At 39.9% G+C, this 69,315-nt stretch overlaps 7 protein-coding genes and 1 non-coding gene across 11 annotated transcripts; 2 read left to right on the top strand and 6 right to left on the bottom strand.

Moving 5' to 3' along the window:
- Positions 1-3,203: 3,203 nt before the first annotated feature.
- Positions 3,204-5,233, bottom strand: LOC116261398 (short-chain dehydrogenase reductase ATA1). Its single transcript, XM_031640134.2, has 2 exons — positions 4,399-5,233; positions 3,204-4,195 (listed from the first exon to the last, which is right to left on the bottom strand). The coding sequence occupies exons 1-2, from the start codon at positions 4,434-4,436 to the stop codon at positions 3,403-3,405; spliced, it is 831 nt and encodes a 276-aa protein (XP_031495994.1). The 5' UTR covers positions 4,437-5,233; the 3' UTR covers positions 3,204-3,402.
- A 143-nt stretch (positions 5,234-5,376) lies between these two features.
- LOC116261397 (uncharacterized) lies at positions 5,377-11,541 on the bottom strand. The gene is made up of 11 exons (XM_031640133.2): positions 11,140-11,541; positions 10,301-10,403; positions 9,441-9,454; positions 9,079-9,297; positions 8,750-8,821; positions 7,523-7,612; positions 7,305-7,343; positions 7,041-7,145; positions 6,510-6,675; positions 6,085-6,194; positions 5,377-5,584 (listed from the first exon to the last, which is right to left on the bottom strand). Exons 1-11 carry the CDS (start codon positions 11,389-11,391, stop codon positions 5,489-5,491), a joined length of 1,266 nt encoding a protein of 421 aa, XP_031495993.1. The 5' UTR covers positions 11,392-11,541; the 3' UTR covers positions 5,377-5,488.
- Positions 11,542-12,375: 834 nt separating this feature from the next.
- LOC116260099 (uncharacterized) lies at positions 12,376-17,198 on the bottom strand. The gene is made up of 5 exons (XM_031638192.2): positions 16,830-17,198; positions 16,609-16,657; positions 16,369-16,495; positions 13,190-13,309; positions 12,376-12,985 (listed from the first exon to the last, which is right to left on the bottom strand). The coding sequence occupies exons 1-4, from the start codon at positions 17,026-17,028 to the stop codon at positions 13,196-13,198; spliced, it is 489 nt and encodes a 162-aa protein (XP_031494052.1). The 5' UTR covers positions 17,029-17,198; the 3' UTR covers positions 12,376-12,985; positions 13,190-13,195.
- A 472-nt stretch (positions 17,199-17,670) lies between these two features.
- Positions 17,671-17,751, bottom strand: TRNAL-AAG (transfer RNA leucine (anticodon AAG)). The gene has a single exon. It is a non-coding gene; the product is annotated as a tRNA-Leu (tRNA).
- Positions 17,752-17,867: 116 nt separating this feature from the next.
- On the bottom strand, positions 17,868-21,309 carry LOC116260068 (expansin-A13-like). The gene is made up of 3 exons (XM_031638148.2): positions 21,072-21,309; positions 20,604-20,919; positions 17,868-18,412 (listed from the first exon to the last, which is right to left on the bottom strand). Exons 1-3 carry the CDS (start codon positions 21,235-21,237, stop codon positions 18,103-18,105), a joined length of 792 nt encoding a protein of 263 aa, XP_031494008.1. The 5' UTR covers positions 21,238-21,309; the 3' UTR covers positions 17,868-18,102.
- A 1,273-nt stretch (positions 21,310-22,582) lies between these two features.
- Positions 22,583-31,856, top strand: LOC116260067 (autophagy protein 5). The gene is made up of 9 exons (XM_031638146.2): positions 22,583-22,721; positions 22,941-23,159; positions 24,033-24,157; positions 25,277-25,343; positions 26,154-26,243; positions 27,767-27,854; positions 28,820-28,957; positions 30,547-30,678; positions 31,177-31,856. The coding sequence occupies exons 2-9, from the start codon at positions 23,052-23,054 to the stop codon at positions 31,542-31,544; spliced, it is 1,116 nt and encodes a 371-aa protein (XP_031494006.1). The 5' UTR covers positions 22,583-22,721; positions 22,941-23,051; the 3' UTR covers positions 31,545-31,856.
- Positions 31,857-42,115: 10,259 nt separating this feature from the next.
- On the top strand, positions 42,116-53,709 carry LOC116260854 (PH, RCC1 and FYVE domains-containing protein 1). 4 transcript variants are annotated; one of them, XM_050079684.1, is made up of 12 exons: positions 42,116-42,727; positions 43,851-43,937; positions 44,594-44,677; positions 44,797-44,883; positions 46,128-46,322; positions 46,893-48,989; positions 50,435-50,581; positions 51,470-51,858; positions 52,016-52,103; positions 52,253-52,432; positions 52,504-52,754; positions 52,870-53,709. In XM_050079684.1, the coding sequence occupies exons 1-10, from the start codon at positions 42,674-42,676 to the stop codon at positions 52,313-52,315; spliced, it is 3,291 nt and encodes a 1,096-aa protein (XP_049935641.1). In that variant the 5' UTR covers positions 42,116-42,673; the 3' UTR covers positions 52,316-52,432; positions 52,504-52,754; positions 52,870-53,709. The 4 variants fall into 4 exon arrangements, with proteins under 4 accessions (XP_049935641.1, XP_049935639.1, XP_049935640.1 ...); XM_050079682.1 differs by having other exon boundaries at positions 52,517-52,754; XM_050079683.1 differs by having other exon boundaries at positions 52,533-52,754.
- Positions 53,710-56,722: 3,013 nt separating this feature from the next.
- On the bottom strand, positions 56,723-61,084 carry LOC116260754 (flocculation protein FLO11-like). Its single transcript, XM_031639211.2, has 6 exons — positions 59,719-61,084; positions 59,157-59,294; positions 58,929-59,040; positions 58,791-58,852; positions 58,118-58,600; positions 56,723-58,015 (listed from the first exon to the last, which is right to left on the bottom strand). The coding sequence occupies exons 1-6, from the start codon at positions 59,728-59,730 to the stop codon at positions 57,152-57,154; spliced, it is 1,671 nt and encodes a 556-aa protein (XP_031495071.1). The 5' UTR covers positions 59,731-61,084; the 3' UTR covers positions 56,723-57,151.
- Positions 61,085-69,315: the final 8,231 nt, after the last annotated feature.

The raw sequence follows: 69,315 nt of genomic DNA on the forward strand, positions 1-69,315 counted from the left end.
TTTTTTGTCGTTTCAACTTGTCCAATTTTTTCGAGTTCATGAACTCACAGGGATCTGTTCATGTGGTAAGGATGTCTTCTGCCAAAGAGCATATAGACATGACACGTTTGATTTTCACCAACAAGCATTCATGTTTATAAGAACAAGAACAAGTTTGCACAGTGAGTGCGACGTAGGACCTCAGTGGCTTTACCAACTAAAAAGATCAGTGCTGGTTTACGATGAGAAGAGGCCATCTTTCCTTTCCTGCAATCGAAAAGACAGAAAAAAGGAAAAGGTACTTGAGTTTGTGAATGCACGAATCCTAGCGCCCTTCGACAACGCTGGAGTTGATGATATTGATGAGGTTTCACGTGTCGTCTCGCAAGGACGATACTTGCCACGCTGTGGGGTGGTCACGAGTCTGAATCTTAATCTTCAAAAAGCTCCTTGAGTTGATGAACTTGGTCGCTTAACGCCATCAGCTAAACTCTGCTTCTGTACAGCTCAAAAACATGATTCCAGAAATGAAAACTGAATCCGATGCTCACTTTTAATAAAGAATTAGAATTGCATTATCAGTTGGTTTCTTGTTTGACGACAGATTTCAACAATCAACTACTCCTCTGCATTGAGGATATATATGTGAAGTATACCCATTTAACTTTTTCAAAGCTAGTCAGGCCATATAAGTACCATTTTGCTCTTCGATTTGGTAAAATCTCCGACCGCGGGGAATTGATTAGGTGGGATTTAGTAAGGCAGTACCTGAAACGAATCAAATCCTCTTAAAACCCTGTTCGTATCGTCAACTTCCACCAAGCAAAGGTCAAAGTATGTACTTCCAATTTTATGGTCAAATGTTGTGCACATAAACTCACACCCCCCTTTGTATTAAAGGGTGCGTGCTGTCCACAATATGAACCCACAGATCTGGATGCTTGTCAGTAGGAAGCCCCAAAAGGATGAGTCCAGAGAAGCACATGTTTTCCCTGTGATAACAAGGATCAGAGGGCCCATTATCAGGATTCAGGACCCCCAAAAAATAATAGCCAATGTGTTTGGACTGGGCTGCAGTAACTAGATGTTCACAAATACCATTCTGAATGTGAAATGCGATGGAGTTACTGACTGAAAATTTGTTTGTAGAATTGATCTCTAATGTTCACACCTTTGATTATGTCAACGTGAAATCAAGCACTACCAACGTCAAGATGTTATTAATCTTGTTTGTTGGGAAGAAATCCCCTGTCATTGATGACATCATATTTGGTTGGTGAAATTCTTCGAGACCTCATGCACACTAAAGAGCACACCCAGCTTCGACCTTGCAAAGGCTCACCAGAGCTGTACACAGAATCGGCTAGTATTAATTTTCCTTATATTTCTCTACAAGCAAGAGCCAACTTTTATGATATTGCCAACCAGGAAATGCAATAAATCTCCAGCAATGGTTTTCCCATCACGGTCTCTTTGTGATGCTTTTATGCGCAGTAATTGTGGAGAATACCAGTGGGTGTTGGACCTGTACTAGACCAAGTGGGTCCATGTATAGCTGGCCATACCTCAGTCCACAGTAGTTCTGGCCTTGGCTCTGCGTCCAGTTATCAATATAGCCATGTAATTAAGGATGGAACCTCAACCTCACATATTCATAATCATTCATAGTTGCTGGTTCGAAATCAGACGCTGGCGTGTGCTCGTTTGTTGAAAATGAACCATAGCGGGAAGCTCTGAGATGGACAAGATGATGGCCGCTTGTGCCTATAATTAGGAGTCAACAGAATGACAGATAGGCCGTCATGAAGCACCACGAGTATACATGAATTAGATATTGAAGTTTAGCATTTTTCTGGATGTATCTGATTATTTGAATCCGATCCCCTATATTTTCAATGACCTAACTCTGACCTGGCCTGTTCATACCCTTCAACCAGGTAGAGGGATCAAGTCACTTGATGTTTAATGTGTAACATGCATGCATGAGACACCACAGGCATGCCCATGTCAATGCAGAACTGATGATACTACTCTAACCAAGAGTGGTAATATTGGTGTTTTACAATGACAAACTACAATGCAGAGAATATAACCAGATATTGGCTGGTCAAACCAAAGCCACAAGAGAAGGAATGCATCGCATCTCTACATTTAATGTTTAAGTTCATCATGTATGAAGATTATGTGAAAATAATATATATATATTTCACACAGACATCAACATGGGTACTTAACTACGTAAGAGAAGAGTTGCAAAACAGTAGGATACTTTGATATGAGTTTTTTGTCGCTTTTCTTTGTCGGGTTTATGCAAATGCATCAAATGCGGCATCACAGAAATGTGTTTGTATTCCCACATGGCCTTCCGAAATGGTACTGTTTTACCGGAACGCATGTGGTAGAAACATTTGTTCCAATAACACGTTCCTATTAACAAAAGCCCTGTCAAAGGGACCTATATTAAGTGAGCCATGCGGGTGTTACTGAACCCGACATGGATGGGTGCAGATTCAAAGTGACAGTGATCACGTCGATCTGAATCCTATCAGCTATCGAAGGCCTTTTATCAACGCCTCGTATCTCATCCTCCAAAGATCTGGCAAAAGAAATAGACCACAATACTTTCAGGAAACTAAGGGGCGGTTGTGAGCCTTGAATATGAGACCCAAGGTCCAATTTGATGGGAAGGACTGAGGATGAAACAAACGCCCGATTTGAGACTTGCGAATTTCAGATCTGCGAAGGACTTGAAATGCATAGAAGTCATGGCAGGAAGAAACCAGTCTCCGACGATGCTGACTGATAGCTTGGTCCGATAGTAGGTACCCGATGCCTGGCCCAATGCAGAGTCTTATTAACCAGGAAAGTCGGCCAAGGTCATGGCCGCCGTTTGGCTTTTTAAAAACAAAATTTTCTTTTAAATTCTAAAAGTTTTAGTATAACCTGTATAACAAATTTGAAAAAAACCATGTTTAACGCCCTGTTAAAATTTTAAAATTATTATTAAAGCATGAAAAATTCCTACCTCCCGAAGCAAGTCATTTGCAACTTAACGATTATAATACAGCTTGCCTGTGTTTAGAAATTGTAATATTCCTCCCATAATATGGAATATCCAAGAACACCTTCACATGAAATCCGTGTCGCCTTCATATATATTTTCCAACCTTCAAATTACGTAATTAATGAAAAACATATCGTGCTACATTTGGAAACATGAGCGCTAGCTGCTTCAATGCAAAAGTAAGTGATCTCGCCTTCTCTTGCAGGTAACTGTTGGTATTACAGGCGGGTACATGAATGAATCCTTATGAACTATCGCTCTCAATGAGCGTAAGTATTCTATGCATTTATGGCAAACTTGTTCTTCTTTTGTCCTTTTCTAACTAGGCATTCAGATACTACGGTTCAATGCAATCCAAGTTACTGATATATGAATCTTAGTGTGGTATGAGCAGAAGTAAAGCCTCCATCCACCACCAAGTTGTGTCCGGTGATGAAGCCTGCGTCGTCGCTAGCTAGGAAGAGCGACGCCCGTGCTACATCCTCCATGGCCGCACTCCTGCCCTTGAGAAGGCTGCCGGACTCCGCGACCATACGCTGAATGTCATCAGCCTCCAGGTCCGGCTTGCCGAGGAATTTCCGGTAAGCATTGACGAGCATGTCCGATGGCACACCATGCGGCGAAATGCAGTTCACCCGTATCCCATGCACCCCCAGTTCACATGCTGCGCTCCTGACTAAGCCCAGCAGTGCTGCCTTAGAGAGGCTGTAGGCATGCGAGGCGAGGCCGCCCATGACCGCCGCCGAGCTGGAGGTGCAGATGATGCAGCCGCCCTTCGTCCCCATCATGGCACGGGCTGCATGCTTAATGCCATGGACCACGCCGCACACGTTCACGGCCACCAGCTTCTTCATCTCCTTCATGCTCATGGCCGCAATGCTGCCGGAGGGGCCTTCTACGCCCGCATTGTTGAGCATGATGTCCAACTGGCCGTGCCAAGTCAGCGCCACATCGACCGCGGCCTCCACGTCGGACTCACAGGCCACGTCACAGTGCACGTAGCGAGCTCCTATTTGTTTAGCCAAAGTAAGGCCCACGTCATCGAGGATGTCCGCGATGATGACGTGGGCCCCATTATGAGCGAACAGCTTAGCAGTGGCTGCTCCTATGCCCTTAGCGCCCCCTGTTATGATGGCAACTCTCCCCTTCAATCTGTCATCATGCAACAAGTAGTTCACAGATTGCATGCAGCAAGAAATTGGAGAACAGAGAAAGAAAGCTCGCGATTTTACATGATTTCTAGATTTAAAGGATGAAAAAGATTTCTTGTTGGTGAGCAAGAAAGTACGGCTACCATGACGAAGTGAGAAAAAGATTTGGAAAGCCTTTCTCAATTCATGGTTAAGACGATTTACCTTTGCTCATAAAAGCTCTTGCAGCCATTCAACTCCATTTTTCTAAAGCTGGATCCGTCGCCTCCACTTGGAGGCCAGGACTCGGTCAAGTAGATATATATCAAAGGCTGCGCATTACGTCTGGTAAAGAGTTAGAAGGGTCACGGCTCTCGCGCTCAAAAAACCAAGTACAGTTCACCAATAAATGCTCCCGCCCACTCTGGTGAACCATTCATATTGTTCTTTCATATTTTAGAGTTTCGCATGATGTCGAGAAGGATTACCAATAACAGGACTTTGAGCACCTGCCGCACCTCCCGCGTGAACATCCAAATGTATTCCCACCCATAGGTAGATGCTAGAAAGACGGGCAAGGTTTTACCGGAAAAAGGACCTTGTTATTTTGATGAGATTAGCTCGTTTCTTTTCTTGAAAATCAGACACGTTAGTCCGGAGTGAAAAGCATGGTTCCTTGGCTTTTTATATTGTAAGATATAGCAAAACCCTGGTTCAAGCATATCTCTCTCTCTCTCTCTCTGGTTCGGAAGATATTGGAAAAGATTGTGATATTTCGGTTGCAGCAGTCAGGAGCGGCGAGTTGGAGACTGCCAAAGGGGAGAAAGCTGTCAAAAAAATCACCATATTAACAGCTAAAAAGAAAAGTGGCCTACCTTATCATAAAATTTCTCTCATAATCAAAACTGTTGGCTTTGCCAATAGATCGGTATTATTTTTTAAAATTTATTTCCACACCCAATATTTTGGCAACGTCTTGCTAAGCATAAAAAGTACTAATTTGATTCAGGTCACTGGATGTTCACGTGTCGCCTCATTACAGAGTGCCTGACAGGCTTATCAGTTATCAGTGTGCTGATGGTGTTGTGGTCTTGGTGTTGTTTCACACTGTGACATAGACAAGGTACAAACAGCATCTCAGTTAATCTCTAAAAGCTTCAGCTTAGATGTGCTTCCTGCACTTTGATGCATCATGACAGAATCTTGGACAAAATTTCAGAAGCAAAGAGATTCCATAATAAATGAACGTTCCGTTATTTAACCTCATTATTTTTTTCCAAGACTAACAAAACCATGAAAATCCGTATCTTGGAAGTCAATAGGAGCCATTGCAGCGTACAAGAGTGGGTTGCATGGCAGTGGAAGCATCCCGCTCACACATCTCAGGAACAATGTTCACGATCCCTTCTTCCTGCATTCATGAAACACAATATTATTACATCCCTTGACAGCACATACCCTCCTGCACATGTACATGCTCAAGCAGAATAAGCATCTGAGTCGCCTCGGAGTTTCTTATCTTTGGGTATTTGAATTGCTCAATTTGGTGGCATTTGGTAACAATATAAATCATAAAAAGCAAGAAATTCAGAACTTTTCCAGGCATTTACAGTTTCGTGATGAAAATGTTGAATCCTTTGTATTAGCATTTGAAGATCATGTAATCCAAACTAACATCAGATTCGTTCCAACACATTGCAGCTGCTTTGTATACAAAAAGAAAATTAAACACCTTTGCTGCTATTTTGTATAAAATGAAAAGGTTGCCATGATTTTTTGCTCTACCTGTTCATACAAATGTGAGAAATTGTGTCGCTATGATTCATTTTCTCAAGGGAACAACACTGTGTTCTCAGGCAATTCACCTTCACAACATTCCAAACTTTTCCCATAGGTATGAAAAGCACAAACCTTAGCAATGTTCCTGAAGTAAGTGGTATTGTAGTTGCCAGTAGGGAAGAAGGCCTCAATGAGATCTGCCAGGACCAATTGAGGCTGAGATATTGCACCATCATACCAATCTGCATAATTCATATAGCTTAAGTTACAATCTAAACAATCCAGATTCAGCAAGCACAATTCTCAGTTCTGTTTCAAGTTGGCCCAAAAAATTTACCAATTTGGTAGCATGTGGGAATTTCATATACTAGCCGCAAACCATGTAAAGATTAGGCTGCAGTGCCAGCTCTAATATGAAAAACCAGATCCACTCATTCCTAATACCTAACAGGAATTGAAATGCTTTTTTGACAAAAATATCTTCCAACCCAAAAAGCTTTAGCACCTTTATGATAACTATTCGACTCGTCAGAAAATTCTGAAGAAAATTATCATACCTAGAGTGGAAGAATTGATGATCCGCTTGTCATATCGCCAAAGACTTTGGTTGGAAAGAAAAGCAAAGCAACTGTGGTCTTCAATGTATACATTTGCTAAGAAGTTGGAGACTTTGTAAGTTTCAGGTTCTGGAACATAAGTCTCATCTATCACCACGTCAAGCGTCTGTAAAAATTATAATAACATGACTTCAATAATGGAATTCTCAGGAAAATGCCTTCCTAATCATCATGATGAAGGTGACAAAGTTTGTGAATTCTTGTAAAGATTGCAATACTGTTAACATGCTTTAGCTTGTCTTGAGTTCAGATGGGAAACCAAAATGAGGTGAAGAGCTTGAAAGATCTTTCCTGTTGGCAGAAATGCCAAGGTTGTACTTGTAAATCCCAGTACATCTGGCAAACAACTATATTTCATGGCATGCAGGACTTCATATAAAAGTTATCAGTGCCAACAAGCCCTCACATCATATATTAAGAAATTTAAAAGTATTAACTTGTGCAATTTCTTAATGGACTGAAGGTACTTACACACAAAATTGCATGAAATTCCTCGTTATCATCAGGATCTGAGACATTATAAGTGTTCTTACTAATGGAACTGTCCAAGTTCTCACCCCCAGCAGCTTCAACATACTGCACCATACAGCCATAATTTTTGTTTTTTTTTAAAATGAATGAGCAAGGAGAAAAAAATTGCTTTCTGATAATCTACAATGCAAATCAAGTGAACATATGCCTATGGAAGTTGAAACTTTCGAAAATAAAAATGAAATAAAAAAAAGTCAGTTTTACCTCAAGTTTGTAGGGGTCTTTGGAGAAAGACCAAATCCCCTGCACATGGTGCACTAACCAAATTAAGTAAAACATATATCAAACAAAAACATTCAGTGGGTACTACTAGGAAGGCCTGTAGAAAATGAAAGCTCCTGAAACACCGGAACTCATGAAAGCTACTGTGAGTTGTGAGTCGTCTGATCCATTTGATTGGACATATGAAATTGAAGACTGACCTCATTGAACTGCAACCAAGCAGCAATTGGTTTTGGTGATGTCGTTCTGTTTGATGCAGCTGTGCTCAAACATGCATAGTTCTCCTTCACCTGTTCACCAGAATTTTTCAAGGTGGGGAATCAGATGCCTTAAATCTCAAGTCTTTTAAGGTGGATGGAGTGAAGGGTTTGGTCTAGATAAGACCACCAAGGAAGCAGGGAAACCACCGTTAGGCTATCTGTGGTTCAGATCTTCAGCTTCACTTTTTTCTAGCTGTCTTGATCCACCCAAATGGGCATGAAATGTAAGTTATTTGCAGAAATATTCAATATGTTGCTATCCATAGTGGATGTAAAGGTAGCTATAATTAGAGTTTTCTTTAGTTTACTTTATCTCACAAAGGACTCTGCTTTGACTCATCTTCTGCGTTTCCTTATATGTAAGCTACATTGAGACCTTCGCATAATTGGATGTATACATGTATCTACAGCCGCGTGCATTCAACAAATAGATATCAATGGATATATAGTGCATTCAACAAATAGATCTCGGGAGTTATATAGGTATTAGCTAATGGGTATAACACTGCTAAGACAACAGAAAGCACATGTAGCTTAATTAAATGAACAAAGATGCCTAAGTAGGTCCATGAGTTAGGTTTTCTTAGGCTATGTAAGACCGAGCAAATTGGTGCAACTCAAAACATGAACAATGAGGCACTTAGGCTGGCTTTAATAGCAGCAGATATGAGCCTGGTAACGTGATCAAGCAAAGTCAGATTTTTTTTCTCTTGGTCTCCTGCCTACTTTGGATGAGTCAAGATTGAATGAGTTTGCTGTTGCGACCTAGTAAAAGCTTATGTTAAAGAGATGGTTATAACTGCTCTTAAATCTTGAAGCTGTTTCGACCAAACCTAACCATATAGGTGTGATCTAAATGGTTGATTTGATAAGCAAATGCCTGAATCACTGGATCGTTGGAACTAGATATGTTTCAAGGGTCCGATAATATTTTAGAGGTCTAAAGTTATAAAAATGCAAACTATTGTTAACTGAAAAACGCTTTCCTATCAGATACATGATTTGAAGGTTGTTCTTTTTTCAGTTAAAACAACCAAGCAAATCAAGTCCATACGATTAAAGAAGCACTTGTACAGTCTCTTTGACAAAAGATAGCTAGAACTTAACTATCTCATTTGGATAGAGTAAAAAATATTGAACCAGCGAAGGTTGAAAATGTAAACTTACCGCCGTGAAGATGCTATTGGCCCTTGCTTCCATGTTGTAAAATGCCCCCAAGTACTTGATCCACTCTGCACGCTGAAGAGCCTCTATTTAAACAATCAACGTACTTGAAAGCGAAGAAGGCAAGGAGCATTTAGATTAACAACTTATACTCCACAACCCACATGAGTTAATTACTTTAAAATTCTAATGGGGATCAGATGCTCAAATGAACATAATATTCATGACCAACTGATAGGTGGCACTCAGGCACATGATTTAGGAACGAAATTAACGGGAAAACAAGAACAAGGAAAGAAATACGAAGTAGATCTTCCACTGAAAGCGTTTACCTGTACGGGAGTGTTCTCCACAGCGGGTAGAAACAAAGCGAAATTACACGCAAGTTCATCACCAGGCTTGCTGACGAAATGCGCAGGAAATTGAGAGAGCAGCTGAGTTTCATTGGCATTCACGACTTGTATCGATCCTTCCAGATAATATTTCAGGATACACTCCGAAGATAGCGAGTTAGAGGTGATGGCCTTCAAGCTCCCCAATTGGCCCAAGAGCTACACTGGGAGAGAAAGAAGGAATAATTATGCGAATCAAGAAAAAAGCAAGCGTCTTTCTTGTTTTCTTTTTTCTGGTTGAAGTGGCGTTCGGTGGCCACAACCTAACGGGAATCCCATGCAGAAGTGTACAGCTTCCTTACCTCCAAAAACGACACTGCCAAAGATAGAAAATGAAAAAGGGTTAGAGGCTGGAAATCTACAATCGGAAGCTGTGAATCCCACGGTTTTTCTTTATTCTGGAACCGTAGGTTTTAATAATATATAAAAAGCTTGATTTGTAAATGAGATTAAAAACCCATTGCTTTTAGTTTGTCCGGTCATATAGCACGGCCTGCGCATAAAAAAATGTCACAATCTTTTATTGGCCACTTTAATTTGGCACCATCTTGTTAAATTTATGAAGAAATCCTAAATCATTGGACGGGCACGATCTAAGATAGAGATGACCTGCCCATCAACCTAAAGCACGGCACTCTCATGCTTATCTGAAAGTGAAAGTTGCGAAAATCCTCTCCCATCAATCATAGGCCGATGTAGTCGTGGATCCGAAACAGTTATTTCCAAATCTCAGCTCATACAGGCCGTATCGACCGATACGACTCACATATGTGAGCCGGTATGACAAAGAAAAAAATTTTAAAATAAGTTTTCGTTTTGTTTCTTTTGATGATCCACATGTACGGTAAGCCGATGCATATAATTGAAGCACATTGTTTTATAAGGTTTCCGCTAGGAAAAATAATGTGATACTAAAATATCGGGAAAAAAAGCATATGACATGACCCAATCACTATATGCGACAATGCAGAGGCTGGCCGCAATGTTCTTACCCAAAGTATATTTGAATAAAATAATATTTAAAAACAAATTTTGAATTGAAAGAAATGGTTTTGCTTCGATGCCAACAAGTTCATGAACATGCAATCAGTTCCTGCCCAAACCCCGGAGTTCCTGATCTTGGTCAGCTTTCAATGCAAATCAAAGTTGAGACGCAGCTTACGTGGGAAAGCGGAGGTGTCGACGGAGAAGTTGGAGAGCGGGACGATGAAGGATTTGATTCGCGATGTGCAGTACTTGACACGCCCCGCCATCCTCGACGTGTTCTGCAAATGCTCCACCGACAAATTTCTTCCTTTAATGTTCTTTCTTTGCATATGTACATTGGCACAAAGATGAAAGCTTCTTCAAGCTCCGTAAAGAGAGAAACTAAAATTCATGAACTTATACTGAAATCACGAACTTGGTCCCCAAGTTCTCATTCTTTTTTACTCATCAAGAAAGCATCTGCCCACTGTTTTTTTCTGGGTTTTTGGCAATTAATTAATGATCGTACCCGTCGCAGCAGGCGACAAGATGGTTCACATGTCGAATATCTTACACCACAAGAGAAACGAGTCTTCCTCTCCTAATCGTAGACAAGCCGGCGTTAGGAAGGCCTCTACGCTTTACCAAATTCAGGTATTCGACCACTCTTCATCTCTTTCTCGATTCTAACTTTTAACCAGGCAAACGGAGCCTGTGCTAGACACAGGAAGTTGCAGACAGAGATGAAGTCCAACAAAAACTTCATACGGATCACTTCTCTTCCAGTATGGTAGCTTCGGCTTCACTCATTAGTAAACTACGTCATTTGTGTTGATAGCCAAAGTTCGGGAGATCGGCTAGAAACAGTTGCTAAAGCTAACTCCAAATAATGCACTTGGAGATCTCTCACATATGACGTCTCTAATGGGGAAAGAGAAAAACAGAGAGAGAGAGAGAGGAGACAGTTCTTATGTCGTCCCGCTTCTGACCTTTTTATGATGCAAAGAAAGATGGTGTAAGGGATGGAACTTTTACCTGAATTAGAAGGTAGCTCTTAGCATCAATGGCATTTTTTATGACTTTGAAGCTCTGGCCGTAGTAACTGTGGAAATATTGAGCAAATTCTACATGGGAAATGTTGCCTACTGCAGGAGCCGGAGATGCACCCGAGCACAAGGTTATGGGGGAGAATGAGAGGAGGAGGAGGAGGAGGAAGGATTTCAATGGAGAAAAGGCCATGGATGGAGATGAAGCCGGGAGCTTCTTCTTCTTGTTCATCTCCTTCATGACTCCTCATGCTCCAAATTTAATAGGAGAGCAAGAAAATGTATGGGGACACAGAGGAGCATTTTGAGCAGCTTTTCCACCTCGTCTTGTTTTTTCTCCACTTCTCGATCTTCCCTTTCTCTGAACTAAAGCGAGCACCCGTGACCAGAGTGGTTGGGTAGAGACAATATCATTGTGAGCATGCATGTTTAGCTCATGTGTTCCATCTCCTGAGATGCCAACTTTACCCCCTTCTCTTAGGTTTTTCAATGACATGCGCTTACCCAATTCCCATTTTATTGTGTATCAAATCTATTATTTTTAGAAACAAAAATAAATCAATACGATTGTGATAGCAAAATTGACAACATAGATTGGATTTTTAACACATTTTTATGTTTTTTTCTTTTAAAGTTAAAAAGTTCGACACACGCTTCGAGATGCTGATTCAGTGAAGAGGGCTAGTTTGGTCAGTGCGAGCCAAACGAGTCGAGCGTTTCACGGGGATGGATGACCTTTGGAGTCGGTAAAAGGAATGAAGGGAACTGTTTTCTTCCCATTCTTTAAAAGGCCAGAAAAGTAAGAATTGATAGCTTTTGGATCCATTTGGGGATCCATGGCGTCGTTGTCCCTTCCGAGAGGCATCTCGTTGAGAAACTCAAGATGTCCTCCTCGAGCAGGCCAACTGCGGCGGATCCTGACCTAAAACCACGTGGGTCCGGACGACCGATGCAGACGATTGCACGTTCCTGTGAACTTGTCGACCCATTTAGATCCAACTACCCGACTCCTTATTCAGACGGCGAGGTTCGTATAAGGAACATAAAGAGAAAAAAAACACAAAATAACATAAGGGTTTTTTCATTAACTAAAAAACTCATTACAAATTTTACCTAAACGCTCTTCAATAGGGTAAAAAATGATCTATGGCCTAGAACCAAGCAAAAGAGAAAAAAATCCAAAATATGAAAATAAATCTTGTTGCTTTGCTCCTGTGTGATTCTCCATGGGTTGGAAGAGAGTCGGTCTCGACGAATCAAATTTCAGTTCCAAATATACACCTGTAGAAGGTGGAAGAGAGTCGCCATCGACGAATCGAATTTCATCTCCAAACATATACATGTGGGAGGCAGCATTGGGTTTGAGTCGTTCCAGCGAAGGTTGAATTCAGGTCTAAGGTTTACATAACGGCTTCAGCATGTGTTTTGGGTTTTAATGTTAGATTGGGTTTGGGTATGAAAACAGGAAAAAAGGAAAAAGAAGGGCATCCTATTTTCGAATCAGGATGAACTGTCCATTTTGAATTTTCAAACTCTTAAAAGCAGTAAGAAAGCTAATTAATAGATCTTAAAATGTTTTCTTTTCAGTGAAAGGGCATACATCCGCTTGATTCAGCCCAATTTTGAGAACAATGATGATTAGTCTGGCTTTTATTTAAGCACAACACGGACACACACATATATGGGGTCAAGCTATGTATCAATTCAAATGCTGAACAAACATGTTATCAACCAAGTTAAGATTAACTCAAATAATCCTGAAATATTTTAGGTCTTGTGCGTCCAAGCCAATGGCATGTGTTTATCTACTTGTGATTGCACCATCATGCACAATTCTGCAAACATTAATAAAAGTTGGCAGTCAAATGTAATTAATAAAATCTGGTAGTAAAAGATGATTAGTTAGATTATTTCCCACAAATGAAGGAAGAATCTGTTGTAAGACGGTAGAGAGAAAAATATGTGAACAGTTCAGCTTTATCCATTAAGACTGCAAGGCAAGAACTATTACGATAACAGTAAGTGCAGAATATACATACATGTAATCAGGGGATGCCTCTCAGCTTCTTGTACTCTTCAAGGTTCAGGAAGTAATCCTTGCTCTTGAGCCAATCCTCTGGCTTGGGCATTAAAATTGCTACATAACCTTCTCTAGCAGCCTAAGTCATTGAAAGGACAAGAAATAAATTTATGGCAATTTTTACCAGTATTCTCATTTGCAATTAGAAATTTGAGAAACTTCAAGAGAAAATAGGTCCTCCTCTGCTAAACAATATTTGACAGGAAAAAGAAAATAGTACATTTCTGTTTGTACAGAAATGTGTACAGAAAAACAAGAACCAGCAAGTAGAATCACGTGCTTCTAGGATTCAATTTGAAAGGGGAAAAACAATGGGACTCATAATTTATCCATTGGTTGGTGAATGTAGTCATGCACACTAAAAGAAGGGGTAAATGTGCACCATTCCTGCTAAACCCTTGTCATGTGATGTGAGAAACATGCTGTTTTCTCTGAACTAACTAAACTATCCCTATTTTTCACCATATCAGGGATGCACACAACCCCATGCAAAGGTCTTACAGTTAGTGTGTTGGTTTCCTCTAAAAGTTTTTTCCTTCAAGCCCCATTATCAGAGAAATAAGATATCTAAAGCAGCTTCACATACGTAAGAGTTATACCAGCTTGTTGCAGAACAACGAATTTTGCCAATTACAGCAGATACTACTTTTAAGATGTGAAAACTTCCTGTCAGACATACAGTTCCATCTTCGTAGAAGTTTCCTAATATATCATCATCTTTTCAAGTTCTCTAGATCCCCATCCTCCACTTTTTGTTAACCAAGACAAAATCCATTGTACACATTACGCGCTGTCAAAGGGATTAACAGAAACTTCCCAACTGAAAAAAGGGTCTTGCCCTCAACTGAAGAATGATCCTGGAAACTAATCAATTTTTTAAAAAAAAAAACATAATAAGCATTTTTTTAGAAGCTAAATATACTAATATGTTCTCCATACTGAAAAACCTAAGAACCAACACAAAAAAATATGAACGTTAAAACACACTGATCCAAACGATTTTGGTCTATAAAATATTATCCACAGACTAAGAAAACATGGTTTCAATGTCAACTACATGTTTTTGGACATGAAGACACATTCGTGCAGTTAGTTTCATGAAGAATAACTTGCAAATATGAAAATTTCACGTTACTTGTTAAAGTATAAATGAAGACTCAAACTGCCTTTCTTCCTACTTACCAACCAAGTTAATTAAAGTTATTTTGGATGCTGTTGATGGAAGGATATGGGTGTCCAAATGTTACAAAGGAGAGCATGGATTTAAAAACTTCAAAAGAGAGAGATGACCTTTGAAAATGGCTAATAAGATGATGATTATTATGGAAAGAACTCTTTTTAAACGATTATAAGTCCATATGCTCGTGCACTTGGAAAATGAGTCTCATAATTTTCACCAAACAACGCAAAAGAATTACCAAATGAAAATCCATTACAGGAAATTAAGGATATGCACCATACAGTCAGCATACATGTGATGGTCATAGTGAAAGGACTTTAAGAACCAAGCAGGTTGTTGCATGGAATGGTCAGCCTGCCAACAGATTGAGCAGCAGGCAGACTGCAGATTTTCCAATATCTTGTGAGAGGCAGAAACATGAGCTTCACTTCCAAGGAGACACACACACTTGATAAGCTATTGAATTGATTAAAGAAGCAAGCAAGTTGTGGAAGTTCGAGTTAATGCACCCAGCCAATGTTCAATCAGTCAGTCTCAGCAGGTTGCCAATCATATACCGCAGTGTTAAGTAAAGTGGGTTCCTTCAGTAGCTTATCATCCATTTCAAGAAGGGATCCTTTTACACAGAACCTGCAAAACATCCCTAAGCCAAAATTATTGGGATAAAAAAATAAAATGCACCACAAAATCATCAGACAAGCTTGAATCAAACAATGAAAGGTTTGTCATTTGCAAAAACATTGCATGAAGCAGACTTGGCCTGAAGATGCTGTGCATTCTGCAGAATAATGATTTGACCCCCTTGTGAATTATCAGAAACTATATAATATATAAAGACTCAAAAACCATGAATTGGAAGAAACATTAGGAAATCCTACAAGTCATAAGGAAATGGATGCAATCACCAAAAACAAAGCTCTTTTATATAGGCAAGCATTAGAGTACTAATAACACAATAGGCGCCCTAAGTTTGACAGACTCACATCCCCATGGTTCCATGCATTAAGACCACAAACCAGCTTCCAAAATGCATATTTTGCTAGATGAAATGTAAAAGGGAAACCGACAATTAGATGTCACACATTTCTCTGAAGAAGACCAGGAAAGTAGGTGGAGGCATACAAACCATCAAGCCAGGATAGGTGAAAGTTGACTGCCAACCTCAGAGGCTTATCAATGTGCCTGAAGACAGACTAGTAGATGCAGGACACTCCATGCTGATCAGAGGTTAATCAGTGTGCCTGAAGACGGATCAGTCGATGCAAAGAGTCCCAGATGGTAGGACTGAGGCAGTTACTGATTTCTTCTAAAGATCAAACAAAACCCAATATCATAAAATAGTGTCAACCAATCACAGGGAGAATTTTTTTGTGTCATGATCAATTCAGGGTAGAGGCCAACACCATGTTTAGATGTGCCAAGTCTGAAGTACGACTACCAATTCTACTTGCATGACTATGTCTTGTAGTTTCACAAGAACCTTGTAGAGATTACAATCTCCTCTGCCGCTCAGGTTCTAGAAATCAAAAATAGAAATTTTTCTTCACCGAGGATCAAGTACTGATAGCAGAAAGAATGTGGTGAACAGAGATCAAACAGCGAAAAACAGTTCAATGCTACAATCATGACAAGTACTTCCATGCTCATCCATTCTCAATGTCAGTTTCCCTTGTGGAGGGTAAAACGAAGCACAGAACTGGCACGCACAACTAGTATCAAAACTCAGCATTCGGACCCAAAAAATTGCCACCGTAGCACGAATTTGAATTATCCATAAAGCACAGATATCATGCAGCCGTCACTCAGACTCCGCTGCACAGTACGTGGCTCGTTGGAAAACATCAAGCACCATCTACCAAACAAATAGAGCGTTAACCATGTAATCAACTACGATCCTTAAAAAAACCACATATGAATCAAAATAGAACGAACAAGCAAAATCATGCAGAGCTGGTAACCTTCTTCCGCTTGCCGATGACCTTCATCTCGCTCTTGTCAGTCTTTCGGGTGTTGAAATCAACAGCCGTAATCCCTGCCTCCTCCGCTAGGGCTACGTGAGTCGGTGCCAAACAGACCACACGCAATCTACAAAACTAGCATCAAAAGCCAATGAAGAATGCGTCGACGTCTCTGAGAAGCATTTGACCCGGAAAAGTTAAGTACGAGAAAAAGAAAAAGGAAAGAAACAGAAATTCTACCCGTTAGCATGGCGATAAATATAATGATCGTGGCCGGTCTTCAGAAAGTCTGGTAATCCGAAAACCGGGAACGTTAGAGTCCTTCAAACCCGCAGTCTAAGAAAATCACGAAGAATAAAGACCCTAACGCCCAAAGGCGAGCAGAATAAGATACTCAGGGCTTTTCTCCTTCATCGATATCCACGTGAATGAACGTAGAGAAAGGTGACTGGGCACGTTACCGGCAACGAAATTGCAGTGGACGGCAGACGGGGGTACGACCGGCAGTTGGTCTGGGTCGGGAAGTAGCAACCTTTCCAATTCCTCCTCTTCTTCTTCGTGCTCGCGCTTCATCACATCTTCTGCCCCGTGGCTTTTGAGTCGCTTCCTCAGATTAAGCTCGCCCTGGTCAATGGGCGTGGGGCTCGCGGGCGCCTCCATCGCCGTCTCCGTCTTGGTTGAGGACGGCGTTTTTGAATCCCCGAGAGAGGGAAAGAAGACTCCCGCAACCGCGCCAGAGTTTATTTTCCCGCGAATTACAGGGACGCTATCCGGCCATATAATGATGATATTGGCGGTGCCGCAGGGGTTTGGGTCTGAGGTGTCCAACAAGTCGGGATGGGTTGCAACTTGCAATTCACAAAGGTGCAGCTTGACTTTATTTATTTATTCTGCATACTTGTATAAGTAAAGTGCTATTTAATAAGAAATATATGGTGTTCTCCGTTCATATATTTTAAAAGTATATATGCTAAAAAATACTATGCTCCCGTTATATAGAATAATGTGACTGAGATACTAAGAAATATCTCCAAGCGGGCCCCAATCCAAAGTTAACGGTGGGACCCTGAAGGCAGGGTCTGGTTGCTACCACAATCTTGGCCATTGGATTTTGCAAGTGATCGAAATGGCAGTATTCGAGTCTTATAGTATGTTTAAAGCAAAAAGTCGAATCGACATTGAAAAACCCTGCATACCAGAAAAACCAGTCGCGTCTAAATACATCGGGCCGTCCAAATATCATTTTTTTTTTAGGACGAGGCAAAATTGCGGAAAACGAGTTGGTGACGCATAAAAGGAATTTGTTGAGAGTGGGATTTGAACCCACGCCCTTTCGGACCAGAACCTTAATCTGGCGCCTTAGACCAACTCGGCCATCTCAACTTAAGTTGCGTTGTTTCTTCGAGCATCGATTTTATGATTGCATGCGGGAGAGATCCCCACGCACTAGAGTGAACCGGCAAGACAAGGAAAAAAGAAAACATGAAGTGTAGGCCACATAAATAAATATTCCTTTGCATGATGCAAATTAGTCAAGCATCCACATCACAATCGATACCATGCTCACCCCCACACTACAACAACCATCTTCTTTTCTTTTCTTGCAACTCTTCGTATCTTTTAATGGACAATTTTTTCTTCCCAATCACTCATCAACCTTTTCGTTCTTTTCCACTCAGACGCCAGAGAAAAAGAAACAAGAAAAACAGAAAAGATAGAAGCCGATGATCCGTGTCATAAGGGAAACTGCTTTCCTTCAAAAGTCTGTCCAAACGCCCAAGTCGATGGTGCAACGTTGTAGCACGTCAGGGTCTTCCCATCACTGGCGGTCACCTCAAACGAGAGCCCCTGATTCTTTAGATCTGCATTGCAGTGCCAGTTTTGGCCCCAGTTCCTTGCCATCGGAAGCCATCCCGTGGCGGACCCCTTTATCTTCACGCCGACAACGTCGCCGGCGCCGGCGACATTGGTGATGAGGACGGAGTGGAAGAAACCAAAGCCGTTGATGGTGAACCGGGTTCCCCCAGCCCTCAAACACTTGACCCTGCAATCGCATCATCCATTTCATTAATGGAAATTCTCTGAAATCGCTTTCTCATGCAAACTCTCCCACTCACTACCATCTACGCCTTCTTGCACACCAGGTTCAATAATGGCTAGCACCGGTGGCCGCACCAATTAATAAAACAGTGCTCAACATAAATGAAGTCAATATCGCTATAGTATCCGCCCATGTGCATAATATCAGCTGGAAATTAAAACGATGCTGCAGGATACTAGATTATCAAATATCTTTTATTCTGTTAAATTAAAATGTAAACTGAAAAATAGCCCTGCCGACAGGCCGGAACCGTGCGCATCGGCCGAATGAAAACTGATGCTGACAACAATCCTCTTTTGTAATAATAAGTATCAGTAAATTAAGTGCTTTGCTGATAACTTCACAAAGCCATACATTTTGGAAATTTCAACTAACAATAATAACATTCCGAGAAAACATGTCTGGAATCCCATGGTTGGCTATCTTACTGAGATATGAAACTGTCTTATATCCATCATCCATGATTCTTTTTCCAGTAAATATTGTTCGGTCTCATGTCTTTTTAAAGATTACCTAGATGCGTTAAGGAGCAACTATCAGATGATGAATTAATTGTCATTTAGGACCCCTCTTTTGTCGTTTCACTGACGAATGACATCAAAAGAAGGACATTGGGTCCAATTTTTCAAGGCAGACCTTCATGGAGAAATGTACGACAATGTCAGAATCACCATATGGAGTGCATTCTTATCAAGATGCATTGCAAATAGTGGGGACATTTTGTTCAGTTCTGATTTATAGCTTAAGTAGCTAAAGCTAAATATCTTTAATGACAAATTTTCTTCCACTTATGGTTTTACAAAGGAAAAGAAGGGAAACCGGTGGACTCTAACTTTGATTAATAAGGGTTCCAATGCTTCATAATGGTTAAAAAATTGGCAGTCAACAACAAGAAAGTCTTGGCGTTTATCAAGCCTCTAGCAAGAAAATTTTTCTCTCAAACAAAAGAGTAGGTAGGTCTTCCTGTATTTGATACAGCAGGTGTATCATTCTGCAGCAAAATACCATCGAATCCGGCCTCTAACGGTGTTTCTCAACATTTTAGTTTGATATATAATTCATCATTATTAAACGTTTCAGTGGGTCGTCTTTAACAACTTTGATTTCGTTTTTGTTTATGACTGAAAAAGTTGTGCCAAGACAGCTTGTGATAGGCCATTTTCCTCAAACAACTAACGTCTCAAACAATCTTGAAAAAGGACATAGGAACCATAACTGTGTGTTACTAATAAAAGTTAGAAGCATATGAATTTTATATATCTTTAAACCCATCATGAAATAGTAAACCACATACGGATACAAAAGTATTATTATTGATTGCATCTATCATTTCCTGTCTCGTTTTCCTTCTCCCTCTCTTCAAGAATGAAAAACAAAAAACGACTATGTATTTTTCTGAAATTTTAGAAGAAGAACCTTATAGCATTTTCAAAAGCATGGCACTAACTAAATTGATGAAAGTGAATTTTGTGTACCGCCCACCCTTCCCTTGCGCTGCACCGCTCAAACCCAACCTCCCACATGCTGCCGACGACAACGAACGCCCGCGGGGGCCCACTCCTAAAGTGTGGGACCCACAGAAAAGCACGGCCTGACCAAGGCCCAAGCACCACCAGATGTGGGACTTTTAAGATCAACGGCTTAGGAAGTGCCGGCAATGCTCTAATACGTCAAAGCAGCATCTCGCGGTGCCTCGAGGAAGATATCATTTCTCACCTCCGCAAGGTTTGTTATTCTTCTCAAACTAACAAATGGACCTAAATGCCCTTCGCATTGCAAGGCCTACCTAGCGCCTTTTACAATGATTTGCAGCAGACAGAGAACGCGTAAAAGCTTTTTAACACACTCTCTAGTATCTAATCTATTCTATAGCAGTAATATCTTCAGTGAGAATTCACAGAAGCGTCGATTTTGAAGAAAAAGAACAGCAGAATGAGAAAAGTATATAATTTCTAAGTGTAACCATGTTCACAAATTGAAACTATTTAAGACTGATTGTTGAAAGGAAAAAAAAGGGAAGCAATTCTGAACATACTCCCCGAATGAGGCTATTTTCGTCATTCAAAAAATAAACGCGCGTGAATCGTCATCGTTGGCAGAGAACGAGCGGGAGAGGGGTTTGGCTTGATCATACCTCCGATAGTCGACGGGCATGTTTCCGGCCTTCCAGATGGCGATCTTCTCGAAGGCGGCGATGGGCATGACGAAGTGCTGGTTGGGAGGGTTGCACCAGCCGCCGGAGTCGAGGGGGAGGGCGTAGTTGGGAGGGCAGAAGTTGGTCGCCGTCACGACGATCGAGGTTCCCGGGATGCACCACTGCAGGTCCTCCACGCACTTCAGCTCGTAGCACCCACCGCACCCTTCCCCTTTTCCGAACAGCGCTCCGCTCAGCGCCACCGTGCTCAGCCCATAGCCTTTCTTCCCTAGATCCCCGTACCCACACGCCCCCTCTGTTCCTCCGCCGCAGCCGCCCACCACCACCATCACATTAATGCAAACAGGGAGACGATCGAAATTAATCAGAAGTTCCAACGTTTCCGTACAAATTGGTGGGAAAATAGATTCCCGATTGCTCGTGAGGAAGAAAGAAGAGAGAGAGTACCGAGGGTGTCGAGGGGATCGTTCGCCGCGTAGTACGTCGCAGTTGCGCGCTTCCATTCATCTGTCTGGAGGGAGAGAGAGGATGAAGAGACGATAAGAAGGGAAGATGGCGATGGCAGGAAGAAGACGAAGAGGAGGAACAGAAGGCTTAAGGAGCCGACGACCATCTCTCTCCTTTTCTCTCTCTCTCTCTCTTGCAGATCTGAGTGAAGCAGTGTGAGAGTGAGGCTTTCTCCTTTTTTTTTTCTCGTCTTTTTTTTTACCCTCACCGTCAGTGGAGCCCGGCTTGTTTTTGGATTGGATTTGGATTTGACCCTCGGTCCAAACATGAGAACATTAACGAATAAAACAGCCTTGAACATGGAAGGGGGAGGGCTTTGGCTCGCCCTTCTAATCTTCAGACATCTCCTGCTCACACAAAATTCAGATTTTTTTTTTTGAAATCCAAGAAAAAATAACAAATAAAGGGTGGGTAGCTATTTTAAAAACCCATTCTCTATTCTTAAAAACTTTAAAAAACTCATAGTTTCTCTCCATCGTCTAATTTCTTCTCCTTTTTTATTTTCCTATCCAAGTGGACCAAGTCCCAGGCTTTACTCCTTGGAAAACGCTAAGAACTGGGTTTGCTTTATTTTGTATTTTTCTCCCTTTAAATATTGGTCGTTCTTGATCAGTGAAGGTTTAGTGTGGGTTTCACCTAAAAGGACCACTGCTTGGTTGGGATCATCGGCCAAGAGCAAGGAACAACAATCTAATCACAAAAAATGTCTTGGCAATTAATTATAAAGAGATACACACATAAAAACTTCACAAGTACATCAAAGCGAAAAAAATACTCTCTCTCTCTCTCTCTCTCTCTCTTATTGATTGAGTGAGATTTTACCGTGATCACAAAGTCTACATGCAATTTATATGATATAATTAAGATTGTACTTTCACGCAACGAGAGGTCTATTCGTTGGATGGTGGTTGGTTGGATTTAGTACCTTCGAGTCAAGTAGAAAAGGCCAGCGATCAACAGTGAAGGTGCATGGTTTTGATGGGACTGTTGCCTGATTATAGCTCTGCTAGGATGAGAAAATGATATTATATGAGAAGCTGATACTTTGTTTGTCACAAGGGGAGGGGAAACGGAATCATGGGAATTCGAAATCAGTAGCTCCTTGTTTGGCACAAGGGAAAAACAATCATAAGAATCGAAATCATGGGAATCTAAATGTCATGATACATTTTCTAAATAGGCCCTCTATTTTAAAAAACTTACGAGCCTAGTAACACTCTCTTTCTTGCTTTCTTGGAACTACTGTTCAACCAGTAGAAAACTCCCTAAACGAGTCGAGTTCAAGTTAAGTGGGTTGAGATCAATTAAACTCGGTTAAGTTTTGTTTTGAAAAAGAAAACATATAAAGTATGTCATGTAAAATTATTAAAAAAATAGCACATCATGATCAAGCCAAATTATGGCTTGTTTAATAATCGAGTTTTAAGAAATCAAGCTGAATCGAGCTAAATCGAACTCGAGTCGAGCTCGAGCAGAGTTAAGTTCTTGAAACACACGAGGGGCTCGACTCGTCGAACTCGCTCACGAATACCGTCTGTTTCTCTTGGGTGTTTGCCAAATCTTTGGTGCCCCTTGCTTCTGGGTCGACTGGTATGATCCTTGTTCTCTCTCAATGATGCAAATAGACGTTTGTAATTTCATATGTATTTCGGACTTGCCTTCTTGCGTTCCATTGCTGTTATTTTCTCTCTTAATCCTCTGTTCGTGCTTATGCCGCTTCTGTGGTGGTTCTTGGTTGTTTTTGCGTACTCCCCATGGTTTAGATCTTGTGTTCTCTTCGATGATTGCAAGCAGAATGAATTTTTTCAGGGAATTGAGTTTGTAGAAGAAATTGTCGAATCCGCTTGCACTCTGTGGTCAAATAGGAGTTGAATATATGGGGAATCCGCCGGTGAGACCATCTTAAGGGCGACGCGATAGATGGATTGCAGAGAAGCCCAGGACTATGTATGGGAGGGAGCAATTCCTCTTCAGATTCATCTCCATGAGTCTGAAGTCGCAACGCTTCCAGTTCCTTCTCCTGCCTTGGTACGTGGTGCTGCCATCGCTTCTCTATTGAATTAATCTCGTTTTGTCCTATCCATGATTGCAGTATCATTTTCTTTTTGTTGCACGGACTTGAGGTTCTTAGTGAGGGTGCTTGTACATTTTTTTGTACTTAAGCATGTGGGCATCTGTTCCTCATGCTTCTCATTCACTTGTCATCCTGATGCCCTTGGGTCTGGGGCCAAGGAAATGCCTGTCCACATAACATTAGGTCTCTCCAATTGATCGGTATGTTTCTCATTGTTACAACGTTGCACGGAGAGTAGTTGTATCTAATCTTTTTCTTGATGATGAGGAAAAATTATTGAAGCGATGGCAGACAGACATTGAAGAAGACAAACTTCAATAAAACGGAGGTCTAGGCGGATTGGCTTGTACCTAAGCATGGATCGGGGGATGGACATTTCCTTTTCGTTTTTGCTGCACGAACTTGAAGTCCGTCTTCTTCAATGTGTGGGTTATAAGCCAATCCGCCTATCCATGTTCAAGAGCCTTTGTATGATTATTTACGTTGTAAAATATTCTTCCAACATGTTGCTTTCTGTTGCTGCATTACTTAATAAAAAGTACGTAAGTGTTTAGCTTTCTCTTAGCTCCAAGAATTTTAGGTTAATCTTATAGAAAAAGAAAAGTAACATCTCTGTCTCACCAAGGTTTTACTTTTACAGTTTACTTTTCCACTTTGGGATAATACCTTGGCAGCATTATCTGGCCTTTGATTTTTGATGCACTTGTGGGGTTTCTTTTTCTTTTTGTGGTGTGGGAGGAGAACATTCTTTCTTCTTTTTTTTCTTCATCCGTTGCTTCGCTTATGCATCTTGTCACCTCAACCGTTATAATTTTTGTGCATAACAGGTATTAGGTCCTCGGAATGGATACCTTCCTCTATTGCTGCCTCTTGTAAAGCCCCATTTCAGCAATTCTCTTCCTCCTGGTGATGATAACATTTGGTTTGACTATAAAGGATTACCATTAAAATGGTGTGCAATATTTATTTTGCATTTTCATTTATTTTTTCTATTTAAATATCTGTATAGCTTCTAATCTTGAATAATAATGACAGCTAATCTTGTTTCACACACTGTATTATTCTCTTGAAAATAAGTCATATATTTCTGCTAAACATTTGTTGGAATCTTCAAGTTTTCAATTTTCATCTTTATCTTGTCTGGCTTTAGAGTTTCCCCCTTCCACTTCCAACATGGCTGTACATGCACACAAAAACACTCTTTAAAGTTTAAATAATATTTTATCAAATTTTACTGAAAAGTGTAACAAAAAAGTTTGAGAATTTTAAATTTCATTATTTGAACATATTGCAAAAAAAACTAGCAAAAATAAAGTGGATGTAGTTTTCCTATCTTTCTAGTGAGAAATGTGAGATTTTTTGAAATTTTTGTTATTCTGATGCATACAGCAACTTGATGTTGAAAAAGCCTTTAGCTAAATAAATCCATATGAGGCAGCTGGAAAGCTATGATATGATTGTGCAACTTAAAATGGCTGACATGGCCCACCTGGCCCTAAAGAAGCCTTGACTTCAGTTGGACTTCACTCATGCAGCAAGCAAATAAGTTTTTAAAAAACTATTAAGAAGGAGCAAATAGATATCCTGATTGTGTAAGAGCATGTGTGATAAATGGAAATAATAGTTGAGTATAACTTGCAACATAATCCCTAGAGATAGATTAACTCCTCAATATAGTGTCTGACCCCACAGTTGTCCAACCATTTAGATGTTAACCTAGAATTGTGTGAGAGCATGGACAACCTTTCCACAATCTCACTGATGCAGAAGGTTAAACAGTTTGGCATTGAGGTTGTTGGAAGGTAATTAGTGCCTATTTTAAGTCAATATCTAGAGCCTAGCGGTTGTGTTCTTCAACAACCATAATCGATATAACAATGGGTGTTCTTCACATTAAACATTCACATATTTATTGTTTACTGGTTTGTATGTAGTTTTGTGAACTTTATGTACTTCTGTAATATCTATTTTCTAGTGACATTTTCTGATGGTAGCAATTCACTTTTTCCTTCCCTGTACCCTGGTGAACTGTATATACAGAATTTCCCTAGTTATGCTTCATCAATTGCAGGTACGTGCCATTGGGAGTCCTTTTTGATCTTCTGTGTGCAGTACCAGAGAGACCTTGGAATTTAACAGTAAGACTTTTTCACTCAATTTCCTAATGGGCCATGTACTTTAATATAGTATCCTTCAGTATAAGTGTGCCTTGTCTTAGAATGAGCTCTAAGGGTTTTACTTCTCACCCAGAAATCCTCAAAAACATAAACACCTTCAGGTGCAATCAGTGCAAATGCTCTGGTAGTCTGTCTTCAGTGATTGGTACCTTATTGTTTTCTGTTGCAGATGAAGTCTTCCATTTATATGCCTTTACCTCATACAGATAATTCTTTTATGTTCTACTTTCTGGCAAGTTCAGTAGAAATGGCAAGACAGGCTTCTGTGGAAAATAATCTGCATATGTAAACTCTATATTTCTAAGCTTCAGCACAAGAAGGGTAACAAAGTTGACTTCTTGTGAAGTCTGTTTTATGCCTCTCATTCATGCTAGAAGTTACTTCATCTCCTTTAAAATCTTCTTGAGAAGAACTCGCTTGGTTTGTTTCTGGTGAGAAGTAACATTTCTCCAAATTTGGGGCTCAACTAGCTAGAATCTGTGTGCTAGAAAATGCTAGATTTTATCTACATTTCTCCTGGTGATTGATGCAAATTGAAAATAAAAACCAGAAGTGTTGTTGCCGATCTAGTAACCAACTTGCATAGAAGAAGTTGTTAGGTTTTGTCAACACCTCTATGTCTCTATCACCTTTGTTTCTCTCTCTCTCATTGTGTTGATTAGCCTTTTCTTTTATTGCAAAAGTCTATAGATATGTTTAGTTCCTTTCTTTCTGTGTATTCAAATTATCTACTATATTTGGAAAATCTACTAATTTACTCGAGATTTACAGGTCCATTTTCGTGGATATCCTCAGGAGCTTTTTAGTCCTTGTGAAGGGGAAGAAAATGTTAAGCACAGCTTCATGAACTCATTGAAAGAGGTTTTGTAAATGTAGCTTGACCGACTCAGTCTCCTGAGAATGCTAACTGTTCTTCTTCTTCCTTTTTTTTTTTAAATTGACATATAACTTCTATGGCATGTCTCTCTTATGCTGTGGAAAATTATCCTCATTTGTTGGAAATAATATTTGATTCTGAGAACTATAAGGGGCGTGAAACATATACTACCAGTGGTTTCTCTGTTCCAGATTAAATTTTAACTAGTTTATAGCTGAATTTTATTTCCATTAGTATAAGAAACTGCTTTACCATTCTCAGATAATGATTGTTAAATTCATTCCCAAACGAATATATTCTTTTGTTCAGCTGATCACTGAAGAATATTCTGTCTGTGTACTTGGGTGTACATGCTTATCTATGGCTCATTTAATGATAAAGTGTCACCCATTGCGAACTTGATCTCCAGTTTGTGCGTTTGAGTCTTGGCTTCATGTCTGCATGGAGATCATAGATGTATTGGTTCAGACCATGATAATGCTTTAACTGTTACCAGTTATTGGCATTATAGTAATGCTATTTTACAAAAGAATGTAGTAAGGTTATATTGCATTCTCATAACGGTTATTGACGGCTAATGAATCTCAACATCAACCTTGAATTTTGAACATATGAATGTATGAATTTGCAAATTTGTTGCTGTTTAACATTTTTCCATGGACTTTAAAACTCCTATCATCCTGTATATGTGTTATTATCTATCTAGTTTTGTTTTATGCGTTTGGAAAATTACAACATTTTCCTACATATCTCTTCTTCAAGGATAAATCTTACAGTGGTTCACTTTGGATGAGTTTGAAAATCTAATGCCATATAGACTTGTTTGGACAGGTTCATATATAGATCTACTTCAAATTAACAGATAAAAACTTGATTAAAGCTTCATTCTTGAGAAACATGAAACCCAGGAAAGGCAGCAGCATATCATGCCTGGATCTACTCTGTAGTCTAACCTTGTTGGGTCGCTATCTCAAATGCAAGGATTATGGAACTTCCATTCTAATTGATCATATTGTGCTTAATATCATTAAAGTCATTTTTTTGTAACTAATGTAGTGGTTGGATAGAATAGATTTTAAATTTATCTGAAATAGATTAGCATTATTCATTTTAATATGTTACATATGAATATGGTTATCTTAGAGATGGTAGCTTGTCTTTTATTTTGGAGATTTTTGTTTTTAATTATAATAATAAAAATTTAGCTTCACATTTTATGAGGTGACAAAGTCTTCAAATTATATAATGTTAAGGGTTTGGCAATTGGCAGTGCTTATTAGCCATATGCATGGAAGTGCCCTAGGATTCCAAACGTTCAGAACTTTGGTTCAGAGACATGTTTTCTTTATCATCATCTGTGACCTATTGGTGATTCTCATGAAAGACTTTCTCGTCACTGTCCTCATTTTGATATTCCTTTGCCTTTTCAAAATCTTCTTTAATATTTAGGTCATCATAAATATTGATATTGGAAGTTCTTCACGCGTTAATTTGGCTTTGGGTTCAGGCAGCTTATATAATCAATGGCAACAGCAAAGTTATTATGAACATGTCACAATTTGATCAAGCAGAACTTTGGCGTTGTGTTCTGAAAGGTCTGTGTAATATGACATACTGGAATTGCAATCTTTATAATTAGATTGGCAGTTATAAGCATCTTAGGAGATAACAAGGCTCTTCATATCATTGATCTAACATCTTGGGCATGGTTTCATGTTTTTCAGTGGTAATGAGTGAAGGCTTTTTTTTTTCCTTTTCTTTTTTCAAAATGTCATGTTGGTAAAGTTGACCATGGGACAGCTAGGAGGTTGGAATGCCCTCCTATGTTTCAAAGCAAGCAATGCCGTTTCAGATTCATCAGATTGCTGATGAATTGGCAACATAGCTCCCTCCTCAAAACATAGTTGAATACTATCCTCAGTGGGTGGTCATTGACAATATCATTTCTTGTCGTTGCTTGAGCTTTCTTGCATACTTTTGGGAATATCATCAGTCCCATGAAATACTAAATGTCTAAAACTGAATAACTGAAAAGGTGTTCCCAAACAATTTGTAGGGTTTACAATTCCATAAATTTTGAAAATAATGCTCTGGCAATACGTGGAATTCATGTCTGAGTTCAAATGAGAAGCTTCTGAACAATCTTAGTGTAATTTTTGTAGTTACGATCTGCGGCTACATTCCTAGGTTCACAGGAAGCACTGCCTGGGTGCCTGGATGGCTGCATTGGTGGGTTGCAAAAGCTTCTTTTGCATTTTTTCGGTTTTCAAATCTTTTAAATTGTTAAATAGATTAGGCTTTTTCTATTTTCTCCTATGCATAAATTTTTGCTGTTTTTAAAATTTTAGGGAAACTTATAATTTTTTCTTCTTAATTTGTACTTTTGAGTTCACATTAGGTGAATATCCCACATACATGCCTAGCCTTAACTCTTAACCTAGTGCTTTGAGTTTTGACTACTTGCTAGTTACCGTGTTGTGGTAAGGAATGGAGTGCCTTAGCGAATATAAGCGTTCAAGTTGTAATATATAGGCTACTTACTTAGATGCCATCATAACAGGTGAAATAGAAGGCTATCTCCAGGTTTCATCCAAACTGAAGCTAGGAGCAGTTGGAGAATGGTGTACATTAAGATCAGTTGCTAGCTCAGAAGAGCCTCGGCAATCTTCTGGTGAAAGCACTAGCAGAAGTCGTATAGGTACCTTCCCTTCTTAATAGTGAGTATTACATATCTGGTCATCTCACATTGTATTCGTCTTTGTTTTGTTTTGTCATTTGTGATTTGATTGCATTAAATTCTCAAAATTTTGTGACATTTTCAACATGGATGTAACCTGCCTAAGCCAGGCCCTATGTCTGTGTTTAGCAACTGACTTGCATAACTAAGTTGTATTCCAGAATGCTGTTAAATTTTTTATTCAAAAATGAATTCTTGAACTCCCAGGGTGATTTATTAGTGTTTAGGAGTACCCGTTCCTAAGCATGTTCTTGAAGCTTTGATATCCTTCTACGCTATAGAATGGCATGTTCATGTAAAATGTGAAATCATTAGGATCTCTATGAAAATGAGGACCTGGTGAATATTGAGGTTACAGCTCTTGGATGACAGAGGAACGGATGAAGGCTCTTGAATTTGCTGTTCCCTCTCGATGTAGTTTATGTAAAGAAGCTGAGGAAACTGTGGACCACCTGTTTTTCCCCTGCCAAGTGGACAAAGTTAATTTGGACTAAGGTGAGTGGATGATTTGGGGTTAAATGGAGCCCAGGCCAGAATGTTAAGCAAGAGCTGATGGTGCGGGAAGAAATTCAAGGACAGGGACCTGTGGAATTGCTGGAAAAATCTCTTCCACCAATCCATCTGGTTTATCTGGAAACTGCGTAACCTGGCTAGGCATGAAAACCACAAGATTTCTAGGTGCGTTGGGGAGGAGTTTTGGATTGTTTGCCAACACCACATTCTAAAGATGCTGTGGGATAGGAGGAAGCTGTGAATGATTGAAGCATGGCTGGTGACAGGGATTAGGTGAGGGAAGTGGAGGAGCTCAGGTCCTAATACCATGAATGTGTGCGTCAGGAATGTTGAAGGTGTGTGGCCTCTACCAGGCTGAGAGGCAGAGGAATACCTGTTCGTATGGTTGGTGGAGCACCAACTTCAGAAGCAGTCTGTCTTTTGCTGGTGCACCGTGATGCTGCCAACATCAAGGAATGATGGGAACTGGAACCCATTGGAAGATGAAAATAGAATTTAATGGTCCTTGTTGAGGGACTAATTTTTGTGCCTGCAGATATTCCATTTTTTGGCAATAAAAAGGTTGGGGAGGCCTGCCTCTCTCTGCAGACTGTTTTCTGGAGGTCACAGCTCATAGCTCATGATATAATTTATATGTAATGCAAATAAGTTTATAAAGTGAGAAATGCGCTTACTCTTAGTGCTGCAAGAGAACGATTTTGTGGAACCTAAGAACTAATTGTAGAAAAATGGAACTGGTAAAACTGATTTTGATAAACTCCTTTAACATAAGGCAACCTACTTGAAACTTGCAAGGAAGCATATCTGCGGCAACCAAACAATGCTTCCCCTCACTCCCTTTTCTGAGCTATTTATCCGTATTCCTTTCAACCTTGTGCCATGCTTGAGTTCCATGTGTCTGTGGTACATAATAATTTAGTTTATGATCTGTTTGTGCTATTTTCATAAGTTTTTTTAATTTTATTTTTAATTTTTGCTTTTGCATTTACTTAGAATTTTTGCATTAGTTGGGGCATAACATAAATTTGCCTGGCCAGGCCGAGTTCCTGTTCGCTTATACCTAAGAATGGTTGACTTGCCAATTGATGATTTGGAAGATTTACCTGCAGTTGGTAGTTGGGAAGAGATCACTTACATGAACAAGCCGGTTGAGATCCAAAAGTATGAAGGTATCATTGGAAAATTTTCCTTCAGAATTCTCTCTCTTCCATGTTCAATTTTGTAAAAGACATGATTATTCTGTGAAAACTTCTTGGTTTATCACATGCTATTTGATTGTGGGTTGCAGGCAGGGATCCTGTCTATTTGTCTGTGACTTGGTGTTCATTGGATAGCAATTTTTGCCGACATTTCTATTGTAACTCTACAACTCTAGGCATCTTCAGATAGTCATGCCTTTGAAGACCTTCCTTCTCTTCTCCTTTTCTCTCTATCTGTTTTAATTTTCTCTTTGGCTGTTAGGGAAGATGAAGTCAACGTGATATGTGTTTTCTGTATAGCCTGATGGATCGAACTTATACTTTTAGAGTTTTAGTTGATAGTTTCACTGGCATAAATGTGTTGCATTACTTTTAAAATATTAATTGGTGTTAATATCACCTAGATATTATGTTCTGTCTTAATGATTCTGAGTTTGGGTGAATTTTCATATACCTCTGTCATTGCAGGTGAGTACTTCTCTTTACGTGATATGGTGGACAGTCTACTGCCTGGTTTATTCTCCGGTCAAGCTTGGATTGATGATCAAGAATTAAGTTCTGAATCTGGAAACGAATTAAGGGTAGATGATGTTGATCTAAATTTGGAGTCGGGATCAGCATCCCACTCAAAGGGGGAAGGGGGAGAAGAAATATCATCCAGAAGCTCATCAGGTAGACAGATGGGAAAGAAGGCAAAAATTGAGCTTATACGCATCCAAGGAATAGAACCCAAGTTGGATTTGCCTTTCGCTTGGGCCTATCACAATCTTATGCATCCCGACCACTTTCTTCATGTATGCCTTTACATCTCAGGTACTGATGGGCCACAAAGCTGACAAGACCACTGACAAGACCACATCCCTTTCATTGGGTTGACTGAATCAATGGAGGTGCATTCTTTTTATGGGTATCTTCTTGTTTCAATTGATCATTGTCTCTCCCCCGTCTTGTCTCTCAAGGAAACTGCATTCCCACCTTTTTCTTTCACCACGCAATGAACAAGTTCAGTTCATTTAATTGTTTGGTGGTTCTGTGCTGCTTTTTCATCTTTGAAGCTCATTTGCTGTTTACCACGCCTTTGATTTATTAAGTAGCATAAGATCTATCAGGATGTATGATCTGGCGATTCAACTTGATTATAGCTGTAACTTGGGTAGGCCATGTTGACACTCTTCTCCTTCATTGATTTCATGGTTTTGCTCTTGTAATTGTGGAAAACTATTCTTTCTGTGGATAACGTTGTGAGAATTTTTTTTGGTTTATAAAATCAAGTTACCATCCCATGAAACTTGAGCTGATGTTGTCTCCGTATCCTGTATTTGCGGTACTGTCAGCTTCCTTGGTATCACAATGAACGGTGTTAGTGTTACATTCCAAATGAAATGAAACCTGTGATCCTATTTGCTACTGATCCTCTTCCATAACTCAAGGTAAATTACCAACCGAGAAAAGGAAGTTGCAGTTCCATCTGAGAAAGAGGTTGCGTTCAAAGAGGAATTAATAGTTTTCGGACTTGAGGATAGTTCTTCACTTGCTTTTGAGAAGGTTTTAACAGCGAGACTATCTGGAAGTTGCAAATTTATTATGTTCTCTAGAATTTAAACAAGTGACCATGCTTGTCTTGGACACGCTTCAGGCTGGATCACCCATGAGCGTCTGGAACTATTGGTACGGTTGCATATGGGTGCAACCACTGTAGGCAAATTAGCTATATATATATATATACAAGTAGCTACCAGATCCTTGTATATCATATTTTAATGCCAATTATCTAGGCAATTTAAGGAGATGGTAAAAATTGAATTGTAAATATAAAAGTCAAAGCTGTGTTTTTAAGAGTTTAAAATACCCTTCAAAAGGCATGAAAGGAAGAGAGGAAAAAAAAGAAGAAAACCAAATGGATTTCTTTAGAAGAAATTTCTGCTCTTTTAAAGGGTATTTAGGACTCTTGTTTTTTTATTTATTTATAATTTAATGTTGACCAACTGATTTTATCGGAGTCTGGTGCTTATTATTTCTATCTAGTTTATGAGGATCCAGCAGCTATCTATTTTCTTCTATATATATATATATATATATATATATATATATATATATATATATATATATATATATATATATATATATATATATATATATATATATATATATATATATATATATATATATATATATATATATGCCTTTTCTTGGTCTCGTTAAAAATTGATGTTTATTATATTCGTTATGTTTACTCAGATTCACGTGAACCGCTACGTTGTATGAGCCAAATACAGGTTTAGCCGCTAGTAATCTGCCTCTGATTCTTCTCTACAAATTTCTAAACAGTAATTTTGTGTTTTTCTTTTTCAAGTTAATCTTCTGGTTACGCCTTGGGCATCAGAGTAGGAGGCATCACAAGGTTAAACTTTTTCTTCTATCGTCTTAAATTCACTTCTCTTGCAGGAAAGATAATTGAGGACGAGGAGGTGCAGATGGATTGGATGCAGGATTGAGGTTTTTCGAGTCCTGAATGTGGTTGAATCGATTGAGATCCAACTCATATATTTAATCCTGAATCCGATTCAACCCAGGATCTTTAGCAGAAAGCAGATGGCAGAAAACTAAGAAAGGGCAGGGAAGAACATGCCAAGAGCAAGGGTCCCATTGCTTTCTCAAAGCATAATATCTCGAGATTCAAATGCTTCCACATGTCTCCATTGTTGATCTTCCACTTGATGACCCGGATAAGACCTGCAACTCCATCTATGACTAATTCACGTGGAGGGCCACGTTTTATAATTTAGCAAAGGAATCAATTTGTCGAGATAGGCCACCAAGCTTAGTGCTGTAGAAAAATGCCAAAAGACACCCTAGCATGTTGATGGAGTTCAATTTCTCTGAAACAGAGAAAATTGTTCGTCCAGAAAATCAGAGAGAAAATATCATGTCATGGTCAGTTTCTTCTTGGATCTTTCACATGGAACCTTGTGTGAGATAATACCGGCAGAGTTGCAAAGGATTTAAGGCGGCTGGGCACATTACAGGTCCCGTCAGAATCGCATTCAGGATAACATAACAGGAAATGATAAAAACACGTGAACCAGATCCGACCCATTTCCAGCGCAGGACTGTAGCAGTTAAACCCGACCAAGTAGAACCCACACTTAATGCCCATGTTTGCATAAGAAAGAAATTTCTTGTCATAGAGATTCACAAGTGTACTTGCGAGAGCCATTTATACCATCCAATAATAGGGTAAAAGGAAGCCTTATGATAATCAGAAATAGGAGAGTCATTTTAGTTGAGTCTTACATTATTCAAGAAGCAGAAAGTGGATAATGGTATTGAATTGTTTGTAGAACGATGTGAAAAAACAAGAGATATTGACATATAGATATGCAAAGTAACAAGGAAAGCCTAAAGCATAGTTAGCACATAATATGCTTGTTTTAAGTAAGATTGCCGAGTATGAAAAAAAGAAGAAAAATTGAAATTGCTCTGCCGCTTCCGTTTCCTTCTTCCTAGAATCTGTCGATTCAAATCGAATTTGTGGCAAAGTAATTCGATTTCTTGGTCAATTCAAAAGTGCCATGTCTCCTTTTTTTAAATATTTTTAATATTCGAAGAAATTTCTTATCTTTCATTATTTATAAACATTTTTAACGCGCACTCTCTTGGGCGTACTCTGCTATGGTTTGGCCCAAAACCCAACTTGCCAATTCAAAAGGAAGTCCATATTAGTGTATCTTTTTCACATAAATCATATTAGACATTACTAGTAAATAGTCGAAAAAGAGGGAGGTGAACATTTTGGCATGCCGATGAATACATGCACCATTAATGTTGTTATAAACGTAAAATGAAGCTAAAAGATAAGTCTGTTGAAACTTGCTCCGCTCAACAGGAGAAGCCTAGGTTTTGCATAATTTGATTATCCAGCTGCTTGTGTTCATCTGTTCAGTGAGGGGACATGGAAACTATGTCCCCGCAACCATACACATGATACTTCCAAGCCAATGGCAGACAATCGTTCAAGACAATTCAGAAGACAGAGGCATGCATAGGGACAATACTGGTTGTGAGATCGGGAAACCGTTTATAAGGAAGACTCGTCATTTTCAATTCCTGATATATCTCTAATTGAATTTTTCAAAACACATTTACAAGTGTTGGCAATAATCTGAAAGGAGAAAAAAAGACAGCTAAAGTTTTAAAATAAAATAAAAGGCACATATTGCTTTCATTGTCAGTTAATGGGCCCTAGAGTTTCCTTCTATTCATTCTGGTCTGAGAAGAATCCGAATTACCGTTTTAACCCGCTATGAAACATCACCAGTTTTGCGACCAGAAAACGAATATTTAAGTTGATAGAAATGTACAGTCGATTGGATACTATAAGAAAAACTTCTCAAAATTTCGCGTGTTTCACCGTGCAAGTTCCAACTTAGTGTTTACCAATCTTGTGTGTGTGTGTGTGTGTTTTTTTTTTCCATCTTGGTTCTATGCATTGTGGTGGGTGTTGCGCTTTTTCTCCAATAATTTTTGAACATTATTGGTGTCATTTGTGTTTGATTGCTAATAAACCATGTATGCTTAATATGATCCAATCAGATAACTCTATTAGCAATGCAACAAGTCCCCCTTCAGTTAATTGCAGGTTCAAGCAGTATGCTCCTTGAATCATTGGTGTAGGAATAAACCTCTTATTTTCAAAAGAATATTTTGTGATGTTTAATGCTTATGTTCATAAAGAGAATTGCTTCTGTGATCTTCCATTCAATCCCTCAACTATGCTACGTGACAAAAAATGCACCGAATCCCACCCATAGGGACATGTCAAAAGTGTCGATGTCAAAGAAGAAAAGATTGGAAACCATGATTCCAGGTCCCACGGCTGGTCATAATTTTTTTCCTCATCGATTGCCAATAGTTCCTGACGCAACTACGAGGAGAAAAACATTATTATGTCAAATCAACAAGCATTCTAAGCACCTAGACAGACAACATCATAGAACTTCATAGTTGAAGGAAGTTATGAGTTCAATATTTGGGGAATTTGTGAGTTCAATACTTGAGAAACATCTTATTTTGAAATAGTTTTACGGTGTATATCTGTAGATTCGAGGTGAACTAAGATTTTTTGGAACATAGATTTCAAAATTTCAGTTCCTTGATTTCTAATAAGGATTGAAATCCTCTGTTTATATACTGAAGTATGTGGGCATGAAGCTAGACCCTCTCCTTCCCGCTTGCATTTGAGTTCGACCAATTTGAGAGGAATATTGAAGACCATAAATCTCTGGGGTTGAAGACCATAAATCTCTGGGATTCACAGTTTGTTGGAACCAGGAACCTATTCAATGTAATCAAATTGGTGAACATCTACGACTTCTTTGTTCACCCGCCATTGATTAAATGAAATTCTTGGAGCCGAGAATATAAAGTTGCTTGTGTGGTTTCAAGCTTGAACTTCAGAGACATGACCAACTTTGTTCACAGAAAAAGAAGCTAGATTTATCTAAAGATGGCTCCATATTTTACTTGTTTAATCCATTAAGAAAGAAGAAAAAGGCACTAGCTCGAGCCCTTAACCGCTCCGATTATACAGTGACAAATCACTACAGAAATTGTTTAGGAGTGTCTTGTTGTGGACTAATTGGAAAAGGTGCTTCGTTTTTTAATATTCTACACAAACACCGAACCCAACTGCTTTCTTGTTCTTTTCCATATTACCACCAACTGATGAGCAAAAGATCATTAGTCTATACTTGATCTTTTTTCTCTGTGAAACTGATCCTCTATAAGAGAGAGAGAGATCGATCTTAGTGTCACGGATGCTAAGGACACTAATCATGGTCAAGCGAAGGACATGATGGGCTTACGTCAGAGGTGCAGTGTGAGAACGAATTTGTTAATAATTAGTGAGAGTAATTTAACTTCAAGCTCAATTTTGAACGTCATCTTGGTCCAAGTCAAGTTCAGGACGAAGTGCAGAACTGGTCCTTGTAAGGTGTACTTGCTTTGAATCATTTAAATCAAAATTATCAATTCTTGATGCATGTGGGTCCGCAGCATCACCAACTGCAACTTAATCAATTTGGAGATGGCATTTATGAAAAGCTGTAAGAAAGGAGTTGGTTACCTGACTGAACCATATTCATTTTTGTTCAGTCTATATACGACCAGCATCTGTACAGAAAATTATTAAACCAGGTCAGATATAGATGACCTGATATGATATGGACGTAATGACTTGATATGGACGTGGCTGTGTTCTTGTGATATATATATATATATATATATATATATATATATATATATATATATATATATATATATATATATATATATATATATATATATATATATATATCAACTTCACTATATATAATTAAAAGAAAGGAAAGAAAAAGAAAATTCTAGCAACTAATAGCCAAAAAAGCCTGCTTTAAGTGTCAACTTGTGTTTACATGCACCTTGTGTACATGTGTATGTCATGCATGCATGTGCGCGCGTGCATGTAAGTGCATGTAAGAGAGAGAGAGAGAGATGTGGTTTTTCTTAATTTCTTTTCAAGAACTGCAGATGGTAGAGCATGAGGGCTCATTTTGCAAAGTGGGGATCAATATCAAAAGCAATGTATAGGCTAAGAAAAGCAACCAAAGTCCCCTCTAAGCTAGGAAGTAGCCCACAATTATATTGTATAACTATTTGCTTCAAACCCCAGTTTCAATCTTACTTTATGGCGAATAATCAACCAACAAAAGTGGCATCTGTAAAACACGGTGCCGCTTTTTAGACTACCATACACCTTTTCATATTGCAAGCGTGAACTCGAAAGACCACTTTCAATCACTTTTCACGACCTGCAAAAATCTTTGTAGACATTGAAAGGGAGAAAAAGGGAGAAACACCAATGCACAACTATCAAAAGTCTTTGTCAAGCTAGAGGGGCGACCTACAATGATATGCTCCTTATAAGTCATCTCATGGTAGCATAGAGTTACCTTTCTAGAAAAAATGTCACATGTCAAGTTCATGTATAAAATATTGTATCTTGTTAAAACTGCTGATTGATGTGCATGTGACATTGTCACCCCCACCCTGCAAGTAGGAACTCGATTTATGATGTGTCCTTTGTCTCCAATAAAGAAAACTGTGGGTGTACCCATGCTCTAGGGGTTGGCTTACTTTGTCCCTTCCACAATTATTTAACAGCGGAAATGGCAGAAGTATCGAGACTATATTCACAGCAGATACCAACATCTCGAAGTTGCAGAAAAGAAAGTGATTCGAGACGACTTGAATTTTGAGTCGCTGGCATTCTTTTTTGGCTTCAATGGAACGCCACGCAGTGATCTTGGGAGAGTTCCCCTTGATAGTTAGGATTGAGAAGAATTGAATTTGTATTAGCAAGTTGGATTTGAGGTTCTCAACCTAGTTGCTCTCTCTTGCTCAGTGTTATAAAAAATCGGTTCTGCAATTAACTGTTAGCGATTTCTTTCTTTCCTTAATAGTTATCATTATTGCAACCTAAAATCTGGTCAGGTTAAATCAAGTGGGAATAACGTGCTTCGCTTTTTCTTGGGAAGCAAATAAATTCTTTTCACTTCCAACGAGAAGATTAGAACTGTAAAAAGAAGCAGCATTTTTCAATCTGAGAAATCCTGCGTATTAAAAATTTGAAAAAACACGAGGTTCATTTAAGGGAACCCTGTGAAAATCTTGTAAGAATTCAATGTACTTCTATTATTAATACCTGTGGGAATTGATTGCAATAACCATTCCAAACTTAAAGCTCACTGTAGTCGGACTGACAAGCCTTTGATCTCCCAAAAAGCTGAAGAACTCTGAGTCATCTTCTCTCTTCAATGAATAGCATACATCTGGAGTTTTTGGGTGAAGACAGAAAGCTCTGCGTTATGAAGTGCCCCACTACCACCAACGTCTCCCATGTTCCTTTCGATTGAAATGAGAAAAAGGAACGAGCATTTTCTCATGTTCAGTTGCCTAGAATTTCATGAGTGCGTTCTTTGTCAAAAATGGGTAAAATTCAATGCTGGGTAGTTCGCTTCAATCTATCCTTTCTCAGACAACAAAAAAAAAAAAAAAAGATTCCCTTCCACATGAAAAAAGGCACTAGATCTATAACCGACGGCGAAGAAATGGCCGTCCGGCGAAGTGTATGCTATTTCATTGAAATTTTAGGCACCATTCCTTCAAGCTACAGTGACCCAAAAATGTTGGAAGCTGGTGGGAAAATCCTAATTTTCAAAACAACTTTTGGAACATCGAGAGACGAGAGCGATGGAGAAGAGAAATTATAGATGGTAGGTGAGAGACTAAAGATTCTGATTTATGCCGGCCTCTTTTATTTCAAAAACAGATCTCATGTAAGAAAAAAGCGAAGTTTTAATTTCTCCTCCCAGCCTGTAAAAAAGAAGATTTGATAATCTGTCACCTTTCAAACCCGATATTAAATTCTCACAGTCGGTTGTTCTCATCCAACCGCCCAATGGTTGGACGGCACGAGGCGGGTTTCTAAAGAATCACATCATCATTAGTGCTCTTAATGGTTACTGTCTACTATTAAAAAAAAAAAAAAGAAAGGCGGCGATCATAAGTCAGTTTTATTAGGTGAAATTCAGCATTCTTTTTTCGGAGTCCCAACATCCTTTCCATCCGAATGCCTTTTTCTCTTCTTTTCGTTTCATGTTTATACTTAATTTGGTTTCTCTTTAACAACCCAGCTCTCTCCTACATTGGGTTCGGCCCTTGGGCTTTTAATCCGATGAATCCCAAACTACTCCTTCACAACTTGGGTTTTAACCCCAAAAAAACTAAGAACTAGACAACCAGTTACCATAAACCATATTTAAGGTTCTTCGCAATCTTAGATAAGAGATTAAATTTTCCAAATGAGAGGTTACATCTACAAGACGATGTGCCATTTTCTTTAAAAACATTTTAGCATAACAACAAAGAGTGAACTGACAACTATGCCGACTGCAAGAGAACAGAACACATTTCCTCTTTCTCATGGGCAGTAGAATTCTTTAATGCTCGTCCAAGTGTGGCATAAACAAGACCCAAAAGCACTAGATCTCTTCCTTGGAATGGCTTTGATTCCAGAAATTTCAGCCTTTGAACAATTTGTACGAAACGCAGCAGTTAAGTACGTAAGTGGCTGGACCCATGACAAATAAGAAGCAAAACTTTTCTTTTTGGTTTGCTTTTTAATTGCTTGCCCATTTGAATGATTTCACCGTGAGAAAATGAATCGTATCGTTGAAAAGTACCAAAAATTTTCTTACCGTGCGGAAAACGATCACATGCAACTGTATTCTACTCTTAATATGAAAATATGCGCAGGAACACTTCTGACATCTCAACCTCTTTAGGCATGTACATGTGACATACATGGTTGGTGAAATTAATCTTACAGGATGACGTATATAGAGCTTTTGATGTACATAAGATTGGTTTGCTCTTATGCAATTATTCGACAAGAGCTGACTTTGTGGATCATGGCTTCTTTTATAATTTCTAGTGACAAAATTTTGTACATTTTATGACCACAATCGTGTCCATATATGATATCATCATCAAATCAACTGCCTAAACCACAGCTTCAAGGTTAAATTTTGAAGAAAGCAACGAGGGTAGCGGTAAAAATATTTGTGGGTAAAGTAAATGAATCCCAACTACTGGTTGGAAATTTCTGAGAGACAACAAAGAAAGCCAACTGGAACTGTACAGTACAGAAATGTCACTGCAGTTAAAAATTTATCAAAATGTCAGTTACCATTTCAATAAAAAAGGACCAGAACGACCAACGCACTGCGGAAAATTAAAAGGGAAATTGCTTCAACTATTCATGGACAAGACTCTACAGCTGAGTTGAGGCTCATAAGAAAACTTAAAATGTTCTTCCCGTTCTTTGGTCAAGTACTGGAACAGCATTAACTGAAAAAAAAAAAGTGGGCTTTTCTCTTTTTTGACCCCTTCCTCAATGATGACAAACATTCCCCTTTAGCTTTAGCACAGTTGCAGAGTGAGGGAATCTCTCAAAAACTACTAGCAAAGCAGCGTAGGGGTGTTTATGTGTAAGCCAAAAGGTAAGGCAGCCGTTTTTGGAAAACGAGGAACCGAGGGCCCGTTCCAAGGAGGAGGTTTAGCTGTTTAATGGTTCAAAAGATATGAGCACAGATGGTTAGGGTCGATGGACTTGGCAAAGGATCACGGGCAGCTCTTGTCCGGTCTGGGCTCGTTTAGCTGAGAAGCTAGGCCAAGTTTGGCCTGTGTAGACACGCCACGGGTTGAGCTCGTGTTGGTTCGTTCGCGAAAGCCCCTGTTTAGTGTTTTTATTAAACATGTTTAGGCATAAGATTAAAAGTTTGACGCAGAGGGGTTTAAGTTTGTAGATAGGCTTTTGTGAGCCGGTCAATTTGTTTTTCAATTAGGAGCCGATCACCGACGAGGCTGATCGAATCCGAGCAGGGCTAGGTATTGGGAAACATTATGATTGATTACTAGGGAAAAGAAGATGTCAAACCTGTGGGACCCAACTTGTCCTCAAACTGGCTGACTTTTGTGGGGCTTTTTTTTTTTTGGAACAAAAAAAAAAAAAAAAACAATTGTGCATAGATACTAAGTATTCTAGATACTTATTTAAGACAGATGGAAAGTAGACAAAATTGAGCCTTGACCGGATTCGTTTGAGTGGGCATGGGCCTGGTTCTTTCCATTATGACCATCATGCCTTCCATGTTTTAAACATTTCCCCAGTCCTGTTCCCCGCCTTCGCCTGAAATTCAGCAAGAACTCCATCTCCTTTATTTGACTGAGGGGTTGGATTTAAACCTTGGAGTTGAAAGACATCGAAAGTTCGATACCTGAAATTGCCGGCCGAAACCGGTAAGCATCCACCTACCAAAGAGAAAAAATGGTGATCAGTTTGCAGTATTCTAATTATTTTGTTAGCAATGATCCTAGTTTATGTTGCACGCTATTTTTATAATTTCCACCGTCAGTTGTTTCTCCACCACCCAACAATTACAAAATCAGTTTGATACGATAGCTTGCAGTATGGTATATCAAGAACCATAAAACTGTAAGATCCTGTAACTTGGTTCTCGCAAAAAAAATTTGCAGTCTGCTAATGCACTTTCTTTATTATAAATCGACATTCGTGCGACGAACTCGTTCTCTCCCAATATTTTCTGCCGCACTGTTCTTCTTCTGAAAAGAAAAGAGATGTTCGTGTTCCAATAAGCAAACAGGAAAACCTTGTCCTAATGGGAGATGGCGAGGGCAGTAGAGTCCAAAGGTTCAAAGGTGGGGGGCGTTGGGGGGTGGTGGGAGTTCAGCGAGGTGGTGGTTCGAGATTATGAAGACAAGATGTCTCCGACAGGAAGGAGAGAGAGAGAGAGAGAGAGAGGGTGGTGGGCTTGTGGGTGTGACGTATGCATAGGGGCAGCTACTTCAAGAGCAGCGTTGGACTGCCTCTCCTCTCTTCTCGTCTTTCTCCTCCTGGCCAGCTTCAATGGCGAGGACAATCCATGTGCACCACACGTGCAGCGCAACCTTTTCTCCGTGTTGCTCGAAGTCCTTTAAAACCTCCCACTCGCTGAAGCACACTGTTCCAAGAGAACAGTAGAAAGCTATGGAGTTGTGACAACTACGGGATTCTGAAGCCAGTAGGATTCTAAGGCCTGCCTCTCTCTCTCTCTCTCTCTCTCTCTCTCTCTCTCTGTCTTCTGTTAGCTTAGAGTGGTTCACCACGTGCAAACCACATTTCTGCAAATCTCTTTTCTCTGAACCTACACCACACAGTGAACCTCTGCCTTTGTGCACGATGGAAGTTTCCTGTGTGGGAAGCAATCGCCATCCGTTGTGGTATGTGTCGGCTTGAGGGCGGAGGATAAAGGATTAAAAAATAAGGAGAGGGAGAGAGGAAGGAACAGTGGAATGAGGGGAGCAGATGGGTGGCAGTGAATTTGGAAGAACGGCGCCTGTGAACAGGGACATTGAACAGGTCTCTCTTGGTTCTTATGACAAAAATGCTCCCGCTCTTCTTATTCTGTTCATTTCTTTCGTTCTTTTCGTGGTTTAAGATCAGGATCTTTGTATAGAATTTGATGAGGATAGTTACTTAAGTCTCTCGGTTAACGGGTTCATGTGTGTGGTTTTTTCTATTTTTCCTGCTCATTGGTACTTGAGAAATTGTATCCCTTTCCATCAACTGTGATTCTTGGGATGGAAAACATCCAACCGAGCAACGTACTTTTGACTATAAAGTACATGGCACAGAGAATATTACATGTCTGCGGTCTGGTCACACTGCAGAGTTCTGAGAATTTTAGCAGATATTTCAGGTTAAAAAAAATTACTTATTGTGTTCCTCTAGATCAAAATTCTGCTTTCTTTTCTTCTATTCTATGGTTGTTGATGTAAGAAGAATGACTTCGGTTTCGCCTATCTCGTGGCCGCAAAGTATTGCGAGTTATTGCTGGTAGCTGCACTGCGGAGAAGGCCTTCCATTATGATCTAAGACGTACATGTCTTCAGGTGTGAACTTGCTTATGAATTTTTCTTGTTGGAGAAAGATGTGGAAAGGTTTTCTCGTACGTTGTTAGTGAAGTGGGTGGGAGCACTTTCGCGAGTTGTTGCTGAAATTGGAAAATTTTCAAGAGAAAATTTCCCCCGGGTTATTGTTATTCGAGTTGTATTTGGTTTTAGCAACGGAAGTAGATGATCCCTTGGTGTTTGATTAGATAAAGAAGTTTTGCTCTCATTAACATTCGTCATAATTGTTAATATGCTAAATGAAAAAACTTAAGCTGTATTGGTGATGTTGTTTATTTTATGGCACAACGTATACGGATGTGTATTCTGTCTGTATGTATTTGTGTTGGCTTCGATCTAATATACATTTGGCTGGCATCTAATTTACAAGTTAACCTGGCATCTAATTTACAAGTTAACCTGGTTAAACTCAGTAGTCTTATATTGCCTCTGTTTTATGCGTTGCTATTGGTTGAAGCTAGATCATTCTCTGTTGGTTGCATCAGCATCGAAATATGAGTAATTTATCTCCTTTTATTTTTCATTTAAATTGATTCTGTTTGAACCCTTGCTAAAGAGTTTGTATGGTGCAGGCCATCATCGCATTGAAGAAAGGTGCACAGCTTCTGAAGTATGGAAGCAGAGGGAAACCTAAACTATGTCATTTCAGGCTGTCTGTGGTAGTTTAACTGCGTCCTGTCTCTTAGCTTGGCTTATGATGTGAAAGTGCAAATACTTAGAGACACTTTAATAGCTGCTTTATTGCATCTATTCAAGATTTTTTGCTTAGTGTTGCATATTTCAAGGAAGACTAAAGAAAAATCATCATCTTATTACCTTTCATATGGAATTCAAACATGTTTTTTTTCCCTAGTTGGCTGTCACTTAGAACCCAAAGTACTTCCATTTCTCGTTTTCACAAAGTACTTCTTCTTTTGCTTATTTCTCAAAAATTTCAAGTCTTTACCCAGTTCTGGAGTTTATGTCTGGAGGTTGGTTCCTAAGAAATATGAATTTTAGTTTTTCTAGTTCAAATGTTATGGCAAGAAGAATCTCATATCAAAGTTATGATTGAAGATTCCTGTCATACCTTTCAGCATATATTAATCTCCTGTTACTGTGCAATGGATCATATTGGTGAAACTTTGGAAGAATTTCAACTTCTTCTTGAAAGAGACGAGATTCAAGGTTTAAATAAGCTCTAAAATTCTGTGGTTGATGGTTACCCATATCCAACTGTGTAGCTTTCATTGTAACTTCCTGGCACCATGTAGATGCAAAAATTTGGGTACGAAAGAAACCAACAGATTTTTTTTTCTCCCATTTTTCTTTCCAGGATGAAAGATACCTTATATGGTTCTCTGGCAATGAGGAAAAAAGTCTCAAAATAAACTCTATCACAAAGATTACTCGAGGACAGGTAAGAAATCTAAGAAGTCTACATATGTGAGTTAAGTGAAGAATGTGATTTCTCGATAGTACAAAATTCAGCTTCAATTACATCCTTGGTGATACTTAAGATGATCCTCTATTATATAGGTAAATTTCCAGCAACAAGCTCGGTCAGAAAATTTCTGCCAATCCTTCTCATTAGTCTATAGGAATGGTGAGAAGTCCCTTGATCTGGTATGTTTTGATCCCGTACTGGCAGTCATTTCTTCCAGAAAAAATGTACATGGATGCTTATTGTTTTATGATAACTTAGACGAGACCAAATATGACCATGAATGTATGAGTTTAGAAGAAAGATAAATTTCCAGAAGGGTTTGTTGGAGAATGTATTTAACAAAACAGAATATTCCATTGATGCGAGACATGAGGGAAACCACCTTGGAGACAACATATCTCATTGTTGAAACAATAGTTATAGTATAATGGATGTGGCATGTTCTAGAAGTTGTCATTCTGACATATTTGACTGAAGCTAACTCATGTACTCACATAATTTTAAACTTGCAGTGTTAATAATTTCCTTGTTGTATGAATCTCTTATCATCATATTAAGCTGATAAAAGAGCAAATCCTAGTACCAACAGGCCTTGGGGCCAGTATGGTAATGCCTGTGTTGATGGCTTATCACAAATTTGGTTTTCCTTTTCTTTCCTCCATCAGTCTACTATGGACCTTTAGGCAATTTAGTTATAGTGACTGTAAGTTTGCTTATTCTTGTGTCCTACAATAAGCAATTAAAGTAAATTCTGATATCCTGCTCAATCTCTTTCTAGAGTGTAATTGCCAGCACATGTTCATATTTTTTTTTCCCAAAACTTTACGTTAATCAATGTGTTGCTTAAAAAAGGACTTTTTTAGCCAATTGCAATGTGGTATAGTGAAGTAAAATTTACGTTTTACTCAATTACATTGATCATTAGGCCACCAGTTTAAATGTAGGAGGGCTGAATATGCCAGTACAGTTTCTTTGTCAAGATGCACCTACTGTTTTCTCTTGCTGATCATGTAGGCTCTTTTCATAACTAAAAACAACAAATTCCTACTAAGGTTGTATATTTTAAGTTTTAAAATATCCACAACTTTGTTCTATGAATAGTTCGGGCACATTGGTCTTATTTTGTCAAAACAAACTGAAGGAAAAACCATTACTTTTTCATGCCACTATCTGTACAAAATAAACCAGTAGAAAATTGGTATTTAACCATGAAGTATTCAGTTAATTTTCTAGGTCTTTTAGGGCCTTTGTTTGTCATGGACTTGGAGCTTCCTCCTCAGTTTACATTTGAATATTCATAAAAGATAACTTGTAAATCCCAGTGCATACAAAGGATTTCATGAAGATAAAGTATCTGTGATGTATTCTTTTTTTTTGGTATAGTTAGTTCCTTATGGCTTATGAAGTATCCTTTTTGCTGTAGATATGCAAGGACAATGAACAAGCAGAATCTTGGTATCTGGGTCTGAAGTCACTAATATCTGGTTCAAACAATGGGAAGGCTCCCTCACTTTTGAGAAATGATGGAGGTGCACATTCTTATTCAAATAGCCCAATTAGCTATGCTCAAAGGAAGCATATCCCAGAACTTCTTGAAGGATCAGCTATACTTTCACAGGTTTGTTGCTCCCCTTGAAGATGGTTATTAGTAAGGCTACTTGTAGGTGCATAGCCTTATCTTTATATATTCAGGTTGTTTCCTGAAAAAGATTAATAATGCAGGTATATGCTTTATTGATTCTTTGGCCTTTCATATAGGTACACATTAATTATTTCTCCTAATCATGGGAGCAATTAACAATTTCAAACTTGTGCGCATTAAAGTATCTGTATTGATTTGCTCCTCAATGGCTGTTTCCTCCCTTAACTTTCCATATTAGAAGACTTGATGAGAGAAAATTTGAAATTTACAAATTGTGAACTATAATTAGGAGAAGAATAGTCAATGAGTATACAGACTTGGATAAGCATTAAAGAGATGTATATAAGGATTCATTGTTTTTTCACTTACCCATCTATTTCATTAAATAAATATGGATATCTTTTTGTGACTAACCCTACTACCCTCAATTTCTCTAGTTATCTGTAAGGGGGGATTTTCTCTCTATTACGATGTCATGAAAGTTGTACCCTCATCATCATTTTTGTAATTCCAGTAAGCCTATCAATGATCACCTCATATTTGCAGGATATTGGACCACCACTGAAGGGTCATAGGTCGACTGTGTTAGCAAAGAAGTGTTCCTCTGATGGACTTTTGTTATCTCCAAATATCCACTCTTTGCCAGAACAAGCTTTCTTATCAGATAAAGGGTCCGTCATTGATCTTGCACTTCCACTTTCTCATTTAGCCAAATCTGGTCGTCGTGCAGAACAAACAATGGAAAGTGTGAATAGCGAAGGACATAGGGTGAGTTCGTCTAGCATAATTAGCTCTTCTAGCAATGGGTGCTTGTTGGATGATCATGACTCTTTGAATGATATACTGTTATGGGGAGAAGGGATAGAGGGGTTCATATTAGGTGGTAGAATTGATCAATCTTCTGGTCAGCAAGCCGATTGTCTATTGCCCAAATTACTGGAATCAGCTATAGCATTGGATGTCTCCAGTATCTCATGTGGTGAAAAGCATGCAGCATTGATTACCAAAAGGGGAGAGGTTTTCTGTTGGGGGAAAGAGAATGGTGGCAGATTGGGTCATAAGATCAATGTGGATGTGACTTGTCCAAAGATTGTTGAAGCCCTTTCTAGTGTAAACGTGGAAGTGGCCAAGTGTGGAGAATCACATACTTGTGCATTATCAAGAACTGGTGAAGTTTATATTTGGGGTGGCAGTACTCAAGGCTTTGATACTTTAGCTGATGGAAGCAGAAAGAGTTTGTGGCTGCCACATAGGATATCACTAGAGGGCATCCAGATCTCAAGCATTGCTTGTGGAGCCTGGCATACTGCCCTTATTTCTTCTTCTGGTGCTGTATTTACATTTGGTGAGGGAATATTTGGAGCTCTTGGGCATGGTAATCTTGAAAGCATCTGCCAACCTAGACAAGTGGAATCCTTGAATGGCTTTAAGGTAAAATCTGTGGCGTGTGGTCAATGGCACACAGCTGCTATAGTGGAAATTCCGAATAAGTTCTCGGATGGTAACTCTCCTGGTTGCAAATTGTTTACTTGGGGTGATGGAGATAAAGGGAAACTTGGTCATGCTAACAAAGAGAGGAAGCTTGTTCCTACTATTGTTGCATCACTGGCAGAAAATGATTTTCTCCAAGTCTCCTGTGGACAAATGATGACCATAGCACTGACAGTTTCAGGTACTGTCTTCACCATGGGAAGTTCAATGCATGGCCAGCTAGGGAACCCCCATGCCAAAGATGGAGCTATTTCAATTGTTGAGGGTGCATTAAAATGTGAGCATGTCAAAGAGATTTCATCTGGGTCCTGTCATGTTGCAGTTTTGACATCTAAAGGTAACGTCTATACTTGGGGAAAGGGTGCAAATGGAAGGTTAGGATTGGGTGATGTTGAGGACAGGAACTGCCCAGCTCTAGTGGAAGGACTCAAAGATAGGCATGTTAGGAGTGTCACTTGTGGGTCAAGTTTCACTGCAGTGATTTGTCGCCACAAAGCAATCTCAAGCACTGATCAGTCATTGTGCTCTGGATGCAAAATGGTCTTTGGTTTTACTAGGAAGAAACACCATTGTTATAACTGTGGTTTTACTTTTTGCCATGCATGTAGCAGCAAGAAAACTATGAACGCCTCTCTAGCACCAAACAAAAGCAAATATTATCGCGTATGCGATCAATGTTTTGCTCAATTAAGAAGCTTGGAGGAATTTTCAGCTGGCCAAGAAACCCCTAGCTCCAGACACCTTTCAATGATGCATAAGTTAGCTATTTCTAATTTGAAACATCTCAAGTCAGAGCCTGCATATATGGTGTCACAAGCCTTCTCCCCAAAACTGGGTGGTCATGAGCAGCTAAAATATTATGAAGGAAAGAACTTTAGGCAGGGGAGAGGGATACAGTTATCAAATTCCTTTGCCTCATTTTCTCTTGAACCACAACGATGGGGTCAGGTGGAATGCCCTAGGCATTTCACCACATTCAATTCTGCCACTTCTAATGTCCATTCGAAGAAAGAAGCACTTTCAGTCTTTCCCACGCATGCACCTGAAGGTAAACTCCCTGCTGCAAATACAAGCATTGGTGGGTTTGAAGATGCAAAAGTGAACCAGTCCACAGCAGAGCTTGTTGAGGAAATACAGAGATTGAGGGTTGAGGTATCATTTTCTTGCTTAGTGAGTTCAAATAACGTAAATTTATTGTCTTTTTATTAGCACCATACCGAATAACATGCTAAAGTTTTAAATGAAAGCACAGTTCCTATCTGGCGAACTAGCTACGGCATATTTTTTGCTATGTAATTTATCAAGTGGTGCACAAATTTCTTATGATTGTTTGAAGCATATAAAAGAGGTTTCGTAATCACTTAATGCCCTTATGTAAAATTTCTTATCTGAGTGGTTATTTTTTGAGCTAAACTAAGTATCATGTGTTAAGGAAGCTCATCAAAAGCAGGGTTAAAGTAATCAGGAGATGCTTTATAAGATAGTGATGCAGTTCTTGCCATTGCTCAGGCTTATCAAGTTCAGAGATGCTGTAGCTTTTTTATTGGTCCTTCAATTTATGTGATTTTGATGCTTTTAACTTGATCTCAGACCTTTAACATATTTAGGCAAATAAAAGGATCTTGCTCTTACTTTTGACGTATGCTTCATTGGGTTTACACCTATTTCTATTAATCCTTCAAATTCATGGATCTATGTCTATAGAAAGTATCCAGATTGCTACAGTATGAATCTGTAAAATGCAGCGTTGCAGTGCCCAATAAACCCTCTGTGTGTGTGTGTGTCAGTGTGTCCGGAATATGGGAGAATAAGTAACAACAATTTGGAGTCCTGAGTTGCCCCAATTCTCACCTTCCATGGTCCAATCCAGTGATGTCCATCTTATCAAACTAGTGGTCGTACAGAAGATTATAAAACAGCATGAATGGTATCCTACTATAGATACGTAACTGTTTGATAATTGAATTTAGTAAGTAGTATAAGTTTTGGTTTTTGTATTGTATCCTACTATCTAGGAGAATAAGTAACATATAAATCCAACTATCAAGTGGAAGCTGCTGTTTTTCTTCAATCATGTGTGTGGAGAACCTGAAATTGTCTATATTAATTCACTGTTGAAGAACTTCGATCAGTGTTGCTGTGCAAAAGATAAATGGTATAGTTGCTTTCTATTTGAAGGTACAGTTTTTCTGTTATTGACCAACATTAACTGTCCTGCAATTCTCCATTCACAAATTCATACATTGTTTTCTATAGTTGGTTCAAATTTTCTTAAAAAGTTTCTTGCTGTGTCACTTGTGAGTATTACACTTAATATCTAAAAATGGAGACTTAATGTAGTTTATTACACAAAAAAAGTGCTTACACATATGAGACATGCCGCAAAACTTGATTTTTTTTGGTAGTATAGTTTATTTGTTTTGTCCAATCCACCAGGCACCAACTTGATTATTTCTTTTACGTTTTATGAATTTATTATTACTTTGTTTGTTTGTGGGCTTTATGACTGTCTATATATCTCTATGCGTATTTGTGGCACCCATACTTTGTTCTACTAGTTTTTTTACTTTTCTCAATATGTTTTCAAATCGAAATAGGCCAAGAACCTTGAGGAACAATGCAAAATGAAGGAGGAGAAGATTCAGCATTACAAAGAAGGCATTAAAGAAACTTGGACACTTGCAAGTGAGGAAGTTGCCAAGTGTAAAGCAGCAAAAGATGTTATAAAAGTCTTGGCAGCTCGAGTATGACTTTTAACACAAACTTTTACCATTTTGGTTTCACTTGCTCTTCTTGTCTGTCATTTGATTACTGAGTTACTAGGGAAGTTGAAAAATAGTTTTGTTTGGTCTTTAGAGTATATTTTATTACCACAATCACCATCATTTCTTCTCCCGTCTGCATGAACGCCAGTTTTCAGGTAGATTACTGCATCTATTCCTACTCGATGTAATATGTATATTCTTTAGGTACTATGGATTATTTCATCTCCTCATCATCTCTCTCTCTCTCCCCCCTTCCCTTCACTGTTCTGATGGCTGAAATTTATGTCATGCCACTTTTACATGTGCTCTGTTTGATGTCTTTGTGCAGCAACAGGTGTCTGATAGAGAATGTGTGGTCTCAGTTTTACAGTTTTACTTTATTCTTGCGGTTTATGAGATTTGATCTCCATGCATCTTTAAACTAAGCCACCTAGTGTTACATACAGTTTTTTTTATGTTAAACAACACCCATATATGCACTTATTGCAGAAGATCCCTTTGGAGAAAAATTTTATAACTTGATATGGCAAGCATCTTTAAGCTCATCCAATAATGGCAGCTCTGCAACATAATTCTCAAATTACAACTGATGATTGCAGTAGATATGTACCATGTTTAAATTTATAGTATCTGTGGTTGTGTACATATAAATGTATAGATTTTTTCTCTTTCCATTTCTTTTCTTTCAAGTTTAAGTTCAAACTCGAAGTCGTTTTTTGTCAACTTTTTTGTTTTCTAGGAGTAGCATAATTAAACGGAGTTGTCAATATAAGCCTTGGAAAATTTGTAATATCTTATACATTTTCATGTTTGAATTTAACACATATAAAGCTTCGCATAATTGTATGGACACTATTATATTTACAGCTGAAGGAAATGTCAGAGAAGTTTGCAACTGAAAAGCAGGAGATTGTTGTTAAGAAGATTTTGGCCCCTAAGGAATCTCAAGAGCTTGAGGATGCCCAAGTGCTTGAGGACAACTTACATACGTCCTCCACTCAGAATGGTTCATGCAGCCCAATTGAATCATCAAATGGTTCACTGATAGTTGGACGTGAGAAGGTTATGCATCACACTTTGCTTAGTGATACGAAGTCTGAATCCAGAGATCTTAGTCAAAATCCTGGGAACATGTTGAAAACAGAAGATGGGCATCCACCTTTCTCGGAATGGGTGGAACAAGATGAGCCTGGTGTATATATCACATTCATGGCTTTACCAAATGGCCAGAAGGAGCTGAAGCGCGTGAGATTCAGGTACTTATCTGTTGCATATCCAGCTCTCAATTGTTACAAGTATGTCTGAAGATCTCATGGAATGCTGATTACTGAAGTAATTTTTTTTTTCTCAAACATAATTTTCCACTGGAACAAGAATATCAATCATGTGGGCCATTGTGTTTTTGTATTGCAGCCGCAAGCGATTTAGTGAAAAGGAAGCAGAGACCTGGTGGGCAGAGAATCGGCTAAGGGTGCATTACAAATACAATGTCATTGGAACTGTAAATACATGAGCACACATCTGATTCTTGACATGGCTGTTCATAAAATGTTGAATTGGTGTCGGTAAAGGCAAAAAGATGTAAAGTACGCTTGCATGTTTATATCATACAGGAATGTGATGAAGCCATCTTTTGCTGTTCTGGTACAGGGTGGAACTGGAATTGGTAGCCGAATTGGTGAATCCCATTATAGGTTGTCAAAGAACTACTGACTAATGTATGCTTGATGTTACATGACCGAGCTTTTAGTTGTGTACACTACAAATTCATCATTGTATATTGAATTAAGTAATAATGAGAGCAAAGAAGCCTCGCCCAATGTGCTGCAGGTATTAAGTTTTCTATTTATTAAAAACCTAGTTCATTGAAGCTTTTCCAATAATATTCTTTTTTCTCGGAGACTTGATTAACAGGACTGCAATATATCAGGAAGGATACGGCCGTATAACCTTTCTATCCAGGATAAGCAAATGAAATGAGAAAGACCACGTTGCTAGTTGCCAATGTGGTCAGAAGGTGCACGAGAATGTTGAAGGTCAAGATTCTGGTTCTATTCTGTATTCAGGCTGACTGTCTCCAGCCTCTTGACCATGGTCCCTACAGAAAAGCTCTGAGGATCAACTGCTGTGGAACTAAAGCAATTCTTCGCAGGTTCGACTGATTTATCTCGATTTTATAACACTGGTTTCGACTTTCAATAGTAGGAAGGCAGATGAGTGTGCTTTCATTTGGACCATAATTTTCCCTTTTTTCTTTCGACAATCAGCGAGCAGGACATTCATCACTCATGAGTCGATCGGTACATTCATCACTCATGAGTCGATCGGTACGAAGAAAAACTCCGAGTTCTATTTCCTGCCACCAAGAACCCTCAGATCTGGCGGAGAATGGACACCCATGGCCCAACTGTCCCTCACCTTGAAGAAGTTCAAAGGTCGTCCTTACCAGAGAATGGAATAATAAGTCAAGCAGCAAACCTTGATTAGCCCATGCACATCCTCCAGGGATGGAAGCTACTCAACTTGCTCAAATCGGCGGCCCTTCTTGCCATCAATGGAGGACCAAGCGTTGATGAAAGTATGTATGTGGAATGAAGCCACCCTTGGCAGCCATACTGGTTCTCGGAAGGCCCTCCCTGAAGAAAGAAAGCTTGCAAGACCCATAAAGGTTCGACTGTGCGGTAGGCTTTGGCTGTCATACATTGCTCAAATTTCATGGATTTCGGTGAAAGTTAAAGCAGAGAAGATCAACAGAAAAGGAATTCTATCATCGCACTCAAAGCATCCGAGGCATTTTCCCTCGAGACTTTTCTCAGAAGAGAAAAGGGCATAAAAAAGATTATACAGGCAAAATCCTTAAATTTTGTCAAGAAGAAAGGATCTCCATTAGTTTGAGAATGGCAGAGTCGTTTTCGTTGTCGTTTATCTGTGGACGCAACTCCAAAGAAAACATGGGGATCCTCATAAAGTTTTGCACCACAAACGTTGCACCATGTGGACATGCTAGATATGGTAATTTTGTAGGCGTATTTCAATTCATATAAATGTAAAGAGAGGAAGACATTTTTATAGTTACTAAAAACTTTTTTCAAGGTGTCGAGGTACAATTGTGATATTTTTCAGAATATTAAAATTGTGATATGTTTGTGGCTGCGTATCGTTGGAATTCCGTTTGTGGTAGCTCCATCACCGCCAATCTCGACCAAGAAAAAAAAAAACCACACGGTTTGTGGCAGCGCCCATGTGCCGTGTTGTCCCGTGGTTCCGGTTAGGATCAAAGAAGGTCTGGATTGGATTTGTCGAGGACCATGTCGACCTACTCCTAGATTGATTGATCAGATTTTGGCTGAACTGAGTCAACGTCATGGCTCGATCCGGTTTGGCAAACTATTCCTTTTTGACAATAGATCTCTAATAAGTAATGAGCTTTCCGGTACTTTTGGATCGAAAAGGACTTAAATTTATCCCCTATGGGAAATGAGCAGTAAAGATAACATTTTTCTGTAAAACTTAAAATGAAAAATTATTATAGTTAAATATATCCATGAGCATTCCCAAAATGGAATTCAACATCTGATGATCTAAACGCCTTTAACTAGAGGAATGACACTAAAAATAAGGACTGAAAGGGAGAGGCGTCCCGACCGTATAAAGGTCACGGATCTTATTCCTAGTGAAATTTCTTGCATCTGAAATATGTGGGGTCAATATTTAAAAGAAAAAATCTTTTAATATGTTGTCAACCTCTTACCCATGGTTTTGTCCTGATAAGAATTCAAAGGCCACCGTCCCTTATTCATTTATCTTTTCTTTTTCTTTTCTTTTTTTCAAAAGGGAGTCATAGTTATTGTGTCGATCTGTCCTTTTTTTTTCAAAAAACTTTCAGAAAGATAAATGTAAAAAGACATTTTCCTTTTTTCGGTCGTTGAAAATAAAATAAATTTAGGATCCAAAGGCTTTCGACACCCTTCACATTCCCTTGTTATACTTGCTCACTACCTACAGTAGTAGTTCAGCTTTAAGGGGTTTGGCATAGCTGGTTGGGCCGACAACTACGTTGGTTTTCAATTCTTGTGGGCGCCAATCTTTATATATACTTAATTAAAACAGGCCCTTGAAACAAGGGTACTAACCTTGGGGTTATGTGTCATCCTCAGCATTAGTGCAGTTTTCTCGGGACCCAAAAAATAAAATAATGTATGTATGCCTTCACATACGTGGTCCAGTTTACTATGATCTGTTAAAGCTTGGATTTTTGGCCCATGCAGCTTGCTTAGATTGTTTTCGTGCAATTGAATCAAACAACAAGTATGTCCTCACGTTTTGGATGAGGTAGATATAAAGGCAAAGAAAGGAACACCCTAAATATAATAACAAACCTCTACAAATTCAGGGCATGTTTGAATTCCTTAGGGCCTCAATTTCTTGAGATCAGATCCAAAACAACTCGGACACCTCTTTTGTGTAATTGCAAGTCGTTTTGATCGAATCTTGATCGAGTACTCCATAGATGCGACTGTCACAATAAGAATTAGAAGTAGCTTATAGGAATTCAACTTTTATCTGATAACAATAAACCGTTAATCTGAAAACCAAGCTTTCGTGTTAGAAAATGCATGATACGGCTGAACAATTATTTATGAAATAGATTGCATCTTCATGGTACAAACAACATGCATCCGACGCATGTGCATACCATTCTGTAATCTCTGTCTCTCTCTGTCTAGATCTTTTTCAGGTAGTCTTTTTACAGATGCAAGATTTTTGTATTAGTCAGACCACGGATCTGTCACAAAAGATGCGAATCCACATGCTGCACCTTGGCCATTTTTGGCTTGGAGGTTTTTGAGTCCAACACGGTGGCCGAGCGAAGAAAGAGCTATCGTCAGCTTGCCTATAATTATGCGCTTTAAGTTGAAGTTGGCCGGAGACTCTGCCTTTGTTTTACAGCTTCAGTCATGTTACGTGCGGCACTTTCGCTTGCTTGCGAGTTGTTTCATTCCTTTTGTGGGATGCGCCCGGTTGTGTGGCGGAGGGAGGAGGCCCACAAACTCAGGGGAGGGCCGCCGACGGCCGATGCGGTGGATTCGCCGTAGCCACAGGATGGAAGCCGCGTGTTTGTGGTGAATGTTCGCGCAGCCAGGGCCTGGTTGAGAGAGGTGTCCCGTGAAGGTGCCCTCACTCATGCTCTCGGTGCCAACGTCCAAAGGCTTGCAATTCTATAATTACGGCTTGGCATGGGGCATATGGCCAAGTTGAACTGGCTACAACCCCACCAAGCGCCTATCGAGAGAGATTTAGATCGGGCAAAATCTTTAGCAGGAAAGCAGGGCCTAAACACTTTGATCAGCTTCAGATTAGACAAGGAGGGCTAGCTCGGCCTGTGTCCGGACACTCATGTGCAGATCCGTTGCCAGCCAAAGGTCAAGAAAGTTTACACCTACCACAACCCTCAAGTGGGTAAGTTTTGAACTTGCCGTGGAAAAAGTACCGCTCCGGCGTGGCCGCGAACCAGCCAGATGCGCCATGAACTCGATCTTGCAAGTCTGGAGTTCATCCACGGGGGCTGCCGGAATACCCAAGCAGACGGGGGAGCCAGTCTGTTTAGCAGAACTTTGTAGTGGTAGCTCTCATACTATCATGCTTTAGAGAAGAGAAGAATAATTTTGTGTGTGCGTGTGGGGGCGATGAAGAACAAAATAGGTTTCATAGAAGGAGAGAGAGAGAGAGAGAGAGAGAGAGAGAGAGAGAGAGCATTGCCAGTGAGTTGGCATGGATCCCTGAAGTCTATTCTCCGATCTTTGGACGTTAGTTGGTCACATGCGTCTTCATCCTTATGGGGTCAGAACAATTCTTTTAAATATCTGAAGCGGCCCCCGCATTAACTGTACTTTCGCACCAATCCTTCCTCCTCCCTCTGTCTATTTCTATTTTCAGCCACATGAAGCATTGGCCCACCAAAGAACACACCAACCACCTTTCCGCTCAGCGACCAGAAACCATCTCCCATAAATTTCCAGACAGCCCCAGGATTCGCCAGATGAGATTCATGGCTTAGATACATGCACAGGGCCACAACGGAGAGAAGTTGAATGCGTGAAGTAATGAGGACAAACGGAATTGGCAATTTAAAAAAACAACACTTGCACTTCTTATTAAAGCCTTCCGCAGATTGGAAGATACTGCTCTTTCAGGAGGGGGAGAGTGAGAGAGAGCAATCAGTCCACTCATTACATGGCCACCGACGAAGTTTGAGGCAATGTGTTCAGCAAAATTGAATTATTCGAAGATACATAATGGAAGAAGGTTACAATGTTACATGACGGGCTAAGCTGAGGGCAACAAAAAGATCGTTGAACCCTTTACACTTGGAGAGGAGAAATAGGGAAACAAAAACAAAACTGACAAAGTTCGTCCGCCGAACAGTCTTTTTTGCTCTTTTTTCTCCAAATCATCCTCCCCACCGATCGTTGCTGCTGCCTCTAACAAAATTAGCATCAGACCATGGAAAAGGAGAGATGCATATTCGCAAGCCACAGGTCCAATACTCTACAGGCACAGCCGGATTCGTTTCTCTTCCTTGTTGCCATCGAGGGGTGGCATTTCTTCGGTGCCCGTCTCCGCAATGCACCTTCTGTATGGGACAAACCCCTTTCCGCTGCTTCTTATTCGATTAAACAAACCAGAATTTCGACAACCAAATTTCCCCTCATTGGAGAAACTGAAACGGTCCTCCACGGCGCAACGTTCGCTTGCCGAAGATGTCCCTGAACCTGCTGGAGAACCTGTCTCCTTATTGTTGTTGTCCACTGCAGACATCGCCGAGTGGCGGGGTGCGCCGCCCAGATTAAGGTTGGCAACGCCTCCTGTTCCACAGGGCATCCCAGCATCGGTTGGATTACTTGGATCATTTGGAGCGGAGGACTGCATAAAGAAGGGGAAGTTTCCATATACAGCCCACCGTGGAGCAACAGCCACCCCGTCGAGGTTCGGGTCCTTCTGTGGATATTGCAAGCAGTAAAACATTCGTGGAACGTCAGAATGCATTAAGTTCCAGGTGCTTTTGCACGAAGAATCTTTTACAGGGTCCTGCAGTAGTGATGATTTTTCAAGAGGAATTTGGGGCTGGCAAGTCAAATGGGTTTCAGTTTGAAAATTTTCATCCCTGGTGGAATTCTCCGCAGAATCTTCTTTCCCGAAAGCAGAAGCTGATGATTTTTGGTCTTCTGTCATGCTTGGTGTGGTTGCGGTGGCAGAAGGGCGCTGACCGTCGGTAACAAAGACCGTCTTGCCAAAAAGTTTAAGGCTTGTTGCTTTAGTTTCCGACGACAATCTTTTGCTGGCACATCCATCATAAATTTCCATCGGCGGCACTACTACTTCCGTTGCATTAGAAGTGCCCGAATCCACATTCTGGAAATCGTTATAGAAAAAAAAAAGGGAAATTAATTCATGATTGCAGGCTGAAAAATAAACAAAATCAAAATTGGAAAACTGCATGCATGTGGTGAGTACCGTGGACGGTTGATCCTGCGAGCTTGATTCATTAGACTTAGGAGCTGGTGAAGAAGATCCGTTGTATTCACCATGAACAGACGGGCCCAAAGGACTAAAATTGGCAGATGATGAAGATGATGAAGGAAACCCATTTTCTTGTTCAGAAAGCACCGAGGATGGTGGATTTGAGCCCTCAACAGATGAAACAGGTGACTGACAATTCACTTGGTTAGATTCATTCGGGTCAAAACCAGTTGCAGATGACGCTGATAATGGAGACCCGTTTTCTTGTTGGATGACTGACGAAAACGTCGCACTTGATCCCATGGCTGATGGGACTGACGGGTACCTGTTTTCCGGGAGGACAACTGACAACTCCTTCTTGCATATGTTTGTTAATTTGCGAGGATATGGGTGTGCGGGCTTTCTTTTTGGCCTAGGAGGAGGAATCTCTATGGCGTTAGAAGAGCCTGCCCCATTGCTGGCTGTCTCGCGAACAACCTGTTGTTGGAGGAAAAAGATGCATTAAGAAACATGCTAATGAAGTGAGACTCACTTAACAAGTGACAGGCACAGAGACCCGTTCTTGCCTTTTTTTTTTTCAGTCCTAGACTCACACGATAAAACATCAAGAAGATCTTTTGTATTTCACTATACAGCGAAGCAGACAATAATTGTTAGGGCATTAGACCTTGGTGAAGAATTTCTGAGCATGGCTTCGAATTTGAACAGCAGTCTTTGTTCCTATGTGCTCTGCAATTGAATCTTTCTAATTTAGAAATGGATAAAAAAATTGCACCATGCATAAGCCTGAGAGACTGAGGACTACCTTCTATTTTTCTCCAGGCCCGACCATACAACTTTAGAGCCTCCAAAAATTTCTTATGCTCATCCTCTGTCCACCTCTCACGTTGTTTGGTGATTGTATAAGGTTTCCTCACCTGGTCGTTCAGATCAAACACTGTCAGATGTAGATACAAGAAATACGACCTCAACAGCGAAGAAACTTGCCGATAAAACAATGAAAGGCATCACAAGAATTCTGCAAGATCCAAACCTTAGGTACTTGGTCATCTCCCTGTGAATCAATCTCCCCTGGCTGAACCGCACTTATTGATAGTGGTATACTAACTTCAGGAAGCAAACTTTTGCTAGATGCGTCACTCGTTGCTGAACATATGGCGAAACTGTTTTCCTGCATTAAAACAAAGGCCATCAAACTCCATTATACAGAATTTCTAGCTTCTAGACAGGCAACCATAAGCCCCTACAAGACAGAGAATTTACTTCGACTTGGATGAAAAGGTATAGGCTGTTTCAATTAACAGGCAGGCGCCATAGAATAAGCCTGGCCCCTGAGCTACCCGCCTGTGGTAGAGAAATCTGGGGCGGCTCATTGAGACAGGACTGGCTTGGGCCAGAGCCAAACTAATCTCCATGAGCCTGAGATCAGTTTCAGTCACTGAATGACTTAAGGGACGTATTACGGCTCCCCTTCAATGACATGAAATTTCAGCAAAAGCCTCATCATCCAAATATTGTTCTTGATAACAAGATAGAAAAGAAGGAAAGAAACATCAATCAGTAGCGCACGATAGTAAAAGGGAAGGACCGGATACCTGGACTCCCATATTTGCAGAATCCAAGCCGTAGTCTTTTATCTACCAAATCCCCAAAAAGCAGATCTCGGTGAACCTGCTCCTACTTAAAGGTGCAAGTATCCAAATAAAAGCTTCGGCGTCAGAACATTAATCCAGATTTTGTCTCAGAAACTATATTTCCGAGAGAAAGTTCTCGAACCAGCGCTAGATAGCCAATTCAACTCTTCTGTTGGAATTCGCAGAATGACCTTCCTCCAAAATGGAGCACACGATCCAAAAAAATTCCCTGTTTGAGCTGAATTTCTTTTCAAATGTCCAACTCCTCTGATTTTGCTAAAATCTCTCTTCACGAACAATCCACTGTGCCTTCAGAAAACTTTTAAAAGAAGGAACGAAGAAGACGAAGCCAAGATCTCAATCAAAACACCAAATTTGCAACACTTCCTCTTCTTGCAAAAAATTCGACGACAATAATGCACAATAACAGCAATCTACGAGGAGGGTTTTCCTTTTTTCTTCTTTTTGCTTTTTTCTTCTTGCTGCCTGAAGCTTTACAACGGAACGCACCCCAACAACGACCAAATCAAACACAGAGGATTTCAAAAACATCAAAAGCACGAACCACGCTCCAAAGTAGCAAATTCACTCTCAGAAGACCACCCAAGATGAAAATTCTCTAAAATGATCAAATTTCGTTTGGAAACACTTCGAGCCTGCCGTCAGAGAACATCCGCACCACAGATTCCCACACAGTACAGCTCCACGAAAAGAAATTCAAAGCACATGCACCAAAGACGAAATCCCAAAAGAACCAAAAAAGTAAGCTCCAAGATGAGCAAAAAATCTCGGTACAGCACCTCCTTTCGCCAAATAGAAACACCGAAACTCAAAAAGGTTCACAAACACCCACTAGTACAACCCAGCAAAAACAAACCCCCAAGAGAAGCTCACGGTATCAACTCCGGAACGGAACGCCTCCCAGAAACACGGGTCCACCGAAAACGCGCTCCCACCGGTCGGCAAAAACCAGCAGCTCAAAAGGATCACCGAAGAAAAGCGAGGGCGCTACTCCTCAGGGATCGCCGGAGCCACACCTTCAAAGAGCGAAAAATCGAGAGGAGGAGAGGTTCCGATTCTCGGGAAGAGGGAGAGGAGAGAAAAAAAAAGCTTCCCTCTCGAAAACAATCAACCGCCAGGAAGACCTCCCAACGACAGGAGAGTAGCTGGATGAGTGGAAGAGAAGGAAAAGTACCTCAAGTTCCCCTCGATTCACAGCCACAAACACTGGAGCGAGCCCTCCGATCACCGAGAAAAAGCATCGCGAGAGCGAGAAAAACAGAACGAGAGAGACAGAAAGAGCCTCAAAGAAGAAAAGCAGGAGGAGAAGGAAAGATGAAGGGGGGATGAGAAAGGAGTGCGCCACGTCGGCAGGCCCTTTTTTCCGGGGTTCGAGAGAATTCGGCGGTCTTGTGGCTGCTGTTGGACAATACCACCGACACGTGGCGTTACCTCGTGGGTCCTCCCACAAGCGCCAAATTTGTGGGCGCGAGCTCGCAATCCCGCCCGCGGCGAGAAAGAGAACGAACGGGTCGAGTCCGCCAACCAACCTCCTTCGGGTTGGATCCCGTAGCATGTCATATCCATATCCAAATACTAGATCGATTTAGCAGTTTCACCATGCAAAACTTTGACTTGGGTTGGATCTTTTTATCCGATCCGGTCTCAAAGACGGGTAAAGTTTTCGGGTTCTCTGCCCTGATCCGGGTCCGACAGGGGAAGCCGATGGAGGGGACAGAAGGGGTAATAAGGCGAAAAGCGAGAGGCTGTGGAGGGGGAAAATATCTAGGGGCGCACAAAGAGAAGGGGGGAGGGCGGAGAGCCACGAGATTTGGATCAAAAGGGGAAGGAGGGCAGACTTTCTGCACTTTTTGGCCACGTCAGATTTTTTTTCTTTTCTTTTAATTAAAGCGCGGAGGCTGAAGTGAAGGCCTCTCCGCCACTCGAATTTCCGGACAATTTTCTGTCCTCCGTTTATTAAAATATCTGGCCTTCCTTCTTCATCTTCTTATGGTCCACCTTTTCTTTTCTTTCCGTCAGAATTTTTTCTTTATTAGTCGTCTGCCCTTTCTTCCCCCCAAAATTTCGTGGCCACATCTTCGATGACAAGTGGTTGGTCGTCGAATGACGGTTTTGTCCTCACCTAATTTTCTCTCTGGGCAGGCGTCGACGTGTGGCCGTCGATTGGCTACGCAATTTTTTTTTGACGCTTTGGGAGAGAGAGAGAGAGAGCTCGCAGCTGTCACCCGGAGCGTATCGTGCGTGGATTCGGGGCGGGCTCTTTGGATTTGGGATTCGTACTTCGTGGCACCTTCCTTCCGGAATCGATGGACTTGGATCCGATTTAATTCGTGGCGGAATGGATCGGTAAGTAAGTTTTATTTATTTATTTTTAAAGATAATTATTACGCGAGATACTTGCCTGGGTGGGGGTGGGCACCACATTGCGCTTTGATCGAATATAGGTCTTCGCCGATGTGATGGAAACCTGAAAAAAGGGCCTTCTCTTTTTGGCAGATGAATTTAAGCAATCAGCAGCGGGAAAGTAATCAGATACGACTGATATATTATAATAGAATGCATTTCGCTCCAGCTTAAGTAGTAATGCCCGTCTATTTCAACTACTTCAAATAATTTATTTTATGTTCATGATTTTTTTGTTGGCAAACAAACAAGTTCTTTGCCTTTTTCTTTACTTTTAATGCAAGTATTTCGATGTTTAATAATAAAATTTTGAATTAAAAACAAATTCGGTTATGTTATAAACGAAATTAGTAGGAACTGAAATTTAGATCAATAATTGAACCACTCAGATCAGATGCCTTGAGATCATTATCTTTTGTGCATTTAGTGGTCCAAAACTCGATATATCTGCTTCGAGATACTATACCTGCACCGGATCTTGGGATTTGTACGAGACGAAGCTTTTCTAATGTCTCGTTACCAAAACAATACCAGATCTCAACAACAGATATTGGGTCCGATCTAAAGCTAGTAACCTGGACATACGAGCCATCCATATGCTAAATAAAAGGTTCTGATAGGCATCACAGATCGGAACATTCTTATTGAACATAAAAAAAGATCCAATAAGATCTGGACCCAGAACCATTGCCAATTAAGACTGGAACCATTTTCAAGTGTCCCAGGGATCAGCAGCTGGCTTTGCTCTATTAATATAAATCCAGATCTTGATCCACCAAGTTGCGTTTCTTGTAATTACAGAAGCTGGAGCCGAACCCTCCAACCGTGCCAATAAATGCTCCAAGTTTCGATTTCTGGCCTTCCTCCCACTGAGTTACGTTTCTGGATAAAGGGATGCACTTAAGTGGGTCAGACTCAGGTCCAGGTCTAGGATTCAACAACTCTAACTTAATCGGATCTCTCTTTGTCTCAAAGATCTTAAGTTCGTGTGCTCTATAGAATGCAGCCACTCCAATTCCCCATCTGGGGTTAATATTGATGGACCAGAATATTAGTTCACATCATGAACAACAACAGAAAGAGAAAAAAGGAAGATTGAATCATAAAATGTAACTAAAGGTAGCGATGTTACTACATGTTCAGGATATTGCCAACACCAGAAATAGTCCTTTGTTGGGATCTTATGAGTCAGGCAGGGCCCAATGTCTGCCCAGCTAACACAATCAAGACTCTTTCATAAATGAAAGATGAAAAGTAGGGAGTCATCTTCATCAATAATACTATAGGGAATTATGAACTTGAAGAAGGTTTTTAGTCATCTTCATTAATATTACAGCCCTTTACATGTGAAATATTGGACACAATTGCATTACATATCGATGGCACTCATTATTAGCCCATGTTCTGTGCAAGTGCGTGTTGTGGGAAGCCCCCCACCATGAGCTTCGCTTTTTGTGGAAAAAGCCTTGAGACTTCGCGAGTGCGTGTTCTGCCAGTATAAGATGAGACGTCTATTTATTTTAGAGAGGAACACGTTGCATGATAAGAAGTATTACAAATGCGATAACGACGCAAGAGAAATAAAAATACAAGATAACAACGAATGGATAAACGATACACCTCATCTCCATAGAGACATGGCTCCAAGAGTTTATGCGTCGTTAACTATGCTTATAATAAGGCATGCCGAGTCACCGCCCTTCACATTTAGCTTTGTCAGCAGAACTTTTACTTTCCTCAACATGTTCGATTGTTTGGATGACTTTTTTTCTTTTTTTTGGGGTATAGTAGTTGTCCTCCACATGCCAAGTTAATCAAACATCACCTTGGTGAAATTACAGCGAGGGAACACTTAATCTGGCAATCAAAACATGCCCTTTAGCTGGTCAATAAGATAATATTCCTTCATTTTACAGTAACCTGCTTACAATGAAAAAACTAAACTTCGAAAGCCATATTCTAATCGTAATGGAAGAATAAAAATAAATCATTTAACTTTAACTTTAAAGCAAAAATAACGTAAAAATAATGAGAAAAATGCAAAAAAGCGAAAAATTCATTTTTTGATTTTTTAATGGAAAAAAACGGTTTTTTTTTCATTTAAAAAAAAAAACATTTTTATGGAGTGTTTTTCGGAGAAAAATTGGCTAAAATGATTCTAACCATCTGAATCGTAGGAACAGAGGATCATTCAATTGTATACATGAGGAGCAGTGAAAAAATGATGTTTGACTCACCATTTGCCAAAATAAATAAAAGCTAGTCGAGTGTTGTATGTCATATACAAAAATTCCACAGAACAATATAGCTTGGTATTTATATATACCAACTCCGGGTCTAAAAAGATCAAACCTTTCATAAAAATCTATTGAAAGATGTTCTTTCACTTAGAGCTGCCGATGTGCACTTTCATACATTGAGGCTGTCACGGCAGAAAAAGAAAAAGATAGCAACAATTATGGAACTTAAAGAATATATTTCCAGTGATTCACCTGAACCTTATGAACAATTATGAAAAATGTATAGTTATGCCAAGTTTGATAAAACGCCGAATCTGTCTAAACTTTAAAAAATCAAAGCTGTACGTTGCTATTTTTTTTTCACCCCAATTTAAGGAAAAAAAAAAAAGAAAAAAGAAAAAATTGGTGGCACCTGAGAAGCCATTCTATCCTCAAATATTACACTTTAAAATTGCAAATGACTTGATACAGAGAACGGCAGCCCGATTCTCATGGCCATCATTCTTTTCTGCAACACGAAACTAAAATAAATGTACAAAACTGGATCTAATGCAATATAATCTAAAGAATTTCACTACATCTTTTAATTCATTTCATAAATTTTCTCCTTAATTTCCTGTACTGTAGTTCACCATTTCTCAAAGCCCCACACTGGATTTGATTTTTCTCTGGAAGAAGGATCCAGGAGAAAGAGGGACCTTTGAGAAACCACATTGGGTGGGCATGACATGATCGTTGAGAATAGAACAATTTCAACATCCTGTTAGTATCTTGGCCTTGTCTTCATAAGCAGTAATCCAAACTCCATGTTCCCCAAAGTAATAATCTATTCCTCTTCATAACAAGCTGCCAAGAGACAGGACAAACCCTTAGTCCATTATGTGATCTGTGCCCTACTATTCCGGTGATTCCATGGTTCAGATCTGGACAAGCCAAATAAACCGGAAGCTTAGTGCTTATCGCTAAAAGGATAAAATGCCAGTACCAGATCGGACCCGTCTGTAACCCTATCCAATACGTACTGATCCTATTAAGAACGGTATTAGACGGGTTTGGCTCAGATCACCTGCATGATATGATAATCTGGAAACCCTCCCGCCTGAGTGAGAGGCCGAACACTCCTCCTTTCTTTCCTCTGCCGTTTGAGTCCAAAGCTGCTTCAGAACTTTGATGGTACACCCATCAACTAGAGTTTTGTGCTTAGCAACGCGAGTTTGCAGTACTGGAACTTAATGCCCACAAAAAATCAAATTGCCAATGCGACTTTCACCGTTTAGACCAACTATGCTGAGTCCCTTGGAGATTTTGCGAGTCCGTCACCAAAAAAGATTGGTATCTATACACAATTGACAAATGAAAGGGGCTAAAGGCACAATTACATGCACTCAAAGTGTGAAAACATGAAGATAAATTTCCCACATATGAAACCAGATCCTCTTCATGACGGGGGTAGCCTATGCGTTTTATTTCACTGCATCTAACTAGATCGATCATATACACACAAAAAAAGTATTCATACTTGTACCTACGTTCAAAACCTTTGTCCAAATAAATGCATGGGCCAGCATCTACGAATGATCGAATCGAATACATGTACACAAGTTCCATTTCATATTTGGTACGAACAAAAGGTGACTGCAATTTTAGCTGCAGTTGAATATGGTCCAGATCTGACTCACTCTCTAATTAAGGCCAGTTTGCGTCCACACAAACGCCATGTAGCCCCCAAATCTCATTGATGAGTAATTAGTCTTGACATACTTTTTATTTTCTTTTCCCTAAAAATCTTTTTGAAATATATCGGTACATGGAAAACCTGAAAAGATCAATAAAATAGTTATGTCGTAGTAAAACACTGTAGAAAAGCTGCCCTTTTATGCCATTGTTCTGTGCGGTAGAATAAGTTCAATAAGACTTAATGTGATTTGGCCATGAAATTGTATTAAAATGCTTGCTTACATGATCTGGACCTATAAGACCAGCTCTCCAACTCTACCCATAACAGTTTATAATTAATTTTGATCAAATTTAATTGGTCCCAATTGAGCTAGAATAATCATAAACGTGCATGATATGTTATGCCTAAACATAGCAAAGAGGTTATAGAAACAATGTCAGAAAGAAATGGTCAATCTGATGTTCGAATGTCTAGATCGTGGATTTGTATCACGAGGCCCTCAAAGGTCTCGACTGCACATTTGGACGATACAAACTTTAATGCTAAAAACTCGGTTTCAAGCATGGTTTCAGCCTGCAGGATCTGATTCACAACCGGAATTTGGATCGAGAATTTTCTGGACATCCCAGATCTCTTTCTTCTTCCTAATGGTCTTAAGCAATTGTAGTCAGAAGTTCAAGACTTTCAGATGGAGACGCTCTCGGTAACCGACCTAAAAGAGAAAGAATCAACTGGTTAATAATCTTCGATCGCTCCAATGGGTTAATAATCTTCGATCGCTCCAATGTGTTGGATGATGGTTCGATATGGTCCAGTGAGATATGCAACCAAGCAACTCAAAAGTTGGCAGTAAGCAGTAAGAAACTGGCAACGGGCTGGGCCCAGCCCGATCGGACCCGGGTCCAGGCCGGGGAAAACCTGGCCCGGGCCGGACCCGATAGGCCGGCCCGGCGGCGGCCTGGCCCAGCCCGGCTCATGCTCTCCCTCCCTCTCCCTCTCCACTCCACTCCTGACTCCCCGCTCTCCCTCCCGCTGCCCCTCCGCTCTCCCTTCTCCCTCTATGCTCCCCCTCTCCCTCTATGCTCCTGCTCCCGCTCCCCCTTTCCCTCTCTGCTCCCATTCCCCATCTCCCTCTCCCTCCTCCTCCGTCTCCCTCCCCCTCCTCCTCCTCCTCCATTAGACTCTCAGAGCGCGACGGGAGGGCGGGGAAAGGGGCAGGACCGGGCCGGATCGGGCCGGCCCGGCCCAATGCCCAGGCCTAATTACTGCTTCAAGTACTCTCACCTTGACAGCTTCAACAGATTTTCTATGTCAAGTTAGAGAACCATTTTGTGTTATAGTGAAGTGACATGAGCAAACTGGGATTGTCGATATACATGTAGAAAATTTTACATGAACACGCGCTCAAGGTTTGATCGAATAAAGGAAACGCACGAGTTTTATTTTCTTGCTTAAATTCCATAGGAAACTAGCGCTGTGAAAAGAATTCAAACTCAACTGTGTTTCTGTAGCACATGCAAGGAAGAAAATGAACAAACTGGAGCAAGACAGAAGTACGCCAGGATTCGAACTGCCACAACTTTATGGTTGTCTAGCAGAAGAAACTCTTTAATGGAGTTCTCAGTTTTGTAGTTGCGCCGCCACTATGTGATCCTTCGCATGAAGGGCCGCTGTGAGTTTCTTGGGCGGAAAGAGAGGCGCACCTCTCAAAGAGAATTTGTCTCACACACAAACACGCGTCTTTACACACATCCATGCACACACACACACACACACGTATAGAGAGAGAGAGAGAGATACAAAGTTTGGTAAAAATCTTGTTATGTTGATGGCTGAGATAGTTAATTCTTTCCTTCCTTTTCTTTTTGAGATCTAACTACAAGAAAGAATGTTGTCTTTTCCTCCTCCTTTTTTACATTGCAAGAGTTTAATATAAAAATTACATTATGTGCCCTAAAAAATTTAAAAACATACGAATATATAAAAGGATGACATTAATGACAATGGTTAACAGTTCTTCAATGTATTATAGTGTTTAATGAATTTATCTTAATTTTTAGAGCAGATATATGGAACAGTATATTATTGTTACTATTGTCAAATGATTCTTCATGGGGGGTTTAGCACGAGGAATATTGCATAAGTGTCTACTTAATTCCCAAAATTGTAACGAAAGACCCAAGGTTGTGCTTTGTTCTTAAAAATGAAGACGGACCGGACCGACTGTCCATTGTTACGTGTCGAACCCCCCAGGAAAATGCGTTCTACTGCTGGAACGAGCGGACGCCCGATCCCGCTATCGTGTTTGTTTTCATTTTTCTAGAACAAGGTCAAACTCGCTCTAATTCAATTAACTTAATTTTCTTTTTTATTTGCTAGCCTCAGGTTTAAGACCTGACAGGGCTCGATCTGCCAGTAAATCCACAGTTTTAACAAACTAGGGACTTTCAAACCGTGGATTTCAAATCCTCAACAGACATGAAATCCATGGTTTTTAAGGGAGAGGCCCGATGTCGCGCACGGATATGTGATCTGCATAGAAAACCATGGTGAGAAGTAGTAGCACGGCTAGCGGTAACCAGCTGACGCTCTACCTCCCATGTGCATCTACTGTTGAGAGATTTAACATGACTTCTGATCAAAGGCATTGGAGAGAAAGACAGTCCTGTAGAACCGTTCATTGTAGAAACCAGGTTGAGTTTGTTTACTTTCGATTTAAAATCCACGGCGATCTGAGAACTTAGAATTTCAAATCCATGGATTTAAGATCAAACCATCCCCCAATTGATCTTAAATTCAAGCATGGATTTAAAATTCATACTACTGAAATCTTTAATCTCAAAACACACTTTTTTTATTCTGAATCGAATTTAAGATCCAAACTATCAAACACAGTCTTAGTGACAAACATTGAGAATTTTAGAGACATATACTTGAAACCCTCAGCGACTGTTGAGGGTTTCACACACGCATACCAACAACCGTAGTGGTGATGATTGGAAGAAGAAAAACATAGCGAAGGAGATCAAAAAAAAAAAAAGAAAAACAAAAAAGAAAAAGAAAAAAAGACGGTTTTAAAGATCCTCATATGTAAGATCTAATAATCTAAAAGCAACCATCTGTAGCTATCTAATAGAAAATCACACAAAGACAATCACACAAACAATCAATCGGAAAAAGGTTACTAAACAGAATGGAAAGTGAAAATTGACAGAT

The sequence above is a fragment of the Nymphaea colorata genome, chromosome 9 (genome assembly GCF_008831285.2).
Source record: "Nymphaea colorata isolate Beijing-Zhang1983 chromosome 9, ASM883128v2, whole genome shotgun sequence".
Classification (NCBI taxonomy): Eukaryota; Viridiplantae; Streptophyta; class Magnoliopsida; order Nymphaeales; family Nymphaeaceae; genus Nymphaea; species Nymphaea colorata.

Bases quoted from the DNA above. Each gene is read 5' to 3' on its own strand.
- LOC116261398 (XM_031640134.2), bottom strand. From the start codon at position 4,436: ATGGAGTTGAATGGCTGCAAGAGCTTTTATGAGCAAAG. The intron at 4,196-4,398 runs GTAAATCGTCTT...GCATGATGACAG, and splicing joins AAGAGCTTTTATGAGCAAAG to ATTGAAGGGGAGAGTTGCCA.
- LOC116261397 (XM_031640133.2), bottom strand. From the start codon at position 11,391: ATGAAGGAGATGAACAAGAAGAAGAAGCTCCCGGCTTCATCTCCATCC. The intron at 10,404-11,139 runs GTAAAAGTTCCA...GAGCATTTGCAG, and splicing joins AGAGCTACCTTCTAATTCAG to AACACGTCGAGGATGGCGGG. The intron at 6,676-7,040 runs GTAAGTACCTTC...TAATTTTTACAG, and splicing joins AATTTCATGCAATTTTGTGT to ACGCTTGACGTGGTGATAGA.
- LOC116260099 (XM_031638192.2), bottom strand. From the start codon at position 17,028: ATGGAGGCGCCCGCGAGCCCCACGCCCATTGACCAGGGCGAGCTTAAT. The intron at 16,658-16,829 runs GTAACGTGCCCA...TCGGATTACCAG, and splicing joins CCACTGCAATTTCGTTGCCG to ACTTTCTGAAGACCGGCCAC. The intron at 16,496-16,608 runs GTAGAATTTCTG...CTAGTTTTGTAG, and splicing joins ATTTATCGCCATGCTAACGG to ATTGCGTGTGGTCTGTTTGG.
- LOC116260068 (XM_031638148.2), bottom strand. From the start codon at position 21,237: ATGGTCGTCGGCTCCTTAAGCCTTCTGTTCCTCCTCTTCGTCTTCTTC. The intron at 20,920-21,071 runs GTACTCTCTCTC...GCGGAGGAACAG, and splicing joins CGATCCCCTCGACACCCTCG to AGGGGGCGTGTGGGTACGGG. The intron at 18,413-20,603 runs GTATGATCAAGC...ATGCGATTGCAG, and splicing joins ATGCCCGTCGACTATCGGAG to GGTCAAGTGTTTGAGGGCTG.
- LOC116260067 (XM_031638146.2), top strand. From the start codon at position 23,052: ATGGATTGCAGAGAAGCCCAGGACTATGTATGGGAGGGAGCAATTCCT. The intron at 27,855-28,819 runs GTCTGTGTAATA...CCATCATAACAG, and splicing joins TTGGCGTTGTGTTCTGAAAG to GTGAAATAGAAGGCTATCTC. The intron at 28,958-30,546 runs GTACCTTCCCTT...TTGCCTGGCCAG, and splicing joins CACTAGCAGAAGTCGTATAG to GCCGAGTTCCTGTTCGCTTA.
- LOC116260854 (XM_050079681.1), top strand. From the start codon at position 42,674: ATGGGTGGCAGTGAATTTGGAAGAACGGCGCCTGTGAACAGGGACATT. The intron at 42,728-43,850 runs GTCTCTCTTGGT...TGTATGGTGCAG, and splicing joins TGAACAGGGACATTGAACAG to GCCATCATCGCATTGAAGAA. The intron at 46,323-46,892 runs GTTTGTTGCTCC...TCATATTTGCAG, and splicing joins GATCAGCTATACTTTCACAG to GATATTGGACCACCACTGAA.
- LOC116260754 (XM_031639211.2), bottom strand. The intron at 59,041-59,156 runs GTTTGGATCTTG...CTGAACGACCAG, and splicing joins GAGATGACCAAGTACCTAAG to GTGAGGAAACCTTATACAAT. The intron at 58,601-58,790 runs GTCTAATGCCCT...CTCCAACAACAG, and splicing joins CTCAGAAATTCTTCACCAAG to GTTGTTCGCGAGACAGCCAG.